At 45.7% G+C, this 72,089-nt stretch overlaps 2 protein-coding genes across 9 annotated transcripts; both read right to left on the bottom strand.

The window, feature by feature from the left end:
• Positions 1-4,859: 4,859 nt before the first annotated feature.
• LOC138799480 (uncharacterized) lies at positions 4,860-17,577 on the bottom strand. Of its 4 annotated transcripts, none has more exons than XM_069980719.1 (9): positions 17,509-17,577; positions 16,472-16,546; positions 15,705-15,816; positions 15,495-15,605; positions 13,991-14,073; positions 12,538-12,649; positions 12,034-12,297; positions 7,026-7,182; positions 4,860-6,932 (listed from the first exon to the last, which is right to left on the bottom strand). In XM_069980719.1, exons 3-9 carry the CDS (start codon positions 15,775-15,777, stop codon positions 6,047-6,049), a joined length of 1,686 nt encoding a protein of 561 aa, XP_069836820.1. In that variant the 5' UTR covers positions 15,778-15,816; positions 16,472-16,546; positions 17,509-17,577; the 3' UTR covers positions 4,860-6,046. The 4 variants fall into 4 exon arrangements, with proteins under 4 accessions (XP_069836820.1, XP_069836819.1, XP_069836821.1 ...); XM_069980718.1 differs by having other exon boundaries at positions 17,505-17,576; XM_069980720.1 differs by lacking the exon at positions 17,509-17,577 and adding an exon at positions 17,394-17,472.
• Positions 17,578-24,671: 7,094 nt separating this feature from the next.
• Positions 24,672-67,343, bottom strand: LOC138799481 (zinc finger protein 182-like). Of its 5 annotated transcripts, none has more exons than XM_069980722.1 (5): positions 67,152-67,343; positions 31,020-31,121; positions 29,936-29,994; positions 28,179-28,287; positions 24,672-26,518 (listed from the first exon to the last, which is right to left on the bottom strand). In XM_069980722.1, exons 1-5 carry the CDS (start codon positions 67,156-67,158, stop codon positions 25,155-25,157), a joined length of 1,641 nt encoding a protein of 546 aa, XP_069836823.1. In that variant the 5' UTR covers positions 67,159-67,343; the 3' UTR covers positions 24,672-25,154. The 5 variants fall into 5 exon arrangements, with proteins under 5 accessions (XP_069836823.1, XP_069836826.1, XP_069836824.1 ...); XM_069980725.1 differs by having other exon boundaries at positions 31,043-31,121; positions 67,152-67,342; XM_069980723.1 differs by lacking the exon at positions 67,152-67,343 and adding an exon at positions 45,504-45,591 and having other exon boundaries at positions 31,043-31,121.
• Positions 67,344-72,089: the final 4,746 nt, after the last annotated feature.

Here is a 72,089-nt window from a genome sequence, read left to right as displayed (position 1 = left end):
TGTAAAATATGTACTGTAAACGTTTAGAAAACTGCCAATTTTGCAAGTTTTCCCACTTACAAAGAATGAAGAGGTCTGTAATTTTTTTGAAGGTTCAATTCAACTGTGAGAGAATCTATTATGGCTAGGCCACTCATTGAAATGCTTCTTATGAAGCCACTCTTTAGTTGCCCTGTCTGTGTGTTTTGGGTCATTTGATAGCTATACTTCCTGTGTGTAACATGTTGAAGGGGCTATATATTTTCTGATTTTTAACCACTACTCCTTGTGCTTATCATTACTGCAAATATGCAAACCATCAGTGACAATAACTGAGGATTATCAGAAGAATATGCATCTTGCATGAGAATTTTGGCACAAGAATGTGTTTTTAACATTTTTTGTTATACTTATCAATTTTCTTATAAATGAGTCACTAAAAGTTTTAGTCTGGTTCCTAAGGGGGCTCTATTCCCTGGGCGACAGGTGTTAGTAGTCATATTGGTCCCCCAAGCTCAGACTAGTAGGATGTGTGATTATTTTGGGTCATTGTCATGCTGAAAGATGCAGCCACTACCCATCTTCAATGCTTTTACTGAGGAAAGGAGGTTGTTGGCCAAAATCTTGCGAGGCATCACCCGTCCATTCAATGCAATGCAGTTGTGCTGTCCCAATAGCAGAAAAGCACCCCCAAAGTATGAGGTTTCCAATCCCATGCTTCACAGTTGGGACTGTGTTCTTGGGGTTGTAAGCATCCTTCTTCCTCCAAACACGAGGAGTGAAGTTAATACAAAAAAATTCTATTTTGGTCTCACCTGACCACATAACCTTCTCCCATGCCTCCTCTGGATCATCCAGATAGTCAATGGCGAACTTCAAAAGGGCCTAGACATGTGCTGGTGTGAGCCTTGCATGTCCTGCAGATCCCTTAATCCCTTCCTTTCTGGAGTGGGTGCATTCAGGGTGGCATTTTAAGCCGACCATGGACTTCAGCGGTAAAGTCCATGTTCGGGTAAAAATACCAACCTGAAAATGACAAAAGTTAAGAGAATACAAAGTCAATAACGCCATAATAAATGCCAAACAAAAAGTGTGTGTGTGAGGGCATCCTAAAAGCTTGCTTCCCCCACAAAGTCACATAAGCAGTAAAAGCCTGTTCCTCTAGCATGTAGTATGCCAGACAAGATGGGGATAAGCATCCTAACGGCAGCTCCATAGACAATAAATAGAGCTGTTGGACCCCCACCAAACTGGTTAAAGGGGTTATCCAGTACTACAAAAACTTGGCTCCTTTTGCACCGCTCAAGTCTTCAGTTTGGGTAGGGTTTGAAACTCAGTTTCATTGAAGTAAATGGAGCTTAATTGCAAACCACACCTGAACTGGAGACAAAAGTGGGGCATAAGTGGCCATGTTTTTGTAGCGCTGAATAACCCCTTAAACCTCTTGGGGAAATATGACGTACCCGTACGTCATACTGTATGTCCGGAAGAGGTGTTCAGAGCTGGGCCGCGCGGCGACCCCGCTCTGAACCGCTGCGATTATATACAGCATAGATCAATGAGAGATCTGAGTGCATATACTAGAAGTCCCCCAGGGGGGCTATAAGTGTTGTTGTTAGTAAAAAGCCCCCTCCCCTAAAAAAAGTTTGAATCACCCCCCTTTTCCCATGTTATAAATAAAAATAAATAAATAAACATGTTTGGTATCGCCATCTGCGTAATCGCCCGAACTATTAATTAATCACGTTACTGATCTCGCACGGTAAACGGCGTAAGCGGAAAAAAAATCCCATAGTGCAAAATTGCGCATTTTTGGTCGCATCAAATCCAGAAAAAATGTAATAAAAAGTGATCAAAAGTTGTATATGCGCAATCAAGGTACCGATCGAAACAACACATCATGGCGCAAAAAATGACACCTCACACAGCCCCATAGACCAAAAGATAAAAGTGTTATAAGCCTGGGAACGGAGCGATTTTAAGAACATATATTTGTTAACAATGGTTTGAATTTTTTACAGGTCATCAGATAAAAGAAAAGTTATACATGTTATATATCGTTGTAATTGTAACAACTTGAGGAACATGCATAACAAGTCAGTTTTACCCCAGGGCGAATGGCGTAATAACAAAATACCCAAATAAAAGAAATGCGTTTTTTTGTTCAATTTCACCACACATTGAATTTTTTTCTGGTTTCGCAGTGTACTTTATGCAAAAATTCAGCCTGTCATTGCAAAGTACAATTAGTGACGCAAAAAATAAGGGCGCATGTGGGTTTCTAGGTGGAAAAATGCAAGTGCTATGGCCTTTTAAACACAAGAAGGAAAAAACGAAAACGCAAAAACTAAAATTGGCCCCGTCCTTAAGGGGTTAAAGGACAACTCCGGCCAAAAGCATTTTTTAATATGTTATTAGTTATGGAAAGTTAGACCAATTTGTAATGTACATTAATTATGGGAAATGCACATTTACTGCTATTTCCCTTAATTTAGTAGATCATGGAGACTTCAAATTCTCAGAAATTTCATGACGTCATGAATCAGGGCTTAATTCCAATGTAGTGTCCACCAGTTGGCGCACCATACATAAAGAATTCAATGAGTACCATTGATTTCTATATATAGTGCGCCCCTGCTGGACACTCCATTGGAATCAATTGCTGTCTATAGAACAGGTCAGTCTGCACATATATACACTGTACTACTCCCCCATCATTTGCTCATAGTATAAGCAGATGACGGGGGAGTAGCACCAGGGCCATCCCCAATCCGGCCCCCCCGCTGCCGCCACATATGCCCTGGTACTACATCCCCATCATCTGCTCATACTATGAGCAGATGATGGAAAAGTAGTACCAGGGCTATCCCCATCACCGCCCCTGCTGTCATTCGTACGTCCGGTCCGCTGCTGTAATTGAGGCCCCAGTCTCAGGGGGGAAGTAGGCCCTGGTACTACTCCCCCAGTACAGTGTATATAGTAGGAGTAGGAGTAGTACAGTGTATATATGTGCAGATTGAGCTGTTCCATAGACAGCCATTGATTCCAATGGAGTGTCCAGCAGGGGCGCACTATATATAGAAGTCAATGGTACTCATTGAATTCTATATATAGTGCGCCCCCTGCTGGACACTCCATTGGAATTACACCCTGGTTCGTGACGTCACGGTATTTCTGATAATTTGAAGTCTCCATGATCTACTAAATTAAAGGAAATAGCAGTAAATATGCGTTTCCCATAATTAAAGTGACTCTGTACCCACAATCTGACCCCCCCAAACCGCTTGTACCTTCGGATAGCTGCTTTTAATCCAAAATCTGTCCTGCGGTCCGTTTGGCAGGTGATGCAGTTATTGTCATAAAAAATTACTTTTAAAATTGCAGCTCCGTGCCCTACGGGCGTATCTGTGCACTAACTTTGCACCACCCCTCCGTCCCTCCTCCCCGCCTTCCTCATGATTAGGAATGCTCCAGGCAGATTGCCTATTATTCACCATCTGTGTTACCACAGCACATGGGCTGGGTCATTAAGACACCTGTGCAATGTTCAAACAGAAGTAAATGTTCCAGTGGCATTCCTAATAATGAAGAGGGTGGGGAGGAGGGACGGAGGGGTGGTGCAAAGCTAGGGCTTTCTTTTTTTTTCTTAATTTTTTTTTTTTTTGTTAACCCCCCCCCCCCCCCCCGGACATGGGTGGTGGTGTCGATAGGTCGGCCAGGGTGAGCTTCTGTCAGAGACAGCCTGTGTCACACATGCTGGAAGCTCACAGTGCAGCTCAGCAGTGCCCGTACTTCTTCCCTGGTGGCAGCGCGATGTCACATCATGTGCGCCGCCAAGCAGGGAGGAGGTTCGGGTTCGGGCACCGAGGGGCTGCACTGTGAGCTTCCGGCCTGTGTGACACAGGCTGTCTCTGCCAGAAGCTCACCGCGGCCCTGCATTGGGGGCCCTTCCATCTTCTCACCCTGCCCCCCAGCTACTCCCCCTCCCCTTGTCCCCCCAGCTTCACTGCGTCCCATCTTCTCCAGCTACTCCCCCTGCCCCCCAGCTACTCCCCCTTTCCCCCCAGCTTCTCCCCCTACCCCTGTACCCCCAGCTTCTCCCCGTCGCCCCAGCTGCTCCCCTTGCCCCCAGCTTCTCCCCGTCATCCTAGCTGCTCCCCCTGCCCCGTCACCCCAGCTGTTCCCCGTCACCCCAGCTGCTCCCCAGCTTCTTTCCCTCCCCCACCACCCTCAGCTGTTCCCCCTGCGACCCCCAGCTGACTCCCTTCCCCAGTCACCCCCAGCTGCCTCCCTCTGCCTCCCCAGATTCTCCCCCTGCCACCCCTAGCTGCTCCCCCTCCCCGTCACTCCAGATGCCCGCCTGCAGGCGAGTTGTGGTCGGAGAAGTCTTCATGATGCTGCACCAGATGGAGAAGAAAGCAAAAAGTGAGCAACGGCAATGGGAGAAGACGTCACCTGTGAGTCATTAGTAACTGCACTGTAATCACTTCTACAGTGTGCAGAGCCTGTGTACCATTGGGGTCTATAAGGGTCAGTGTATGGTTTGTGGTAGTGTACTGACACAGCCTTGCGGTCACTACAGTACACTAGCGCAAACTTTTAAACTAGAATCCAACTACAACAGCTGCAGGCACTACAACTCCCAGCATATCCTGAGGGCTGCAGACTGTCAGTACATGCTGGGAGTTGTAGTGCCTGCAGCTGTTGTAGTTGGTCCTATGTGCATTATACACTGGATGCTTTGTGGCATATCAAAATACATAGATCTGTGGGGGCTTAGTGTAGGGAAGTGACCCCAGAACATCACTAATAGGGGACAGAACAAAAACATCTACCCCTATCCCCTATTAGTGTTGTTCTGGGGTCACTTCCCTACACTGAGCCCCCACAGATCTACAGTATGTATTCTTATATGTCACAAAGCATCTAGTGTATAGGACCCAACTACCACAGCTCCAGGCACTACAACTCCCAGCATGTACTGACAGTCTGCAGCCCTCAGGAAATGCTGGGAGTTGTAGTACAGTGTAGACAGATGTATTTCTGGACCTTCAGGGTTGATGGTTGTCACCCACAGATTGCAGCCACCAGGAGACTCTGCACACAGTGATTTATTAAATCCACTCAGAAACTACAACTCCCAGCATACCCTGAGAGCTGTATAAATGGAGGGTATTCTGAGAGTTTTAGTTAGACTGAAAATGTTATTCACAAGGGATTTGTCACAGATACAGATGAATCCAGGCGGTGGCGCCTCAGCATGCAAAGTGCCTAGGGCAGCATGAACTCTAAATACAGGCCTGGGTACAGAGTCGCTTTAATGAACATTACACATTTGTCTAACTTTCCATAACTAATAACATATTAAAAAATGCTTTTGGCCGAACTTCTCCTTTAATATCACTGGATACGGAATAACTTACTGAGATAGGAATATCTCTTTAAATAAAATTCTTCCTTAAGAAATTATAAAAATTTTAAAACTTTTCAACAACACAGCCAATTGGCTGAGCTGGAAGCCATGTGATGCGATCCAGCCAATGAAAAGGCTGCTGATGCGCACATGCACCAAAAGCTTTTTCTCTCCCATTTATTACAGAGGAACCTGGACCAGAAGAACCAAATACGCTGACAGGAACAGTGACCGGCAGGAGTTTCGAATGGCTGGTGGATGGATGGTGAGTATAAGATCCATGTCTGTCAGATTTTTCTTTTTCCCCTGGTGCTGGGGTTGTCCTTTTATTAATTTATTGATCTGGTGTCATTTTATTTTCTTCTCTCCAAGTTTGTTGTAACTTAACCCATCACATTCTGTGCCCTCAGGCTCACAGAAAGAAAACATTTTGGCCAGTATGACTAGGTGCACACATTTTAAGCTTTGTTCCATTTAAGTTGCTTCCACTCCTAGTTTTGGTACAAATACTGACCAAAATAACACTCAAAATACTGTATGTGCACATGACCTAAATGTGAACGATAAATTATTATTATTTTTTGCCTTGGAAACAAAAGAATTACATTGTCAAAGAATCTGCACTGAGAAGACGAAAGGTTAGTGTTAGGACTATTATTGTGACTGAGGCTGTGATGTGGAATGTGTGGCTAGAGAAGTAGAACCATAGGCAGTAAGACATGGTGGAGGGGGGGAAATGTGAACATGGTCAGAAGAAGAGGGAGAGGAAGAAGGAATTTTAGCAGATGATAACAGGGAGTTATATGAACGATTAGAGGGAAAAGAGGCTTGAGATCTGGGTTCCTGTTGGGAATTAAATGCATAGCTGGACTGGGAGGGAGAGTCTGGGATATAACCTGTAGAAGAATGTGAATGGTTTGAAGTGAGTCGGGGAAAAGAATGTGAAGAAGGAGGGGACTGGGGGTATGAAGTTTGGGTGTGTTGGGGAGAGCCTGAAAGGCCATAGTGCAGCTCATTTAATTGTTGGTATGCAGCCAGTGGAGATGTGAACTCAACATCCATAGGTGGTGCTGTTAATGAAGGGCGGGCCAACTTCACTTGGTCTAGTAATCCAAGGACATTTTCAGGATCATTTGGAGGAATACAGGCCTCTATGAGGGTGTGAATGCTCGACCGCAGCAACAGCCTCCAACTCTCTGGAACTTTTCGGATATAGCTTCCTAGGCTGCGGACAAATGCATCCTCAGAGTCCTCCTCAATATTTCGTTGCAGGTAGGCCAAAACCTGGCTATCTACTGTATCCACACTAGCCGAGCAGGAATTACCCTTCTTGTCTTTTCTTCCCCTGAACTGGAGTGGCAAAACACATTGGTAAGCTGATGTGGCAGGGGTGGGGGGCTCTTCAGAGAATGATCTACCACTGTCACTAGGATCTGATGCACCTCCTGCTGGTGTAGATGCTGGTATTTCCAGCTCAGACTCCCCCATCTGAGGTTCCTGGGCTGTTTGGACATCTGCCTCTGCTCCGTTACTTACTGCTCTGAAGCATGAAAAACAAAAAAAATCCTTTAAGCCTTTATGACTGTGACAAAAAAGTAAAAAAAGAATGTTTGTAAAAAGGAACATAACTTACGGCCGAAGATCCAAAACAGGCACGAGAAACATTAGCTCTTCTAGATAGACATATGGTTTCTTACTGGGAGGAACCGCCCCATTTTGAAACTCTCGTTGCACAATCTCTCTGCGAAACTGGTCGCGAGCACTACGCCACCTCCTTCGCACGTCATTATCTACGAAGGATTATAACACAAAACTAGGAATAATTATAAACTATAAAGCTATACTGGAATCCATCATTTCAAATAAGATCACCATGTCTTCCTCTATAGTTTGCAGCAAAATCCGTTGTGAATCCTGATAGTGAACTTTAATAGGGTTACATACTCACAGCAGAATTTTCATTCCGCTGCGAGTATGTAACCCGGCCCCTTTAACCCCCCCTCAGCCCACAGCATACATTACCTGCTTGGCGCCGCGGCTGCATGTGAGGCTCCCATCTCCCGTCTATCACGTTCAGCCAATCAGTGCATATCAGCACTAATTGGCTGAGTGGGACCAACAGGAGCCTTACCATGCAGCCGTGGCACCAAGCAGATAATGTATACTGTGGGCTGAGGAGGGTTCAAGGGGACGGGTTACATACTCGCAGCGGAATAAAAATTCTGCTGTGGGTATGTAACCCTATTGAAGTGGATTTCACTACAAACTCGCAGCGTCAAATCCGAACCTGATACATGTGAAGCTACCCTAAAGTAGAACTGTCTTAGTTGCCCCAAGCTACCAATCAGATTCCATCTTTCATTTTTCAAAGAATCTGAGGAATGAAAAGGAGATTGGTTGTTAGAGGCAACTAAGACAGTTCTACTTTACACCAGTTTGATAAGTCTCCCCCTTAGTATTTTAGGTTTAGGGCCATTCACATGCATCTTTTTTGGAGGTGGCATTGTCTTTAAATATTTGCCCCTTTTTTGGCTGTGTGAGATAGGCCTCCCCAAGTACAAATTTATCTTGCTACTCATTTGTTCCAAGTAATGGGCTAAAGCTGCCAAAGAGAACATTGGGTTCAAAGTAAACATGCACCTATCTCTTGCTCCCCTCTTCTAGCACTAAACTAGTTAAAAGCATCTCTATCAACTCCTTAGGAACCCATCCTATACTAGGTTTGGGGAAGAAAGAGGGTCCGGATAAAATATGTGTTTTTTGCTGCACCCAAAAACAAAGGAGGGTTTGCACTTCCAAATTTACGTTTATATTTTCTTGCTTCTCACTTTGCAAATATTACGAAGGGGGTGAAAATATTAGTTCCCGAGTTATTGTTGGATAGGAGCACGTTTGGGGATTGATATGAATTCCTGGAATCAGGGTCTCTTGATCAGGGTCACTTCAGGGACTCTTGACTTTGTTTACTAATTGATAAAGTTTGGAATAAGACTAGACGTTGGTGTGAAGTAGTTTAGACTTCACTCCGATTTGGCACACTCACTATTTTCCTGAGTTTATTAAAATTTGTAATAGCGCCTTTTGGAAAAATAGAGGTATCCTCAAGATGGAAAAGTTGTCGATGGCAAACTGCGTCCCTTTCAGGAGCTTAAGGATGTATATGATTTGGCTCATAAGCACTTGTATTTTTACAATCAATTATTGCATGCTAGGGAGAAATCAATTAATGATAAGGTATTTTCGGTTGTTTGTTCTTTTAGATTTTAATAGCACTTTTAGATTTTGATATGAAGAAGAAAAGAGTGTCGTTTGTGTATAAAACACTAATTAACACGAGAGCACTGGTGAAAAGTGGTGCGAGCTCCAGGTGGGAGAGCAACAGTGGGATTGTATTCTGGGCAATATGGATAAAGTTTCTTTAAATGAAGCTCATAAACTAATTCCGTTTCGTATCATTCATTTAGGCTATTACTCCCCTTTGCAACTACATAGAATGGGGATCAGAGATAATGCTACTTGTCCTAGATGTGGCGCTAATGGAGCCGACTTACTGCATATGTTCTGGTCCTGTACGCTGATCTATAATAATTGGTGTGAAGTTCTTGATAGATAGATAGATACTAAACTTTACTGCTCGATTCCTCGCAACCCCCTTGTAGCTATCCTGGGCGATATAACAGCAATAAAAGAGAACCGGTATTTGATAACTAAAGTATTGTTCTACGCACGCCTTAAGATTCTTAGTTAATGGTTTTCCCCTGGGTCACCTTCCAAATCTGAATGGCTAAACTCTCTAGACATTGTCAAGAGGTATGAGTTGATATGATTCCAATCCAAAAGAGAAGGAATGGTTAAAGAGGTCTTCCAAGATTTTTAGGTTTTTTCAAAAAACATCTAGCATTATTGCCTAAGTCAAGAAAAACCTCCCCATATACTTTTTTCTTCTCTATCAGGTTCTCTTGAGATGAAACAGCTCTTTTTATATCTTGTATTGTTTGTTTACAAGCTGCTCTGTCTGTTTACTTACACAGCACACCCAGTGGCCAGAGTTGGAATTGCAGTGTATAACAAGCTAATCAAATACCTCATGTGCTGCAGGCCAGGTTCACACCTGTATGTAAAAACAACGTCCGTATTTCATAACAATGGCCGTAGTTTTTACATAGCGTGAACCTGGGCTAAGGCATAGGCTTTCTTACCTAACCAAAATAAAATCATGTCAAATTGTAACATTGAAACATTATAATGAACTGACTAAAATATATATCTTTTAAATTTTTAATTCTTTTTATTTATTAAGAATTAGATCTATTTTTGGACTATTTTCCTCCTGCTTCCACAGCTTCTGCCTATGGTGCAGTGGTAAATATCAGGATTACTCTGCTAACTGACCAGGGTTCAGGTCCTGTGACAGTTTTTTATTTTATTTTTCCCCGTCTTAGGGCCCGTTCACATAAAGTAAGAATGGCGGAATTGTCCGCCACAGAATGCCGCCAGCCTAAGTGTCATAATGATGCTGTATGGGAGGTGCGCGCTGCTCCTCTCCCCGTGCTGAAGAATTAACATGTTCATTCTTCATTGCCGAGAGATGCAACACGCACGCCTCCCATAGACTGTCATTATGACACTTAGGCTGGCGGCATTCTGTGGCGGACAATTCCGCCATTCTTACTCTGTGTGAATGGGCCCTTATTTTCGAATGATGGCTTGTGCTAAACATTCTGGCTATTGTAGTTCCTCTGCTAAGAAGAAACACTGAGGGTATTATACAAACATGATGAATTTTCAAAGAAAATGCTCCACTGACAATATCTATTGACTCTATTCCTTATAAAAGTACCATGGATATCTGTATACATGTATTACCTAACCAACACCAATTCATATTTGCCACCATAATAATAAAAAATTATATATATATATATATATATATATATATATATATATATATATATAGGCAAATAGACTTCATTTTATATTTATTTATAGATTTGGTTAGGTAATACATGTATACAGATATCCACAAGTGTTCTGCCACACAGAGATCCTCTCCACCCCTGTCCCGACCTCCTCCCTCCACACAGATATAGGGAGGACGCCAGCAGCAGCTCTATCTATAGGAAAGTTCACACTGACATCACATGAGCCCTGTGTGTGGAGGGGGAGGGGTGGCTTAGGACGGGGTGGAGATGATTTCTGTGTTGTGCCAGAGAGAGCTATCAGATCGGCAGCAGCACAAACACACAGCAATCCCCCTCCCAGAGTGACTCTCACTGCTCCTGGTCAGGAAGGGATACAGCCTGCTGCAGCAGAGTGTAATTCACTCTGGGGACGGAGAGACACTGTAGAAGTCTGTGCTGCCGCCCAGAGCCAATCAGAAAGCATCAATACCAGAGTCCCTCCCCCTCTCCACACACAGGACTCAGCAGCTTTCAGCTATAGCAGAGGACACATACAGACACAGGAGTGACGACACCGAACCGGAAACACTGTGTTTCTGGTCCGGGATAAGCCAGGAAGCCAGAAGCTCAGGAGCAGGCAAGTCATGTGACCAGCAGGGGGATCTCCAAGAGCCTACAAGTAATGATAGGGAAGTATATTAGAAAAGGGTTAACCTTGGTTAACCCTTTCCTAATACCAAAAATCAATTTTTCCTGGAAAACCCCTTTAAGTTCTCGAAGAAATGGGGAAATTGGTAACAATAATTCTGTGTCTCCTGTGTTTTTGTTTTTTTTTTCTTCTGTTTCCCTCTCCTTGGTTGGGGTGGGTGGGGGTTTGGGTTGGTACAGGTATAGGTATTATGATATTTGGAGGGAAAGGGAGACCCAAATTATATGTGGAATGGTGATGTTATGTAAAGTGTGTGTTTAATTCCCTCTGGGATGACAAACCGTTTTCTGTCAATATGATGTGGATTCCCTCCCTTCCTGGTTTTATTGTATTGAATTGTTTAAATGTTATTTTACTTTTTGTTAATGAAAGCAAAAGAAATAAAATAATAAAAAAAACATGTGCCTATCTTCTAGCACTAAACTAGTTAAAAGCATCTCTATCAACTCCTTAGAAACCCATCCTATACTAGGTCCAGTGAGTACATGCTTCTTCATCTCACTAGTATGCTACCACATTCTTCCTCAATTTTCTTCTAAGGCCTTATTCACACATTCAGTGATTTTTCAGGTCCGCTATTTTTACTCTGAAATAAAGTCCATAATTGCATTCATATCTGCAAAAATTTTACTGGTAAGACTGGCAAAACAAAAATTTAACTAGTTTTCTTAGAATTGATCTGCATCTTTCATGGATGTCACAAATGTGACGTCCGGGAAAAAAATGGACCCAATCACAATCTACACTAGGACATGTCTTATATTTTCAGTTAACAGGTTGCGGATCCATGAAAAAGTGGAATGTGTGAATAGCCCAATAAAAATCAATGGATCCATGCATGGTTTCTAAGATCAATTAAGACATTCAAAGCAGCAGATCAAGTACACAGTCAGTGTCAGTCTGATAAGACTGTTGACAAATGTGGCACTTTAAGAATGTTTTAATGTACTCTTCCTACTACAAAAGCTACAGGGGTAAGGTAACAAGACAGTGAATCAGTTGTGTATTGACAGTACATTACTCTGACTTACCAAGGATCCCTTTATCTCTGCTATCAAAGCTATCCCACTCTGGGTACAAATAGCGGCACACGGATGACCAGGCAGCTGTCTTCCCCTGGCGGTCACTATATCCACGATGTGAGGGATCCCAGAGCTCAGGATGACTCTGCACTGCAGAAATAAGATCCTTCACCCTCAGCTCCATTCTTCTGAGGCGAGAAACTTTTGCATTTTGACTCTCGATGAAACAAATGGGAAGACTGTTGGTCTGTTTCCTGTGGCGCCGCCTAGCCACTAAAGAAAAAGGAGACATAGGTGAAATTAGGAGGGTGAATATTCTCTTCAGACCTCACTGACCTCTAAAACGAGAGTACAGGCTAAATGATGCAATGATTAAGGCAGTTTCAGACTCCTGCCCCCCTACCAGACAATAGTAAAACAATGTATAACCGGGGTAAAGTGAAGAATAAGAGGTTGTTGTTGGGGCTTAATGTAAAGTACATGTGACTTGTTTTTGCACTCAGTGGCTTTTACCTGGGCTTGTATTTTTTGGAAGCTCTTCCTCTTCAATAGTCACAAGTATCACCTCCTTCTCATCTTTTGCCTCCTCCTTAACAATGATTTCAAAATCACTGAAATGTTCACCCTGAATGTTTCAGAGAAAAAAAAAGTGACCAAATATACAAAGCAATTTGTTTCTATATCATTGCTCTCCAACTGCACATGCTGCACTTGTTTTACATGGGTGCAATGTTTTAAAAGTGGATTGACAAGGTATACAGAGCTGTTACACATTAAACAAAGCCTAAAATTCTGGAGCATAAAGACCGAAACCACATGTCTTAGGGTCACATTACATACCCGATAACTGGGTGTAAGTGAGCGCCGATCTGCTCGGTTGCTGCTCGCTTACTGAACCCATATACGGCCTAATAAAAATAATCATGCAGCAAGGGCTGCATGGATATCAATAGTAATGTCTGTGCAGCCCTTGTAAAATAATAAACTATACATACCTCTCCGTGCTCTCAGATGTCCTGCCAACTTCGGCACACTCCACCGCACTGTCAGGCCACTCAGCCAATCACTGGCCACGGCACTTTCCCTGTGATTTACTGAGCGGCCTGTCACTTTAGATAATGCCGGGAGCAGGCTGAAGCTAGCAGGACATCGGAGAGCGTATGTATACATGGGTATGTATAGGTTTTATTTATTAGTGATGCGTGGTCGATGGCCAATGATTTTCGGTCAGGGCCAAAAGACACGATCACCCAACGATCACTGTCTTTATTACATGGAGCGATGATTTACCGAATCGGCCTGATAGCAATGGGGAGGGGGACAGCAGGAAAAAACAGAAAGGAGGAACGCTATAAGGGAAAGGGACCAAATGGTTAGGAGAGGAGGAGAAAAAAAAGCAGGCAACTAAGTACTTGTGTGCGAGACAGGCCCATAGACTTTCTATCTTCTGTCTTAGGAACAGTGCAGGGAATGAATGTCCTTAGCATGCACTTCTCCCAGCTGAACACCCAGACCCAACTGATCAACACTGATGTCTTGATGAGATGTATCTAGGCCTAGGCCTTAAAATGGTATGAAAACAAGAGGTATGGAAAGGCTAAAAATAATAAGATGAAATTTTGAAATTTCCAGCTTAGCCACAGCCCTTTTAATGTGCAGAATATAACCACAATACAGCTTGAACAAACAAAATTTTACAAAAATTGGAACTGTCAGTCCATAGAAAAATATACTATTATATTCCAGAGGTTTTCCAAACAATATTGGCTATAAAAATATAATAATAGCTACAATAATCTACTACTAAATACGCTATAAATGTGTGAGGTAGGGATGAAAAGAACAGTTCAAGGCCTCGACAATTGGCTGATTATTCCAATATCTTATAATCATCTTCCTTGTCATAAAAATGTGTACCAATAAAAAACCCAATACAAAACCACAGTTTTCTGGACCTGGCATTTACCTGGTTATCCTGTAGGATGCTGTGATCTTCTTGGAAATAAGGACTGGGGCATCTCTCGGGCATATTTCTCTTGCTGGACCCACCTGGATTACAGATAAAATATATTCATACGAATAAATGAAAAGCACTGTAAATTTATAAGGAAGGTCTTTAGCATCTACAATAAATGGCACTGCAGATGATGATAAAGGATATTTCTCTTCCTTGTCCTTTACAGCATCATTCTCATCACAAACACCATTTTACTCGCTTTAAAGGGGTACTCCAGTGAAAAAAAAAATGTTTTCAAATCAACTGGTGTCAGAAAGTTATCAGCCGATGGATGTTCTGCAGGAAGTGGTGTAGTCTTTCCAATCTGACACTGAACTTTCTCGTGCCACCTCTGTCTGTGTCGAGAACTGTCCAAAGCAGGAGAGGTTTTCTGTGGGGATTTGCTACTATTCTGGACAGTTCCAAACACAGAGAGAGGTGGCAGCAGAGAGCACAGTGTCAGACTGGAAATAATACACCAGTTCCTGCAAGACATATAGCAGCTGATAAGTACTGAAAACTTAAGATTTTGAAATAGAAGTAATTTACAAATCTATAGAACTTTCTGAAATTAGCTGATTTAAAAAAAATTGTTTTTCTCTGGAGTAGCCCTTTAACTCTGACCTCCATCTTAAAGGGAACCAATCACCCAGAAAATCAATGTAAAGACAAGGATATGTGCTGATAGATCACCCAGCACACTTCCCAAATATGCCCCTGTAACCTCTGTGCCCCCCTCAATTAGACAGTAATCTTACTTTGTTCAGGTCACGCGCTGTATGTAAATTTTTGCTAAGTAGTCCTGGTGGGCGTATGTAGTCCTGGTGGGCGTATGTAGTCACGGTCCGGGGGCGTATCTAGTCACGGTCCGGGGGCGTATGTAGTCACGGTCTGGGGCTGTAATCACGCCCAGAGGGGCGTGATTCGGAGGCTTGCGGTCCAGTGACGTCATCCGGCGGCTTGCGTTCCGCGTCGCGGCCGCGCTGACGTGTTCGGGAACCCGCGCATGCGCAGTACGTCAGCGTCGTCTCCCGCCGTACTGCGCATGCGCGGGTTCCCGAACACGTCGGTGCGGCCGCGACGCGGAACGCAAGCCGCCGGATGACGTCACTGGACCGCAAGCCTCCGAATCACGCCCCTCTGGGCGTGATTACAGCCCCGGACCGTGACTAGATACGCCCCAGGACCGTGACTAGATACGCCCCCGGACCGTGACTACATACGCCCACCAGGACTACATACGCCCACCAGGACTACTTAGCAAAAATTTACATACAGCGCGTGACCTGAACAAAGTAAGATTACTGTCTAATTGAGGGGGGCACAGAGGTTACAGGGGCATATTTGGGAAGTGTGCTGGGTGATCTATCAGCACATATCCTTGTCTTTACATTGATTTTCTGGGTGATTGGTTCCCTTTAAATAATCTATAAATGATACTGCAATACGTGGTTCAGCATACAGAACAGCTTACTTTTAGATGAGACCTTAGCTCGGTCAATGTGAAGATTATGAGACGATTGTGAGGCAGTGTGATTTTCTTCTGGTTTTCGACTCTTTAATGAATTCTTTTTACTGGATCTGTCTGTAGGAAACACACACAGTCACTAAATAGTGTACCTATGTCCTAGTCAGGGCAACGGTATTTCCCAAAAGCTATATAGCGTCAATTAATATCTCGTACTTGGTGATATGAGAGACTTGTGGTTTTCCATATTGAGGTCCTTGTGTCCTTCTAAATACTCCCAGTTCTCCATCAAGAAAAGAACCAAAACATCCTGACACCTTACAGGAACCTGACACACACAATGATATAGTCATTATCTAAACACATTACCGCTGTTTTTACTGTATAAGGCTGGGTTCACACTATGTATATTTCAGTCAGTATTGTGGTCCTCATATTGCAACCAAAACCAGGAGTGGATTAAAAACACAGAAAGGATCTGTTCACACAATGTTGAAATTGAGTGGATGGCCGCCATATAACAGTAAATAATGGCCATTATTTCAATATAACAGCCGTTGTTTTAAAATAACAGCAAATATTTGCCGTTAAATGGCAGCCATCCACTCAATTTCAACATTGTGTAAACAGAGCCTTTCTGTGTATTCAATCCACTCCTGGTTTTGGTTGCAATATGAGGACCACAATACTGACTGAAATATACGTAGTGTGAACCCAGCCTTAGGGTGTGTTCACACTGAGTAAAATAGGAGTACTTCCGTGGCGGGAACTCTCCGCATCTCAATAGGAAAGCATGTGCTCCTCCGCAGCCGCCGCTCTCCGCTCAAAGAAGTGACATGTCACTTCTTTAAGCGGAGAGCGACAGCTGAGGAGGAGCGCGCCTCTCCCATAGACAGGCTATGGGACACTGAGACGGGGGGATTCTGCCTATTTTACTCAGTGTGAACATACCCTATCAGGTCAATATTTCCAGTAATGCTCACCTCTCCAGTCAGCAGCTTGACGATCTGGTTGCTGAGTTCTAGGATCTTCTTCTTATTGTTTTATGTGGACTCATCCTTTTGACAGACACAAAAAAGGTAAATGTACACATCTAAAGGATAACTGGTAATAAATATATACATCATCTATCCATGCAACAGCCTTACAAGATAAAAAAAAAAAAAAGGAGCCCAGAACTGCAGCCAATCCAGGTCATAGAATACCAGGATCACTTAATAAGAACCATCCCTACCAACTTTCTGGCCGGTCTGAGAGGGACACTTAGGACTGATTCACACATCCATAGTCCTGCCTACAGCCATGGACAGGACTACAGATGAGTATATATATATTATATATTATATATACACACACACACACTTTTCCATTCCAAAATATAAGCAATTTAGAATTCTATTAGTCCAGTCTGGCCCCTTGTATGTGACAATTCTTGTTATAGAGAACGTGTCACTGACTGCCCTGCCACAGCATCCAGCATCCCAGCTATTGCCTGGACACAGCTAAGTATCTGCAAAAGAATTTTCACACACAAAAGGATCAGGACTGACTTATAAAATATGCTGCAAAACTGTATAAAATTGCTTAGATTTTATGATAAAAGGGCTTTTTACACATATAAACCGTATTGTGTGCGTTTACTATTACTGTGACACATCCATTTCCTCCTGCCTATCTATAATGGGCTCGGGGTCTAGAAATTCTAAAACGGCAGAATATATTTCTATCAGTCCTGGCACAATATGTATACTGTGTGTGGTATACTCCAACCCCAGGTCACAGAGGGCAGAGATCCCAATATGTAGCGCGCTCCCTAGTGTACAATGAGAGGTACTGCGATTACTCAGCACTATATGCTCTGACATCTCATTACTGTAGGGACGTTCTGAGGTAAATAGACTCCACCTTCTCACATACAGCGCAGCTCTTTCTATCCTTTTGCTGACCAGCTGTATACAGTACATAAGGATATGGAAGCGCAGAGGTAGCAGGAGCGTCTATTAGAAATGTAACAACCTACTGCCCGTCACATCAATGTCTTCCTATTTCTTCAGCCTGTTCGCCTCTTCCCTTCACTGACAACTTCCGGCTTCCGTAGACACGCGGTCGCCGGGTATCCTTCCTGGGCCGCTGATTGGCGGATTGTCTTGTTGTGCTTCGGTGCTTTGTGGGAGTTGTAGTTCTGCCCGAGGAGATGTTATTTATTCTTCCTAGTTGTGTAGGTATCAGCTCCCGATAGCCTTGCTGTTACTGCTGCTCCCCAGCTGACGTGGCACTGTGATACATGGGTGTGCCGCCTCCTGGGACGTGTAGTTCAGGAACAATAACTGTATTTTCCTCTTTTCTGTGTTTCTCTCCAGAGCAGCCTTTCTGAGCCGACTGCAACAATGTGACCTAAGCAACAGTGCTCTAGTGATCATCCTACCTTTATTTTAGCCATCCGTGGAGGAGATTCAGCTCAATCTAAGGGTATATTCACATGTCCGTTGTGCAGTCCGCAATTGCGGACAGAACATAGAACCTATGATATTCAATGGCCCCCTTCACACGTCCGTACGTGTGTACAGGGCCGCGATCTGTGCTGCAAAAAAAAAGAACATTCTGTAATGCGGACCGCATTTTGCCGCACAGATCGTTACGCTAATGAAGCGTCAATGTAGTGCGCCGTGAAGCACGGAGCACTACAGATGCACATTAGTAGTGCAGGCCGGGCTGTACTACTGATGTGTGAATGTAGCCTAAGGGTATGTGCACACTATGGAACCCCGACAGAACACTCGCAGCAGATGCTGCAGCTCCTGGCCGCACACATATTCACTCCTACCATAGGCTTCATTCTATGGTTTTCCAGATTCCACAAGCAGGTGTGAGCTGTGGAATCCACAGTAGGTGTTTCGTTGGGATTCCGTAGTGTGCACATACCAGAGGCGCAGTGCTGAATCTCAGAGAAAGATAAACACAATCAGAGGTCCAATGTGTGGAGTTTGTCCTGGAGGATAAGGCGCCGCAGTCCAAAATCAATATCAAAAGAGGATGGGAGTCGTAGTAGGTCTAATAAAACCATAATTATTGTAGGTAACGCGTTTCGAGGGGGTCCCTCTTCATCTGATGAATAGCATAAAACATAGCAGAATCCCCTAATGGAAATAAAATATAATTATTTTTTCCGCATTATTGTATCATTTTTAAAAGTGCAAATTAGTTAAGTATTTATACTAAATTTATTATATTTTAAATTTTACTATATTTATTATAAACAATATATTTATTTTTTATTTTTCTCATCATTGTACAAATTAACAAACTAATTTGGACCTGATTTGGAACTCTGTACTTTTAAAAATGCAATACAATAATGAGGGGAAAAAAAATTATATATATATATATATATATATATATATATATATATATATAAAATTTTTGCATTTCTATCAAGGGATTCATACCAAAGAAGAAACTGCTGGTGGGCTCTAGCCAGGTGATTTACCCCTAGACCACAGCTCAAACACATTTGGGCTCAGAGATTCAACTATATCTGAGTGTTTATTTCGGACGTAAACTGCCTACAGAGGACTGATCTGCAATCAGAGACACTGACTGACAGCTGAGCGAGCAGGAGACAGGGCAGCATTGATTATTCATGAAGAAGAGGGAGGATGAAGGATTGGTGAGGTGTGCCGGAGTGTGGCACAAACAACTCCTCTTTGACTCTTCATTATAGTAGGAGACCTGAGATTGTGTATAATCCTTTGCACTGACAAATTACCAAAAGGCACTCACTAGGGGAGTGCCAGCTACAGCACGCTGTTAACACCTTAGGTAGGGCCCAGATTCCCTTAAAAAAAAAAAAAGTGTAAAAATAGAAAAACAGAAACAATATTTGGTATTGCTTCATGCAGAGTTGTCCAAAATATTGAGATATATGGAATAATTTATCAAACCTAGTGCAAAGAAACCGTGGAGCAGTTGCACAGAGCAACTAATTAAAGGAGAAGTCCAGCACTTACTACTGCATCAAGTCTTCACTTTCAAGATAAAATGGTGATGTCATGACCCGACTCCCAGAGCTGTGCGGGCTGTGGCTACTGGAGAGGATGATGGCAGAGGGACACTGAGGGACACAGGGCACTGGAGGGACACTGAGCATCCTCCTGCCATCATCCTCTCCAGTAGCCACAGCCCGCACAGCTCTGGGAGTCAGGTCGTGACATCACCATCTTATCCAGGAAGTGAAGCCTTGATTTTTTTATCCAACTCACTATTCTGCGTGTTTCTATATTAGGCCCAGGTCTCCATACTAATAGTGACCACTAGATGGTGATGTTGTATTAAAGGACAACTCCCGCGGGACCCCCCCAAAAAAAAAAACACAGACACCATACTCACCATCTCTCCGGTGACGATCGCCACTCGATTCGCCCGCCGTCCGCCTCTCCGTCGCCGCCTTCCGCCATCCAGCGATGTCTCCAACTTCCGGGTCCAGGGGATGGAAAAGGCTGCCAGTGCGCTTGCGCACCGGCAGCCTTTTCATTGGCTGGAGCGCATCACATGGCTTTCAGCAAGCTCAGCCAATCAGGGCTGAGCAAGCTGGAAGCCATGTGATGCGCTCCAGCCAATGAAAAGGCTGCTGGTGCGCATGTGCACCAGCAGCCTTTTCATCCCCATTCACTTTGCATGAAGACGCCGAGGAGGAAGAAGACCCGGACCGCCCCTCGGCTCTGACGTCGTCGTCACCAGATGCCGCCCCGGAGAAGAGGACCGTGACGATCGTAATAGGTAATGTATAAATTCCTTAACTTCCGGGGTGGGGGGTCGGGGGTCCGAAAGTGGGGGAAGGGGGCCAGGCCGGGTATTTAACCACATTACAAAGTTATATAACTTTGTAATGTGTGTTAAATGAGCAAAAAAAATTTTTGTGGGAGTTGTCCTTTAACATCCACCTCATTCATCAATCCTCACACAACTTTGTTACTTAGGCTAGGTTCACACTGCGTTTTCAGCATCCGTTTAACGCATCCGTTTTTAAAAAAAAAAAACGCATGAAAAATGGATTGCAAAAAACGGATTCATTTGTGTGCATCCGTTTTTCCATTGACTTCCATTATAAAAAAAACGGATCCGTTTTTTTTGGCGGACCAAAAAACGTTGCTGACCCTATTTTTCTGGACGTTAAAGAAAAACGGATCCGTTAAACGGACGCTGAAAACGCAGTGTGAACCTAGCCTTACCACACTGATATCTTCGTCCCAGTTTGGTTTTGACCTCTGTGTTTTATGCCATATTCTATTCTGTGTAATTTTATGAATTCATATTTCTAAATAAAGACTTTTGTTATATTTTTCTATCTATTTGTGCAATTTCTTTTGTTGTTTTCTGGTTCATGTGTTGCACTATAGGACATTTTTGGCAGGACTTTTGTTGGGGTTGTCTGCAAAATGTTGAGAAAAAATACTGTGTGGGAACACAGCCTAAAACTGTTGAAACTATACTTACCTACAGAATAAACTTATGTGGCGGGGTTGGCTAAACATTACTTTTGTAATTCGCCTCCGCATTCTACTGGCTCCAATGGATCTTTGCCCCGGGACCAGCGCCCTGCAGATCGTTCCGAACGATCTCCCAATTCTTTGTGGTACGTGAGGAATCGAGAAGAGGGAGGATGTCCCTAAGGAACAAAGTAAAAGAAGGTCGTCCCTGCCACATATTTGATTTGTTTCCTACCCGTTTGGATCGTGCTGAGGGCGTAAGTTGGGAATAGCAGCCTGATGGAACGCTCTGCTGTATTTTTACTTGCTGTTCTTGCTATGTTCTATTTACAGTTACTGTTCCAATGAGAGGGGAGCTGTACCAGTTCTGGTAGATGACATTGTTAGGTCCTTTTGCTTCCCTACATTATGGGATGAAGGAAGCCAAGAGGTTATGTCTTTCCCTTCCAGTTTTAAGCTGGAGCCAGACAATAAGGGAAAGTGCCTGGTTTGAGATTCTTTTCTGTTTTTTTCTTATTTTATCCTTGTTGAATGTTTTTTTGTGTTCAGGGATTCAGTGTTTGTGTGTGTGTGTGTGTGTGTGGGGGGGGGGGGGGGGGGGAGGGAGGGTGTCGCTGGACTGGTAGGTGGTCGCACAATTCTCATTCTGCCAAAGGATGCGGATAGTGTCTTGGAATGTTAAGGGCTTGAGGTCGCCCCAGAAGCGAATGATGGTGCTCAGACATCTTAAAAAAATGCGACCTGATGTGGCCCTTCTTTAGGAAACTCATTTTGAATGAGAATGAGGACAGAATGAATAAATTATGGGTGGGCACTGTTATAGAGTCCACAGCAATTCATAGAAAAGCTGGGGTTTTAATATTGCTCAAAAAACATTTTGCATGCACCACAAGCCAACACACTTCAGATCAATACATACCTCCTCTGATAACGTTGAGATCCACAATGTATATGGACCTAACGATTCTAACAAACTATTTTTCCTTTCCTTATCTGCCCAGATAAATACCAGTTCTTCCTCTCATATCATAATGGCGGGAGATTTCAACTCTGTACCATCAGCTTTAGAGGACAGGAGATGCGGGAACTCGGGGGGGGGGGGGGGGGGGGAAGGAGATTGACAGCCCACGATGACAACTATGGTGTGTTTCTTAGTGACAATAGGTTGGTAGATACTTGGAGACACCTGCACCCGGATGGGAGGGAGTACTCCTTCTACTTCCCGGTTCATGATTCATGGTGCAGGATTGACAATTTGTTGGCCTCGGTCCCCTTGCTCAGCAGAGTGCTTAAAGTGACTGTACCACCAGGCCCAGGTTGAAGCATTGGAGGCGGGCCGACCCACCCCCAGTGGGAAGAAACTCCAGCTCCTCCATTAGAATCAATGTAACCCTATCATAGAGGGGCGGGGGTTTCCTCCCACTAAGAGTAGGTCGGCCCGCCTCCAGTGCGTCAGCCTGGGCCTTGTGGTACAGTCACTTAAAACATGACATGGCGGATATAGTGATCTCAGATCACTCTGTTCTCTTTTGTGAATTATCAAATATAATACCCAGGGGCACAGATTTCCAATGGAGATTCCAACTAGGCATATCTCAGGAGGCGGACTATCAGGCTATCATGAAAGGCTGGTGGACGGAATATGCATCCCACAATGCTTCCCATGTTTCCAACCCCCAGCTTTTCTGGGACGCGGCCAAAGCGAGCGGTGCTGAGAGGCCACATCATGGCCTATGTTTCCTCTAAAAAGAAACAAGCTGCTGATAAGGTGCGAGCCTTTGGCATGAAGCTGCGATCTGCCTATACCTCCTTTCTGTCTACTCCTGACGCTCCTCATAAGGAGATGTGGTGTCAGGCGAAACGGAACTATGAGGAATAGTTGTTTCGTAAGGAGGAACTGGGAAGATCGCAATTTAATGCCCAAATGTTTCGATATGGGAACAAGGCAGGGCAACTACTTGCTAAATTTGCCAAAGGTCCTCGTCCTGTCTCCCATATTTTGCAGATTAAAGATCATATGGGCAATGTACATACACACCCTAAAGAGATCAATGATATTTTTCAAACCTTTTACTCTCAGTTATGTGGAAGGGACCCTTCTTTCCCCTACTGTACCTATGCCTTGGCTAGATCTAATACCTGCCCTAACGGAAGAGGAGGCTTCCACTTTAAACTCCCCGGTAATTTTAGAGGAGGTTAAATTGGTCATCTCCCATCTTAAAAAAATGAAATCCCCGGGACCTGATGGGTTTTTGGGGGAATTTTATAAAATTTTAGTGGATGAAACCTCCCCATCCCTATTATCCCTATATAACTCCTACCTGGAAGGGAAACATGTTCCTGGACAAAGCAATGTAGCCCATATAGTAGTGTTACCGAAGCCTCTCTGACCTGGATCTTACCGCCCGATATCCTTAATAAATGCGGACCTAAAAATCCTGACCAAGATTATGACGGACCGCCTATCCTTAATGTTGCCACAACTAATTTCCCCTGTCCAGGTGGGATTTGTGAAAGGCAGAGAGGCAGTTGCCAATATTAGAAAAGTGATGACAGTACTGGATTAAATTAATGTGAGGCCGTCCTCGCACCCATCCCCAGCCATATTGTCCTTAGATGCTGAGAAGGCTTTTGATAACGTGAGCTGGGGATGGCTGCGAGGGGTTCTGCATAAAATGCGATTTTCTATGGCGTTTCAGAATCTTATTCAGGCCCTTTACCAGGAGCCTTCGGCACATATTTCTACTCCCGGTTTCCTGTCCCGGCCCTTCCCCTTACAAGAAGGAACAAGACAGGGGTGCCCCCTTTCCCCCCTGCTATTCAATTTAGCTATGGAGCCATTAGCAAGATATTTCTCCACCAGTTCCTTGTTCCAAGGTATACGGGTTGGGGAGCGGGAGGTGAAAGCAGCACTTTTTGCTTTCACCTCCCTCAAAGGATGGATAGCGCTACGCATGGCAGTGACTAATGAAAGATGGTGTGAGACACATTTTAAGATCATACATCACGCCACTTATGGGTTTTTCCTACCTAAAAACCCCTCAGATCCAAACAGGCTGACAGCGTGCTCAAAATGTTCTACCCCAGGGACGGATCTTTAACATAGTTTATTGCAATGTCCTTAAGTCCAAGGGGGAGATTTATCAAACATGGTGTAAAGCAGAATTGGCCCAGTTGCCCCTAGCAACCAGATTCCACCTTTCATTTTCCAAAGAGTCTGTGAGGAATGAAAGGTGGAATCTGATTGGTTGCTAGGGGCAACTGAGCCAATTTCACTTCACACCATGTTTGATAAATCTCCCCCCCAAGTCTTTTGGTAGCGAATAGAGATGAGCGAACCTCGAGCATGCTCGAGTTGATCCGAACCCGAACGTTCGGGTTCGGATCAACTCGAACACGATTCGCTCATCTCTAGTAGCGAACCTTTTGAGTAATAAATTACATGTCTTGATTTTATTTTTGTCTTTTTGATTTCTTTTGTTTCCCGATGTGTCGTATTTCATTTGTCCGACTACCTTGTACTTATGACTAAGGGATTAGTTTTGTTGATGTTTGTGTTTTAAAGTGATAAAAACCAGTAAAAAGATATAAAAAAAAAAAAGAATAAACTTACTATGTCATGTTTACAGGGGTTAATTATAAGTAATCATCCTATACTACAGAAGCACTCAGGACACTGGTCAGCCATGTTGTTGTACTCACTTTTTCCCTTTCTTCTCTTTATTGGATGAGTAACACATTAGTGTTTTTTATAACAAATAATAACACAAATTTTGCATCTATATTGTTTTTACAGCTGGTCAACAGACTGGGATTAAGAGTTTTATAAGTACAGTCACACAATAGTCAAATACAGAAGAGAGCGAGATAAAAAAAAAAAATCTCTTATAATGACAATTGATACATAGAAGATTGTTGGCAAAAAAGACCACTAGGTCCATCTAGTCCGCCACCCTATTAGTAAATTCTTTCTTAATATCTTTCAGTTATTGTAGATTTACCAACCACATCTACTGGACGTTTGTCCCAAGCATCTACTACTCTTTTGGTAAAGTAATATTTTCACGTGTTTCTGATCTTTCCCCCAAAAAATCTCAGATTGTGCCTCCTTGAATTAAAAACTACATCCAGACAATCTACTTCGCTTTCAGGCTTCCTGTTACAAGTTAGTTATCAGCTGCTAACTTGTGTGAAGAACCTTGTGTCTAAGGAGATTTGACTTTTGTGTAAAACACTTGCCGCACTCAGGACAAGAATAGGGCTTCTCTCCTGAGTGAACCCTCTGATGTGCTAGGAAACTAGCTTTCAGTCGGAAACTTTTGCCACAATCTGAACACTTAAATGGCTTTTCGCCAGTATGTATGGTGAGATGGTGGAGAAGATTGGTTTTCTGGTTGAAACGTTTGCCACAATCAAAACATGAAAAAGGCTTCTCGCCTGTGTGAATGATCTCATGCTTCAGAAACTCAGATCTGTACATAAATGACTTTCCACACCGAGAACAATGGAATGATTCTTCACGGGTAGCAGCCTTGTGTTTTATGGAGCGGTTTGTCTTATCGCTATTCAAGCCCACACATTTTGGGGGTTCATCATTGGATTGGGCATCAATATCTGGCCCTCGGCACTCTGGACACGATCTTGGCTTTTCTTCCTCTTGACAGTTTAATGTCTGTGAAAACTCTTTTCCACAATCTAAACATGAAAATGTCTTCTCACATGAGCGTACCTTCTGATGCATGACAAGTCCTGATCGCTGAGTAAAAGACTTCCAACACTTTGGACATGTAAATGGCTTCTCTCCTGTGTGGATCCTCTGGTGCTCCACAAGAACTGACTTACGTGAAAAGCATTTTTTGCACTCAGAACATGGATATGGTTTTTCACCTTTATGGACTTTCTCATGAACATTAAGTTTAGACTTGCTGGTAAAACATCTACCACACTCAGAACACGTATATGGCTTCTTGTCTTCCTCCTGTCCGACGGCATCTGGCTTCTGGATATCCTTCTCCCTGCAATTTAAACAGGATATCTCTTCCCCACGTGTGTGACTATTTAACTTCTCTGTAAAACCTTTTCCGCAATGAGAACAAATAAATGACTCCTCCTTGGCATGAATGCGCTGGTGCACAGCAAAGCTGGACTTTTGGGTAAAACGTCTACCACATTCACCACATGAGAATGGCTTCTCCCCTGTATGTATCCTCTGATGCTCCACAAGGATTGATTTGCGTGTAAAGGATTTACCACATTCAGAACATGGAAAGGGCTTCTCCCCAGTGTGACTTCTCTGATGTCTAATGAGTGCTGCATGCTGGGTAAAACACTTATCACACTCAGTGCAAGGAAACATTTTACCCCCAATATACACTGTGGTAACAATGTCTGAGTTATCAATGTCACATTCATCTTGATCAGAGGTATCTGTGCTCTGAAGGGCGGAATGTGAATACTGCAAGAAGTCATCATCTTCTATTTTACAGTTCAATGTGAAAGACAGCTGGCTGTCCGACGAGCTCCTGCTGTCCTCCTGGTGTTCACCTGTTAACAATACAATACAGATTATACATACATATAAAAGTATAAAACACTTGAGCCACAGTAAAATTGCAGTCTTTTTACTCACCCGCCCCCTCCCCCCAAAAGGCAACTTTTTAATCATTTTTAATTCCATGTTTTGTGTAATGTGAGCTGATCAAAAATTGGCAATTCTAGTCTACCAGTATAGGTGATACTTCTGAAAAGTAATCCCATATTGGTAACTACAAGCTACAGAGAATTAATTTCATGGAGCTGTGAGCATTTTGACCCCACAGAGCCCCACACACCTTGCACTACTCATGGTGTGTATGTCGAACCAAAGTATATGGGGTATGGGGACTATTGTTGTGGTCCTTTACATGCTGGTGTAATAAAGTGCAATGCTTTCATACTGCATTGTATTATACATATTAACTTCACACTGACAAGCAGAACCCTATTAGACATTGCCTTAGGGTCTGATAGATATTAGTACATGGCTGACTTTGAGGCCAATATTTTATGTCCAGCAATTGTATTGTGGAGAATTGATGATGTACCTAGATGCCGCAGTCACTATTGATTGCAGCATCTAGAGCATCTAGTACCCCTACTCAGGCGAAAATGTTTTTCTTTCAAATCAAGTGGTTTCAGAAAGTTATATAGATTTAAAATTTACTTCTATTAAAAAATCTCCAGCCTTCCAGTACTTATCAGCTGCTGTATTGCCCTACAAGAAGTGGTGTATTCTTTTCAATCTGACACAGTGCTCTCTGCTGGCATCTCTGTCCGTGACAGGATCTGTCCAGAAGAGTAGCAAATGCCCATAGAAAACCTCTCCTGCTCTGGACAGTTCCTGGCATGGACAGAGGTGGCAGCAGAGAGCACTGTGTCAGACTGGAAAGAATATACCACTTCCTGCAGGAAATACAGCATCTGATAAGTACTGGAAGACTGGAGATTTTTAAATATAAGTAAATTAAAAATCTATATAGCTTTCTGAAACCACTTGATTTGAAAAAAAAAAGTATTTAAGGGTGCCTTCACACACACCGGATCCGCAGTGGTTTTCACACTGCGGATTAGCAACGAAATCCGCTGTGGATCCAGTGTCAGAGCTTCCTTATGAGAATACATACTCACAGTGGGATTGACATCCTTCTGCAAATATGTAAGTTAACCCCCCAAGGGCAGTCGTCTGCTGGTCCCGCTCAGCCAATCAGTGCACTGCCCCGCCGCAGGCACTGATTTGCTGAGTGGGACGTCCTGCCGAGAACCCCCGATGCAAGCAGGAGTGGCGAGGAGGTGATGTATGCTCCGGCCGCCGGGATGTCAATCCTGCTGCAAGTATGTATTCTCATGGGGATGCACTGACACTGGATCCGCGGCGTGAAATCTGCTGCGGATCCGGTGTGTGAGACCATCCTAAAGAAGTTTAACCACAAAACTAAATGAAGGCACATCACTTTTGTCTGGCAGGAACTCCATGAATCTTCACACCCACAGTGCTCTTAGCCACCTGCTGTGCAGGCAAATACTAAACAGTCACATACAATTAGGTAAGTTCTCCAGAGGCAGGGGACTCAGATTCCGATTTCCACCAGTTGTAAGTTATAGCATGTCTTAGCAATGTGTAATAACATTATAAGATAGGAACACCCATTTTATGGTCATTAATCACCTGTAACAATATCTGTAATTGCTTCATCCTCTTTCATAGTCACAGGAATCTCCTCTTCTTCCACCTTAATATCATCTTTAACAATGATATGCAAACTATGAATTTCATCCTATTTTTTTAAATGAAGATCAAAACATTAAAGGGGGTTGTGTCATTAAGAAAACTTGGTGAAATAACTACGTGAAATACGTAAGCATTTCTATGCAAGCCTTTCTGAAACTGTACTATCTGAGAGAAAAAGATGTATTAATCCTCCATTTAATAACCTGCTGCCCTTGGTTACAACCCACTAAGACGGGGCAGGCATGCTCAGTACAACTGCAGTCTACAGGAAGTACTGGCGGCTGGTCCCCAGTCTGCAAGCATGGGGAAAGTCTGCAAGATTGCGGGAAAGTGTGTGCACTGTTGCATGGCAACAGCGAGTCACAGTTCAGAGAGCAAACCATGAAGTGATTTGGTCCAAGATTTAAAAAGCACATTTGTACACCTTTACTATATGAATGTGGTGCACATCTGATTTTACCAACTTTGCTTCATTGCACAACCCCAATCAGGGCCGGCTCCAGGTTTTTACGGACTCTTGGGCTACAGAGCCTCAGTGAGCCCTTCATCCATCCATCCACTATACACCCACCATCTACAAACTATGCCGTGCCAAATCCCACCTGCTATCTCTTTCAATGGGAGGCCTCGCGCACGTCCCCTCTCCGTCCCTCTTAGCTCAAAGAATTGACATGTCAATTTTTTGAGTGGAGAGGCGCGGAGAGCAGAGGCGTGCAATGCCTCCCATTGGAACAGATAGCAGACAGGATTCGGCGCAGAGTCCACAGGCGGAGGTTCCAAACGTAATTTCTGCACCGATAGCGTAGTGTGAATGGGCCCTTAGGTTGCGGACCATTGGGTCATGTGATATGGTTCTCCCCCCTCCCCTCTGTTCAAGACGCTGACAGGTCTTACTCCTTCTTTGTCTTCTGATGTTCAGCCAGCTTAACCTGCACTACAGTGAGCAGGCATAAAGCGTAACTGTTATGTTTTTTTTTATTGCAGAAATCAGTAGTATAAGCGATTTTAAGAAACTCTGTAATAGGTTTCATCAGCCAAAAAAGCTTCCTTCTGTACTCAAGAAGCAATCTCCCAGCCTCCCCCCCCGACTTCTTATCTGTGCATTATCAGGCAAACACGTCTTCATTACAGAGAAGCCAGTGAAGACGGGTTCTGCTCTCTCCATTGTAAGCCTATGAAGGGGGGAGGGGCTGAGGGAGATGAGGGAGCAGGAAGAGGTGACATGAAGGTCAGCTGTTTGTAGACTCTCTGGGCACCTAAAACGCTAAATTCAGGTGTCAGAAAGGTCAGTGCTTATCTATGAACTTACTGAGAGAAGATCGCAGGGTGTTGTGCTGTGCAGAAATCCTCCGTGCTCAGTCACTCCTAACAGCCCCTCCCCTCTCCATAGCCACATAATGGACACAGAATTCCTGCTTCATTTGATGTGAGGGGGGAGGCTGGGAGATTGCTTTTTCAGTCCAGAAGGAAACTCTTTTGGTTTATAAAACCTATTACAGAGTTTCTTAAAATCGCTTGTACTGTTGATATTTAATGTTTTCAGAAAAATGACCCTGAAATGATAGTTACGCTTTAACATTACAGTACTGGGCCCCGGCACTTGCCCGTATAAGCCCAGTGCTGACACCAGCCCTGCCTTTGATAGTAGTATATAAGACATGAACAACAATCAGCAATTGTTCAGGTCCATGTACCTCATCATTTGGGAATTCTTGAGAAGAAAGCGGACTGGAACAACCCTCTGACGAGTCATCTGCAAGAAAAACGATCACTTTATTCAGTATTCAATAGTAGCTTCAGCTTCAGTATAAAAACCTTGCATTTTATTTCAGGTAGATTTCCACTTAACATGGACACTCATCTCACTCAGCCTACTCTATACAAATCTGACACAAAATTTTTTTTTTTAGACTGTGAGCAGCACCTTATTTTATCTATGCTGTCTAAATAATACAGACCTTACTGTAGGCGAATCTTGGATTCTAGATGAGAAACATGCTTGTCTATGGAGTCCTTTATCTATGGATCAAACATAAGCAGCATGACAATTGTGGTCAGTATGATCAACTCAAGTGTTTGACCGAAGAGACCCCAGAAGTATATGGACAATACTAGTAGATTTCAAAATAAGTTTCTATGGTCTCCTACTTCCTGTTGCATTGTAAGTTCTTCGCATAATGCAATTCAAAGAGATCCAGTAATCAGAAATATTTTCTAGCTGTGGCAACAATCTTGCAAAAGATACGGTAGCACATGGCATATGTGATCTATGAAAAACTTACAGGAGGACTAGGGGTGGGTTCACACGTACCGTATCCGCAGAGGATTTCACGCTGCGAGTTTGCAGCGAAATCCACTGCGGATAACATCCCTGTAATTTTCAATGAGATTACATATTCGCAGTTAGATTTTCATCCTGATGTGAGTATATAAATGCCGTCCCCCTTAATTCGCTGCTGCCCGGAACATACTTTACCTGGTCAACTTTACCTGGTCAGATGCAGCCAGAGCGCGGACCAAGTAAAGTATGTTCTGGGCGGTGGTGGGTTAAGGGGGACGGCATTTACATACTCACAGCAGGGCGACAATCTTGCTCCAAGTATGTAATCGCTATGAAAAAGACAGGGATGTTATCTACAGCGGATTTTGCTGTGAACTTGCAGTGTGAAATCCGCTGTGGATATGGTATGGGTGAAAGACCAGAAAAAATACACACGCTTCAATAATTTCTTATTTCTTCTCTGATGACCAGACCCAAAATACTGTTCTGTCTTTTACCATTAATGAAAGTCTCCTCATACCCGATGATGTGAAGGGCCTTTGGTTCTCCATCATACTGTCCTTCTACAGATCCTTGTTTCCTTCTGAATGCTCCCACTCCTCCATGGAAAAATAGAGATTTACAGCAATAACATTAATGTAGACTACATAATCCCAAATAGATCCATAAATAAAAAGATAACAGGCGCACATGGCATAATATTTATCACGAGAGTGAACTAATATAAATTTACAGTCCTTCTGATGTCTTACTTGGTCTTGGCCAGTCTCACCCACTGATTGACAGCCTCCCATTTTATCCAAAAGCAAGGTCCAACAGCATCCACAGTAGAAGATTCTAGGCTATAACTACATAATGTATAACTACATGACAAAAATATGTGAACTATGCACCGCCAATATTACAGGGTGCTCAGTAGATGACAGGAATATTAATAGTACCAAGCAAAAAAGAAAGAAAAGGCCTGTCATATATACTCACTGGCACACCGAACAAATAAAGTAGAAAATATCTATCCTTATTTCACATAAATCAAAGTAACAAACATCACACTGGGACATAAACAGTTAAAAACACACAAAATACATCAAAGGGGCCCCACTACATATAGGGAAAGGCACCCAGGACACATTTCGACAAGCATAAATGGCAAGGACCATATCTAACCAATAAATCTGAAGTGATAACTATGCCCCACTACTGTAAACAGTAAATAGGAGAAAAAACACACAGGGAATTGGTACTCTCAGTGCCAGCGCTGACCATAAAGGAATGTTAAAAAGCAGCTCCAAACTAGGAAAGCAAAGACAAATTTAATAAATAAAAATATGATGAAAAAAATTAATTACAGATGTATATTAACCCCTTCGTGCTGCAGCTAGTTTGGGCCTTAATGACCAGGCTAATTTTTCAAAATCTGACCTGTCTCACTTTATGCTCTTAAAGCTCTAACGTATGCTAGCTTTAACGTATGCTTTAACGTATGCTAGCGATTCTGAGATTGTTTTTTCGTCACATATGGCACTTTGTTAGTGGCAAAATTTGGTCACTACTTTGTGTGTTTTTTGTGAAAAAAATCAAAATATCATGAAAAATAAAATAAAATAGCATTTTATGAACTTTGAAATTCTCTGCTTCTAAAAAAAGAATGTCGTATCACATAAATTAGTTACTAAGTCACATTACCAATATGTCTTCTTTATTCTGGCATAATTTGGTAAACATATTTTACTTTTTTAGGGTGTTATGGGGCTTAGAAATTTATCAGCAAATTATCACATTTTTGTGAAAGTTTCCAAAACTGATTTTTTTTAGGGACCAGTTCTTTTTTTAAATGGATTTAGAAGTCTGGTATCCTGAAACCCCCCAAAAGTGACCCCATTTTGGAAACTACACACCTTAAAGAATTAATCTAGGGGTATAATGAGCATTTTTTTTTTTTTTATTAATTGTATTTTTATTAAAATTTTTCAAACTTTAAGACAAACAATGACAATATTTCAATCTCGCCAATAATACAACACGTATTCACGTTTATGGCGCCTTTGGGTGTTTAAATAAAATTAAACAAGTTAACATTTCGAATCCTCCATGTATCAGACAGAAGAACAAAAAAAGAACAAAAAACAAACAAAAACAAAACAAAACAACAAAAAAAAGAAAAATAAAAAGGGGGGGGGGGGTGTAGACAGGACGTCGGGCACAGAAGACACAGGGGGGGGGGGGGTAGAGGGAAGGAAGTGGATAGGGTCTGTGATCTACTAGGGCCTGCCAATTCATGGAACCCCAATGCGAGTGGACTCTTTATCCGCCCAGTATATGTCCCACAAATTCCAGACCTTTTTAAGTTGGTCTGACCTATTATTGATCATGGCCGTCAACTGCTCCATATTCCTTACGTCCAGGATACGTGAGTACAGGTCATTCTTAGTGGGGACCACCGTTCTCCTCCAGAACCGGGCTATCAGACATCTGGCCGCGGTAAGAATATGGAGCAGCAGTTTCATGATTTTGCGACCCAGTTTCGTAGAGGGCACATTGAATAAATAGAAAACAGGGTCTAAGGGGATATTTAAGCCACTAAGTTCTTTGATCAGATCTCTCACCAGTTCCCAATAAGGGACTATCAAGGGGCATGTCCAATATATATGTTGGAGGGATCCCACTCCCCTTCCACATCTCCAGCATACTTGGGGCAGCGCTGGATTCATGGCATGAAGGAATTCAGGCGTATAGTACCAAAAGTACATCAGCTTGTACTGATTCTCTTTATAGGTCGTACATATGGAGGTTTTAGCTGCCCTATCCCATATCACCCGTCAGATAGAATGGGGCAACCGTTTACCAAAGAGTGTTTCCCATCGGGTCATATAAGGATATCTAATATCAGTTTCAGGAATAGAACCCTTCAAGATGCGGTAGATATCAGAGATCAGCCCTTTAGTGGAGACCCCCGCCTTACATAGCCTCTCGAAGTCCGTAGGGAGAGAATAATGAGCATTTTAACCCTACAGGGGCTGGAGGAAAGTATTCACAATTAGGCAGTAAAAAAAAGGAAAATATAAATATTCCAATAATATATACGTTTAGATTAAATTAGCTTTTTTCAATGCAGATTTTGCTGCGGAAGTTTCCGAGCGCCAGATGCGTTTGCAGTGCCCCTGTAGTGCAATCAGAGTAAAATCTCGCCATAAGTCACCCCATTTTGGAAAGTGCACCCCTCAAAGAATTCATTTTGGGGTGTGGTGACCATTTTTACCCCACAAGTATTAGAGGAAAGTATTCAAAATTGGCCAGTAAAAATGAAAAACTCGAATTTTTCCAATAATACACTCACCGGCCACTTTATTAGGTACAACATGCTAGTAACGGGTGGTCTTCTGCTGCTGTAGCCCATCTGCCTCAAAGGTCGACGTACTGTGCGTTCAGAGATGCTCTTCTGCCTACCTTGGTTGTAACGGTTGGCTATTTGAGTCACTGTTGCCTTTCTATCAGCTCGAACCAGTCTGCCCATTCTCCTCTGACCTCTGGCATCAACAAGGCATTTCCGCCCACAGAACTGCCGCTCACTGGATGTTTTTTCTTTTTCGGACCATTCTCTGTAAACCCTAGAGATGGTTGTGCGTGAAAATCCCAGTAGATCAGCAGTTTCTGAAATACTCAGACCAGCCCTTCTGGCACCAACTACCATGCCACGTTTAAAGGCACTCAAATCACCTTTCTTCCCCATACTGATGCTCGGTTTAAACTGCAGGAGATTGTCTTGACCATGTCTACATGCCTAAATGCACTGAGTTGCCGCCATGTGATTGGCTGATTAGAAATTAAGTGGTAACGTGCAGTTGGACAGGTGTACCTAATAAAGTGGCCGGTGAGTGTATGTTGGTTTAGTTTGAAATTTCTTAATTTGACAAGGAACAGGAGAGAAAACGTACCCCTAAATCTGTAACGCAGGTTCTTCTGAGTAAAACGGTACCTCATATGCGGGCTTAAACCACTGTATGGGCACACAGCCGGGCTCAGAAGGAAGGGAGCGCCAATTAGCTTTTCCAATGCAGATTTTGCTGAAGCGCCAGGTGCGTTTGCAGTGCCCCTTTAGTGTCAGCAGAGAGAAAACCCCCCCATAAGTCACCCCATTTTGGAAAGTGCACCCCTCAAAGAATTCATCTTGGTGTGTGGTGAGCATTTTGACCCCACAGGTATTACAGGAAAGTATTCAAAAGAAGACAGTAAAAATGAAAAACTCGAATTCTTCCAATAATATGTTCGTTTAGTTTGAAATTTCTCAATTTCACAAGGAACAAGAGAAAAAAAGTACCCCAAAATTTGTAACACAGGTTCTCCTGAGTGAAAAGATACCTCATATGTGGGCGTAAACCACTGTATGGGCACACAGGAGGGCTCAGAAGGGAAGGAGCGCCAATTAGCTTTTTTCAATGCAGATTTTGCTGCAGAAGTTTCCGAGCGCCAGATGCGTTTGCAGTGCCCCTGTAGTGCAATCAGAGTAAAATCTCACCATAAGTCACCCCATTTTGGAAAGTGCACCCCTCAAAGAATTCATTTTGGGGTGTGGTGACCATTTTTACCCCACAGGTATTAGAGGAAAGTATTCAAAATTGGCCAGTAAAAATGAAAAACTCGAATTTTTCCAATAACACACTCACCGGCCACTTTATTAGGTACAACATGCTAGTAACGGGTGGTCTTCTGCTGCTGTAGCCCATCTGCCTCAAAGGTCGACTTACTGTGCGTTCAGAGATGCTCTTCTGCCTACCTTGGTTGTAACGGTTGGCTATTTGAGTCACTGTTGCCTTTCTATCAGCTCGAACCAGTCTGCCCATTCTCCTCTGACCTCTGGCATCAACAAGGCATTTCCGCCCACAGAACTGCCGCTCACTGGATGTTTTTTCTTTTTCGGACCATTCTCTGTAAACCCTAGAGATGGTTGTGCGTGAAAATCCCAGTAGATCAGCAGTTTCTGAAATACTCAGACCAGCCCTTCTGGCACCAACTACCATGCCACGTTTAAAGGCACTCAAATCACCTTTCTTCCCCATACTGATGCTCGGTTTAAACTGCAGGAGATTGTCTTGACCCATGTCTACATGCCTAAATGCACTGAGTTGCCGCCATGTGATTGGCTGATTAGAAATTAAGTGGTAACGTGCAGTTGGACAGGTGTACCTAATAAAGTGGCCGGTGAGTGTATGTTGGTTTAGTTTGAAATTTCTTAATTTGACGAGGAACAGGAGAGAAATTGTACCCCTAAATCTGTAACGCAGGTTCTTCTGAGTAAAACGGTACCTCATATGTGGGCTTAAACCACTGTATGGGCACACAGCAGGGCTCAGAAGGGAAGGAGTGCCAATTTACTGGAGCAAAACCGCAGCTAGTAATGGTTATTAGAATAGCGCAGTTACTAAAATAAAATAAAAAAAATGAGATTACAGGTAATGTGGGGTGGTTATGGACAGTCTGGGGTGGTTATGGGCAACCTGAGGTGGTTACAGGTAATCTGGGGTGGTTACGGACAACATGGGGTGGTCACGGGCAACCTGCTGTGGTTACGGCAACCTGGGGTGGTTACGGGCAAAGTGTGGTGATTACGGGCAACCTGCAGTGCTTACAGACAATCTGGGGTGGTTACGGGCAATGTGGGGTGGTTACGGATAAACTGAAGTGCTTATAGGTAATATCGGGTGGGTACCTGTAATCTGGCATGGTTACCGCAATCTGGAGGGGGTCATTGGCAATTTGGGGTGGTCAGAGGCGACGTGGTGTGGTCAGAGGCGACGTGGCGTGGTCAGAGGCGACGTGGCGTGGTCACGGGCAACCTGCTGTGGTTACGGGCAACCTGCTGTGCTTACAGACAATCTGGGGTGGTTACGGGCAACCTGCAGTGCTTATAGACAATCTGGGGTGGATACGGGCAACGTGGGGTGGTTACGGGCAATCAGCAGTGCTTACAGACAATCTGGGGTGGTTACGGGCAACGTGGGGTGGTTACGGGCAACCTGCAGTGCTTACAGACAATCTGGGGTGGATAAGGGCAACGTGGGGTAGTTACGGGCAACCTGCAGTGCTTACAGACAAACTGGGGTGGTTACGGGCAACGTGGGGTGGTTACAGATAAACTGAAGTTCTTATAGGCAATCTGGGGTGGGTACCTGTAATCTGGCATGGGCACCGCAAATCGGAGGGGGTCATTGGCAATTTGGGGTGGTCAGAGGCAATGTGGTGTGGTCAGAGGAGCCGTGGCGTGGTCAAAGGCAGCGTGGTCAGAGGTGACGTGGTCAGAGGTGACGTGGTCAGAGGTGACGTGGTCAGAGGTGACGTGTCGTGGTCAGAGGCGACGTGTCGTGGCCAGAGACGACGTGGCATGGTCAGAGGCGACGTGGCGTGGTCAGAGGCGACGTGGCGTGGTCAGAGGCGACGTGGCGTGGTCACGGGCAACCTGCTGTGGTTACGGGCAACCTGCTGTGGTTACGGGCAACCTGCTGTGATTACGATCAACGTGGGGTGGTTACGGGCAACCTGCAGTGCTTACAGACAATCTGGGGTGGATACGGGCAACGTGGGGTGGTTACGGGCAATCAGCAGTGCTTACAGACAATCTGGGGTGGTTACGGGCAACCTGCAGTGCTTACAGACAATCTGGGGTGGATACGGGCAACGTGGGGTGGTTACGGGCAACCTGCAGTGCTTACAGACAATCTGGGGTGTTACGGGCAACGTGGGGTGGTTCCGGGCAACCTGCAGTGCTTACAGACAATCTGGGGTGGTTACGGGCAACGTGGGGTGGTTACGGATAAACTGAAGTTCTTATAGGCAATCTGGGGTGTGTACCTGTAATCTGGCATGGGCACCGCAATCTGGAGGGGGTCATTGGCAATTTGGGGTGGTCAGAGGCAATGTGGTGTGGTCAAAGGCGGCGTGGTCACAGACGACGTGGTCAGAGGTGACGTGGCGTGGTCAGAGGCGACGTGGCGTGGTCAGAGGCGACGTGGCGTGGTCACGGGCAACCTGCTGTGGTTACAGACAATCTGGGGTGGTTACGGGCAACCTGCAGTGCTTACAGACAATCTGGGGTGAATACGGGCAACGTGGGGTGGTTACGGGAAACCTGCAGTGCTTACAGACAATCTGGGGTGGATACGGGCAACGTGGGGTGGTTACGGGCAACCTGCAGTGCTTACAGACAATCTGGGGTGGTTACGGGCAACGTGGGGTGGTTACGGATAAACTGAAGTTCTTATAGGCAATCTGGCATGGGCACCGCAATCTGGAGGGGGTCATTGGCAATTTGGGGTGGTCAGAGGCAACGTGGCGTGGTCAGAGGCAACGTGGCGTGGTCAGAGGCAACACGGCGTGGTCACGTGCAATCTGGGGGGTTATGTGCAACCTGGAAGGGTTACAGACAATCTGGGATTGTTACTGATAAGCTGAAGTGCTTATAGGTAATCTGGGGTGGGTACATGTAATTTGGGGTGGTTACGGGCAATCTGGAGGGGGTCACGGGCAAAGTGCGGTTGTTACGGGCAACGTGCGGTGGTTACGGGCAACGTGCGGTGGTTACGGGCAACGTGCGGTGGTTACGGGCAACGTGCGGTGGTTACGGGCAACGTGCGGTGGTTACGGGCAACGTGCGGTGGTTACGGGCAACGTGCGGTGGTTACGGGCAATCTGGGGGGGGTTAGGGGTAATTTGGGAGTAAACTGCAATTATTACTATAATAAAAAGTGTGTGTTTTATTTTTTTGTATGTTTGTCACTTTTTGTACTTTATACATTCATTTTCACTGTATTACTATGATTACTGTGATATTTTCTATCACAAATTGGTTTCTGGCACCCCTAAATTTTCAGAGTTGGCTGGTTGTGGAGCGCATGCGCACTTCATAACCAGCCAGGACGCCGAGGAGGAAGGAGCTCCAGGATCAGGTAACGTATATGGGGTGACTGGGGGACGGGGGGTGACTGGGGGGGTGGGGGGCGACTTTGGGGGGACGGACACATCACTTTTTATCCCCTGTCACCAATCATTTATGGTGACAGGGGATAAAAAGTGCCGGGATGCACATGGCACAAGCGATCAGCGGTATATATATATATATATATATATATATATATATATATATACCGCCGATCGCTTGTACCGGGACTTTTCCATCGCTGTGAACAGACTAATGTCTGTTTTCCATCGCTGTGAACAGACTAATGTCTGTTAGTCTGTTCACAGCGACAGCGGCGGCCATCTTGGAAATGATGGCCGCCGGGGGAGGGGGGTTATTGATCGCCCTACTAGGGGGGGCTGATCTGAGGTCTGGGGGACACCGGTAATCCCCTTTACCGACGGCCGCCGCTATAACGTTAATAGCGGCGATCGTCGGTACGGGGGGGATGGGGGCCGTCCCGGCCCCGCTATCTTATTCTCTGCCATCACCGTAAAAAGCTGATGGCAGCAGATTAAGGACCCTTAGTGACTGCCGTAAAAAGCCGTATCGGCGGTCACTAAGCGGTTAAATAAATGGCACTGTATAACGCGTTTCAGGAGCATCAAACCTCCTTTCTTCAGATACAGAGTCCCTTTATTACAAGGGAGAGAAAAAGAAGAAAAAAGCGAGCATCGGCGCCTCGTGTGATACCTCAATACACCAAGGATAAGGATTATGTGAGTAGGTGCTCTGGATGCCACTTGGGCTTTGTGCATATCACACCAACAGGGTACAAATCCGAATACAGGGTCTTGTTTGGTGACAGTCCACTGTATAGGGGCCTACTACCTCTAGGGACTGCTAGGCTGACTGTACCAAAAACACAGGATACTCCCAAAATAAAGGGGCCCGTGGAGAGAGTAAGTGAATAAAATAAAAAGGAATTAAGGTACTCACGGTCAGCGCTGTCCACATAGAGACGTGGCCAAAAGATTAAATGAATGAATTTAATATAGTGAAAAATATATTTAAAGGACAAGTGCCATGAAAAACTTTTTCCCAGTAATTGAAACACATTACAAAGTTATATAACTCTGTAATATGCTTCAATCACCTATCTGCCTCCCTTCCCTGTCTTTTCCCCCCTCCACCCCCCACCAGGAAGTGTCCTGACTCACACAGACCTGATTACTGTGGTCACCAGGCAGCTCCTTCTTGTGAGGATGAGTCATCAGCAGGAGGGCTGCTCTAGGTCCTGTTACACAAGCCTCCCCCTCCTTGTCAGGTGACTCTGCTTGCTCAGCTTATCTTCTCTAGTGACATGACTCCTTCACTCACTGAGTCCACGGCAGCACGAGAGAGGGTATGAGGGGAGGGGGGAGCTGCCTATGTGCCGGGGAGGGAAGATAAGCAAGTGAGATGTGACAAGTGATGGCTTGTTCAGCCAATCGGAGGTGAGCAAGCCTGTCACCTGACAAGGCAGGGGAGGGGGGAGGCTAGTGTAACAGGAGAAGGAGCTGAGAGAAGAGCTTGGTGACGGTGACGACAGTAATTAGGTCTGTGTGAGTCAGGACACTTCCTGGTGGGGGGTGGAGGGGGGAAAAGATAGGGAAGGGAGGCAGATAGGTGATTGAAGCATATTACAGAGTTATATAACTTTGTAATGTGCTTCAATTACTGGGAAAAAGTTTTTCATGGCACTTGTCCTTTAATATAGCACAAATATGACGCGTTTCGAAGACATACGTCCTCTTCATCAGATGCACTTTGTTTGATCTGATGAAGAGGACATATGTCTTCGAAACGCGTCATATTTGTGCTATATTAAATATATTTTTCACTATATTAAATTCATTCATTTAAGCTTTCGGCCACTTCTCTATGTGGACAGCGTTGACTGTGAGTACCTTAATTCCTTTTTATTTTATTCACTTAATTTATTTATTGACCTATATTGAGATTTTTTAGTATTTTCTAGACCACGTTTATAATGTATATCTAATAAAGTGTTTAAGTTTTAAATCTACATGTTTTGCAGTGATAGGGTGATTTCTTGTACATGTAGTACACTCATGTCCACCGAGCATACGGGTGAAAATTTCAGTGATTTTTTTTTTAATGCTCTGCAACAGCTTTGGCAGGGAATGGGCAGGGCGGAGGACTGTGATGAACAGCTTAGGGAAAGCAATGCATTCTGGAACTTGTAGTACCGAGCAACTGCTCAACCAGGAAGTACAAACTCAAAATACAGAACTAAGACTCCTTAAGCAAATGGATTTTTGGTAGTTTCAGAACTGGGTAAGAGAGCGAAGCAAGGCTACATGTTTCTGCAGCAGGTTTATTTTTTTGTACCTCAAGTTGGAGTACTCCTTTGAAGGGGTAATCTAGCGCTACAAAAACATGGCCACTTTCCCCCTACTGTTGTCTCTAGTTTGGGTGGGGTTTTGAAACTCAGTTCCATTGAAGTAAATTGAGCTTAATTTGCAAACCACGCCTGAACTCGAGACAACAGTAGGGGGAAAAGTGGCCATGTTTTTGTAGTGCTGGATAACCCCTTTAATTCCTGCAACAAAGTTCAACGCAGAACTTATCTTAAAAAAAAAAAAAAAAAAAAAAAGGATTATTGATTGCAAATTCTGCTTCAAGTGCCCACAGTGAGAATAACTAAAGATATTGGACAGAATATTCAAGTCCTAATAACCAGTCATAGACAGGACAGGAGTATTTTTATATTATAATCAAACAAAGTTCACTACAGTCTGCTCTTCCTGTATTGTAATAATTAAGAAAACTAAAGTACATTTTTTCAGTATTACCGTACATTATTCACAGAGAGGACACCAGAAGCTGCTCCCTCTGAAATATATTAACAAGCCACACTGCTCCTCCTGCAATATATATCCCACAGACAGGACACCAGAGTCTGCTCCTCCTATATAATATAGGAGCAGACTCTGGTGTCCTGTGTGATGTATAATATAGGCTATATTATACATCACACAGGACACCAGAGTCTGCTCCTCCTGTACTATACATCACACAGGACATCAGAATCTGCTCCTCCTGTATTATACACCACACAGCCAGGACACCAGAGTCTGCTCCTCCTGTATTATACATCACACAGGGCACTAGAGTGTGCTCCTCCTGTATTATACATCACACAGTCAGGACATCAGAGTCTGCTCCTTCTGTATTATACATCACACAGTACACCAGTCTGCTCCTCCTGTATTATACGTCACACAGCCAGGACACCAGAGTCTGCTCCTCCTGTATTATACATTACACAGCCAGGACACCAAAGTCTGCTCCTCCTGTATTATACATCACACAGGACACCAGAGTCTGCTCCACCTGTATGTGAATGACACATAAAAAACACCATAGTCTACATCTCCTGTTTGGTAGAACAAACGATTGATACAGCAATATAAATCACCTTATTATACATCTTACAGGACACCAGAGTCTGCTCCTTCTGTATTATACATCACACAGGACACTAGAGTCTGCTCCTCCTGTATTATACATCCGACAGCCAGGACACCAGAGTCTGCTCCTCCTGTATTATACATCACACAGGACACCAGAGTCTGCTCCTCCTGTATTATACATCCGACAGCCAGGACACCAGAGTCTGCTCCTCCTGTATTATACATCACACAGGACACCAGAGTCTGCTCCTCCTGTATTATACATCACACAGGACACCAGTCTGCTCCTCCTGTATTAAACATCACACAGGATACCAGTCTGCTCCTCCTATACTGTACATCACACAGGACACCAAAGTCTGCTCCTCCTGTATTATATATTACACAGGACACCAGAGTCTGTTCCTCCAGTATTATACATCACACAGGACACCAGAGTCTGCTCCTCATGTAATGTACATCACACAGCCAGGACACCAGAGTCTGCTCCTCCTGTATTATACATCACACAGGACACCAGAGTCTGCTCCTCCTGTATTATACACCACACCGCCAGGACACCAGAGTCTACTCCTCCTGTATTATACATCACATAGGACACCAGAGTCTGCTCCTCCTGTATTATACATCACATAGGACACCAGAGCCTGCTTCTCCTGTATTATACATCACACAGTCAGGACACCAGAGTCTGCTTCTCCTGTATTATACATCACACAGTCAGGACATCAGAGTCTGCTCCTCCTGTATTATACATCACACAGCCAGGACACCAGAGTCTGCTCCTCCTGTATTATACATCACACAGCCAGGACACCAGAGTCTACTCCTCCTGCATTATAATCACATAGGACACCAGAGCCTGCTGCTCCTGTATTACACATCACACAGCCAGGACACCAGAGTCTGCTCCTCCTGTATTATACATCACACAGGACACCAGAGTCTGCTCCTCCTGTATTATACATCACATAGGACACCAGAGCCTGCTTCTCCTGTAATATACATCACACAGGACACCAGAGTCTGCTCCACCTGTATTATACATCACACAGTCAGGACACCAGAGTCTGCTCCTCCTGTATTACACATCACACAGCCAGGACACCAGAGTCTGCTCCGCCTGTATTATACATCACACAGGACACCAGAGTGTGCTGCTCCTGTATTATACATCACACAGTCAGGACACCAGAGTCTGCTCCTCCTGTATTATACATCACACAGCCAGGACACCAGAGTCTGCTCCTCCTGTGTTATACATCACACAGCCAGGACACCAGAGTCTGCTCCTCCTGTATTATACATCACATAGGACACCAGAGCCTGCTTCTCCTGTATTATACATCACACAGGACACCAGAGTCTGCTCCTCCTGTATTATACATCACAGAGCAAGGACACCAGAGTCTGCTCCTCCTGTACTATACATCACACAGTCAGGACACCAGAGTCTGCTCCTCCTGTATTATACATCCGACAGCCAGGACACCAGAGTCTGCTCCTTCTGTATTATACATCACACAGGACACCAGAGTCTGCTCCTCCTGTATTATACATCACACAGGATACCAGTCTGCTCCTCCTATACTGTACATCACACAGGACACCAAAGTCTGCTCCTCCTGTATTATATATTACACAGGACACCAGAGTCTGTTCCTCCAGTATTATACATCACATAGGACACCAGAGTCTGCTCCTCATGTAATGTACATCACACAGCCAGGACACCAGAGTCTGCTCCTCCTGTATTATACATCACACAGGACACCAGAGTCTGCTCCTCCTGTATTATACATCACACCGCCAGGACACCAGAGTCTGCTCCTCCTGTATTATACACCACACCGCCAGGACACCAGAGTCTACTCCTCCTGTATTATACATCACATAGGACACCAGAGTCTGCTCCTCCTGTATTATACATCACATAGGACACCAGAGCCTGCTTCTCCTGTATTATACATCACACAGTCAGGACACCAGAGTCTGCTTCTCCTGTATTATACATCACACAGTCAGGACATCAGAGTCTGCTCCTCCTGTATTATACATCACACAGCCAGGACACCAGAGTCTGCTCCTCCTGTATTATACATCACACAGCCAGGACACCAGAGTCTACTCCTCCTGCATTATAATCACATAGGACACCAGAGCCTGCTGCTCCTGTATTACACATCACACAGCCAGGACACCAGAGTCTGCTCCTCCTGTATTATACATCACACAGGACACCAGAGTCTGCTCCTCCTGTATTATACATCACATAGGACACCAGAGCCTGCTTCTCCTGTAATATACATCACAGGACACCAGAGTCTGCTCCACCTGTATTATACATCACACAGTCAGGACACCAGAGTCTGCTCCTCCTGTATTATACATCACACAGCCAGGACACCAGAGTCTGCTCCGCCTGTATTATACATCACACAGTCAGGACACCAGAGTCTGCTCCTCCTGTGTTATACATCACACAGCCAGGACACCAGAGTCTGCTCCTTCTGTATTATACATCACACAGGACACCAGAGTCTGCTCCTCCTGTATTATACATCACACAGGACACCAGTCTGCTCCTCCTGTATTAAAAATCACACAGCATACCAGTCTGCTCCTCCTATACTATACATCACACAGCCAGGACACCAGAGTCTGCTCCTCCTGTATTATACATCACACAGTCAGGACACCAGAGTCTGCTCCTCCTGTACTATACATCACACAGTCAGGACACCAGAGTCTGCTCCTCCTGTATTATACATCACACAGCCAGGACACCAGAGTCTGCTCCTCCTGTATTATACATCACACAGCCAGGACACCAGAGTCTGCTCCTCCTGTATTATACATCACACAGGACACCAGAGTCTGCTCCTCCTGTATTATACATCACACAGGACACCAGAGTCTGCTCCTCCTGTATTATACATCACACAGGACACCAGAGTCTGCTCCTCCTGTATTATACATCACACAGGACACCAGAGTCTGCTCCTCCTGTATTATACACCACACAGGACACCAGAGTCTGCTCCTCCTGTATTATACATCACACAGGACACCAGAGTCTGCTCCTCCTGTATTATACATCACACAGGACACCAGAGTCTGCTCCTCCTGTATTATACATCACACAGGACACCAGAGTCTGCTCCTCCTGTATTATACACCACACAGGACACCAAAGTCTGCTCCTCCTGTATTATACATCACACAGGACACCAGAGTCTGCTCCTCCTTTATTATACATCACACAGGACACCAGAGTCTGCTCCTCTTGTATTATACATCACACAGGACACCAGAGTCTGCTCCTCCTGTATTATACACCACACAGGACACCAGAGTCTGCTCCTCCTGTATTATACATGACACAGGACACCAGAGTCTGCTCCTCCTGTATTATACATCACACAGGACACCAGAGTCTGCTCCTCCTGTATTATACATCACACAGGACACCAGAGTCTGCTCCTCCTGTATTATACATCACACAGGACACCAGAGTCTGCTCCACCTGTATGTGAATGACACATAAAAAACACCATAGTCTACATCTCCTGTATGGTAGAACAAACGATTGATACAGCAATATAAATCACCTTCCGCCAGTCTCAGCAATGTCTCCTGTTACCCGGAAGTTATGGGTAGCACTTCCTGTCAGCACTCTCCTCCTGCCCTGAGGGTAACAGCTCACAGCAAGAACGCTGGGCAAACCCACAATAGAATCAGCTGTTTCGGTTCATAGTACACAAAGGGGCCGACAACTACACTTCCCATGATCCTCTTGGTGGTTTCACCACTGTCATTGACGTAATTAAAAGGTCTGTGTACAGATTGCCGAGCATCCCATAACACATCCCATAACATAACACATCCCATAACACCATAACATGATCTGCTGCCTGCTACTGCCTGGGAGTGTGGAGGGGCAGGGAAAGTAGAGAGAACAATGTATATGTATACTGATAGAGATGTACTGTAAGGATAATAGACAAACACTGTTCACTATCTACACTACACCCACTTCTAGACTAATGTACAGGTAATGTCTGGTGTATACACTACACTACAGCCTCTGCAATACTACTGTACAGGTAATGTCTGGTGTATACACTACAGCCTCCGCTATACTACTGTACAGGTAATGTATGGTGTATACACTACAGCCTCTGCAATACTACTGTACAGGTAATGTCTGGTGTATACACTACACTACAGCCTCTGCAATACTACTGTACAGGTAATGTATGGTGTATACACTACAGCCTCTGCTATACTACTGTACAGGTAATGTATGGTGTATACACTACAGCCTCTGCTATACTACTGTACATGTAATGTATGGTGTATTCACTACAGCCTCCGCTATACCAATATACAGGTAATGTCTGCTGTATACAGTACACTACAGCCTCTGCTATACTACTGTACAGGTAATGTCTGCTGTATACACTACAGCCTCTGCTATACCAATGTACAGGTAATGTCTGCTGTATACACTACTCTACAGCCTCTGCTATATTACTGTACAGGTAATGTATGGTGTATACACTACAGCCTCTGCTATACTACTGTACAGGTAATGTAGGGTGTATACACTACAGCCTACGCTATACCAATGTACAGGTAATGTCTGCTGTATACACTACACTACAGCCTCTGCTATACTACTGTACAGGTAATGTCTGCTGTATACACTACAGCCTCCACTATACTAATGTACAGGTAATGTCTGGTGTATACACTACACTACAGCCTCTGCTATACTACTGTACAGGTAATGTCTGCTGTATACACTACAGCCTTCGCTATACCAATGTACAGGTAATGTCTGCTGTATACACTACAGCCTCCGCTAGACTAATGTACAGGTAATGTCGTGTATACACTACACTACAGCCTCCGCTATACTAATGTACAGGTAATGTCTGCTGTATCCACTACACTACAGCCTCTGCTATACTACTGTACAGGTAATGTCTGCTGTATACACTACAGCCTCCGCTATACTAATGTACAGGTAATGTCTGCTGTATACACTACAGCCTCTGCTATACTACTGTACAGGTAATGTCTGGTGTATACACTACAGCCTCTGCTATACTAATGTACAGGTAATGTCTGGTGTATACACTACAGCCTCCGCTATACTAATGTACAGGTAATGTCTGCTGTATACACTACACTACAGCCTCCGCTATACTAATGTACAGGTAATGTATGGTGTATACACTACAGCCTCTGCTATACTAATGTACAGGTAATGTCTGGTGTATACACTACACTACAGCCTCCGCTATACTAATGTACAGGTAATGTCTGGTGTATACACTACAGCCTCTGCTATACTAATGTACAGGTAATGTCTGGTGTATACACTACAGCCTCCGCTATACTAATGTACAGGTAATGTCTGCTGTATACACTACACTACAGCTTCTGCTATACTACTGTACAGGTAATGTCTGGTGTATACACTACAGCCTCCGCTATACTAATGTACAGGTAATGTCTGGTGTATACACTACACTACAGCCTCCGCTATACTAATGTACAGGGGTAATGTCTGGTGTATACACTACAGCCTCTGCTATACTACTGTACAGGTAATGTCTGGTGTATACACTACAGCCTCCGCTATACTAATGTACAGGTAATGTCTGGTGTATACACTACACTACAGCCTCCGCTATACTAATGTACAGGTAATGTATGGTGTATACACTACAGCCTCCGCTATACCAATATACAGGTAATGTCTGCTGTATACAGTACACTACAGCCTCTGCTATACTACTGTACAGGTAATGTCTGGTGTATACACTACAGCCTCCGCTATACTAATGTACAGGTAATGTCTGGTGTATACACTACACTACAGCCTCCGCTATACTAATGTACAGGTAATGTCTGGTGTATACACTACAGCCTCTGCTATACTACTGTACAGGTAATGTCTGGTGTATACACTACAGCCTCCGCTATACTAATGTACAGGTAATGTCTGGTGTATACACTACACTACAGCCTCCGCTATACTAATGTACAGGTAATGCATGGTGTATACACTACAGCCTCTGCTATACTACTGTACAGGTAATGTCTGGTGTATACACAACAGCCTCTGCTATACTACTGTACAGGTAATGTCTGGTGTATACACTACACTACAGCCTCCGCTATACTAATGTACAGGTAATGTATGGTGTATACACTACAGCCTCTGCTATACTACTGTACAGGTAATGTCTGGTGTATACACTACACTACAGCCTCCGCTATACTAATGTACAGGTAATGCATGGTGTATACACTACAGCCTCTGCTATACTACTGTACAGGTAATGTCTGGTGTATACACAACAGCCTCTGCTATACTACTGTACAGGTAATGTCTGGTGGATACACTACACTACAGCCTCCGCTATACTAATGTACAGGTAATGTATGGTGTATACACTACAGCCTCTGCTATACTACTGTACAGGTAATGTCTGGTGTATACACTACAGCCTCTGCTATACTACTGTACAGGTAATGTCTGGTGAATACAATCAAGTAGTATGTAGCTGATTCACAGCACACACGTATGCACGCTGATAAGGGGAAATGGCAGACTCTTTCCAACAGGCAATTACATCAGGGTAAAAAAACAGCTGAAAAAATGCGTTGTCATAGCAGCAGACAAGTTCTTGAAGCTGCTGGTGGCTCCAACATCCCCCGAACAACAAGATGCAGGGTCCTTCAGAAGTTTGCAGCTGTGCGTAAGCCATCCTGTTGACCTCCTCTATCCACTGCACACAAGCAGAAACGGCTGCAGTGGGCCAAACAATACATGAAGACTGTTTTTTTTCACCAATGAGTACCGTGCAACGCTCAATAGTCCAGATGGATGGAGTTGAGGATGGCTGGTTATGGACACCCCATGCAAACATGGCTACGGAGCCAGCAAGGAGGAGGTGGAGTAATGTTTTAGCAGGCTCGGACAGGCTTACAGGGGAACCCCCCGGTGGGCCCTACCCCTTGGTGGGCCCCTGGCAGGAGGTGGGCCTCCCTGTCTGACTCTTTCTACCAGAGGATAAAAACAATTTCTATGCTATAGAAGCACAGACAGATATATGTAAGGTACCATGTGTCTTCTTGACCTAACAGCATCTAACAGTGTCAGCAGTTTGGAACGCAAATTACAGCTGACAGAAGTCTCGTAACAATAGATAGTCAGGCAGTGGAGTGTGGGAAGATAATAAAAAACTATACTCACCAGTCCCTGTGCCCCTGGACCGCACTCTCTCTCACAGCTGCTGGAAGTTTTTCAGTCATTTTCGAACAGATTCTGTGTATGTCACGGCCCCAGCTCAATGTCACATACTCCCCTGATGGATTGCCTGCTCAGCCAGTCAATAACTGCAGCGGTGTCCATCCCCAGTCAGTGATTGGCTGAGCGGGCACATTAAGGAAGATACTTTCTTTATTATGTTCCTGCACCCCCCTGAGATTTGTTAGTTTCATAGGACTGCCCCTTTCAAGAAACTTAGGCTACGTTCACACAGAGCAAAAGGAGCGGATTACGCAAGGAAATATTTCCGCCTGAAATCAACTGACGCTGAATTCCGAGCAGAATATAAGCAGAATGTAAGCAGAATCCCTGCGTATTCTGCTAGGAAAGTGTTTAGCTCGTAATCAGCTCTTGACAAATTCAGCGCGGAATACTCGAGGAATCCGCGCTAAATCCGCATGCATTCAGCGCTGAAATTCAGCGAGTATTTGGTGAGTAAACTAGACTATACCAGAACATATACTAGAATCCTCCTCCCCCCCTTTTCCCCATTTCCGCGCTGATTCAGCGAGTAATTTCCGCTTGTATTACGCTTGTATTCCGCGCTGAATCCGCGCGTATTCCGCGCTGAATCCGCACGTATTCCGCGCTGAAACAGAAAATCAGAGCCCCATTGATTTGTATAGGCTTCCGCTAGCGGAAGAATGAACATGTTCATTCTTCTGGCGGAAAGCGGATTAGTTCAGTGCGGAAATTCCACTGTGTGAACTGCAGAGCAGAATTTCCATTCAACACAATGGAAATTAGCTCTGCACCTATTTTAACGGCTGAAATTTCAGCGCTGATTCAGCGCAGAAATTCAGCTGCTTTTGCTCAGTGGGAACGAGCCCTTAAGTGGCAGGTTATGCTGTTCACATAGACTGACTGAAGAGTTACTAGTAGTGAGCCAGCATCGCTGGTCACATACACAGCTCTGTGCAAGGTCACTATAGTAATGTGAAAGGTTTGGTGCTTATTATATCTGGTGTAAGGTATGGTGGGCCCCAAGAATCAAATTCCCAGGTGCAGGGCCGTCTTAACAGCATTATGGGCCCCTGGGCAGAGGTGCGAATTAACCCCCCCCCCCCCCCCCCCCCCTAGCGGCCGCTGTCCCTCTTATCTGGTAAGGTACAGTGGTACCTTGGTTTAAGAGTAACTTGGTTTAAGAGCTCACAGTTTTTCAAAACTGTGACTTGGTTTAAGAGCATTGTTTTGGTTTAAGAGCTCCCTGTATTGGGTGGGAGGGCGGGTGGAGGAGGGACATGGTCTGAATAGCGGGGTCTACAGCTCTGTACTCTGACCCAGGAAGTCTCCCTCACCTGCCAAATCATAGCAGATCCACTTCAGGCTGGGGCCTACATCAGGGGACAGGACTGTGTGGGGGGGGGGGAATCTCTCCATAGCTGTAACCCCTCTCTCCCCGGACAGAGAGTGCTGCATGTATGTACCCCCATCTGCCCTGCTCATTCCTTCATACTCCCTGCAGTCTCTGTCAAGCCCTTGTGTTTCCCATCCGCTCCATTACTGTACAGTAACTTATAATATCACAATATGTTTGTTTCATCTGTTTTACATGTTATTCAGAATAATAAATCATTATTTTTTGGGTGTGGAACCAATTGTCTGCATTTCTATAATTTCTTATGGGAAAATTTGCTTTGGTTTAAGAGTGATTTGGATTACAAGCACGGTCCTGGAACGAATTATGCTCGTAATCCAAGGCACCACTGTATATTGCCTATAATAGTGATTGTCATATATGTTGCACACATACAGTATATCACTATTACAGGCAATATACCTTACCACCTATTTATCTACCATATAGATACAGGTATAAGGGTGGAGCAGTAGGTAGGTGGTTATATAGCCTATAATAGTGATATATGTGTACAAATATATATATGGGGGGTACAGGTATATGTGGGGTATACAGGTGGTGGGTAAAAGCCTAATTAATATATATTGGTGCCCCTCTCTATATATGAGACATGTTGCTGTCCCTCTGCATATACGCCATGTTGTCTCCCTGTATACTGTATAATACAGGGAGTCTGTGTATACTGTATTATACAGTATACAGGGAAACAACACGGCTTATATATAGAGAAGGGCAAAACAACATGTCTCATATATACAGAGGGGCAACAGCATGACTATAATATATGAGAACCATGTTGTCTCCCTGTATGTATACTGTATTATACAGTATACAGGGAAACAACACGGCTTATATATAGAGAAGGGCAAAACAACATGTCTCATATATACAGAGGACGTATGAACAGAAGCACTGCACTCCCAGGAGATTATATGCTGGTGAAATTTTATTCAGAAGAAAATCATATATCACAATCCAACCAGATCAAGCTGTGATATATGATTTTCTTCTGAATAAAATTTCACCAGCATATAATCTCCTGGGAGTGCAGTGCTTCTGTTCATACGTACTATGGGATTGAGGAATCCCTCTGCACTAGCACCCAACAATACTATTTAGGGTGTGCGGACTGTTGCTGCTTCATATATGAGACATGTTGCTGTCCCTCTGCATATACGCCATGTTGTCTCCCTGTATACTGTATAATACAGGGAGTCTGTGTATACTGTATTATACAGTATACAGGGAAACAACACGGCTTATATATAGAGAAGGGCAAAACAACATGTCTCACATATACAGAGGGGCAACAACATGACTATTATATATGAGAACCATGTTGTTTCCCTGTATGTATACTGTATAATACAATATACAGGGAAACAACATGGTTCATATATAGAGAGGGGCAACAACATGTCTCATATATACAGAGGGGCAACAACATGACTATTATATATGAACCATGTTGTTTTGCCCCTCTCTATATATGAACCATGTTGTTTCCCTGTATATTGTATTATACAGTATACATACAGGGAGACAACAATGGAGTGATAGGTGAAGGATAAGTATATAATACACTGCTGTATACACTGAATGGAGATATATATACACACTCAGGAGGAGGATAAGTATATAATACACTGCTGTATACACTGAATGGAGATATATATACACACTCAGAAGGAGGATAAGTATATAATACACTGCTGTATACACTGAATGGAGATATATATACACACTCAGGAGGAGGATAAGTATATAATACACTGCTGTATACACTGAATGGAGATATATATACACGCTCAGGAGGAGGATAAGTATATAATACATTGCTGTATACACTGAATGGAGATATATATACACGCTCAGGAGGAGGATAAGTATATAATACACTGCTGTATACACTGAATGGAGATATATATACACGCTCAGGAGGAGGATAAGTATATAATACACTGCTGTATACACTGAATGGAGATATATATACACGCTCAGGAGGAGGAAAAGTATATAATACATTGCTGTATACACTGAATGGAGATATATATACACACTCAGGAGCAGGGGCAGTCTTGGCATTTCTGGGGCCCCAAGCAAAGTCATGTCTGGGGCCCCCCCTCGACACGCGTTCCAAAACAATAGACTGCTGTGTGTTGCCCCCAGTAGTAAATACCCCTTGTGCGCTTCCGCCAGTAATATAAACTCCTTGTGTGCTGCCCCCAATAGTATATACCCCTTGTGTCCTGCCCCCAGTAGTATATACCCCTTGTTTGCCTTCCCCAGTAGTATATAGACCCCTGTGTGTTCCCCCAGTTATATATAGCCCCCCGTGTGCTGCCCCTGAAGTATATAGACCTCCTGTATGCTGCCCCAGTTGTATATAGACCCCCTATGTGCTGCCCCCAGTTGTATATACCCCCTGTGTGCTCCCCACTAGTATATAGGCCTTCTGTGTGCTCCCTTAGGGGTATTTAGCCCCCCTGTGTGCTCTCCCACTTGGATATAGACCTCCTATGTGCTCCCCCACTTGGATATAGACCCCTGTGTGCTCCCCCAGTAGTATATAAACCCCCTGTGTGGTTCCCCCAGTAGTATATAGACCCCCTGTGTGCCCCACCAGTATTATATAGACCCCTTGTGTGCTGCCCCAGTAGTATACCGACCCCTGTGTGCTCCCCCAGTTATATATAGACCACCTGTGTGCCTCACAAGTAGTATATAGACCCCCCTGTACGTTCCCCCAGTAGTATATAGACCCCTGTGTGCCCCACCAGTAGTATGTAGACCTCCTGTGTGCTCTCCAAGTTGTATATAGACCCCATTCTGCTGCCCCAAGTAGTATATAGACCCCCTGTGTGCTGCCCCAAGTAGTATATAGACCCCTCTGTGAAGCCCCAGTAGTCTATAGCCCCCCGGTGTGCTCCCCCTGTTGTATAGCCCCCCAGTGTGCTCCCCCCATTTATATAGACCCACGATGTGCGCTCCCCCAGTTAAACAGACCCCTGTGTGCTCCCCCTCCCATATAGTATATAACACAATAAAACAAACACTTATACTCACCTGGGTCCGGGCGTCTCCTCTTCTCTTCACTCTTGTGGCCGCAGGAAGAGGCCGCGCTCCCCTTGACCTGGCGCCGATGCTCCAGCGATGTCACTGGAGCGCCGGCACCGCAGGGACAAAGCTGCCACTTGTGACAGCAGGGAAAACCCTTCCTGCGGCCACAAGAGTGACTGACAGGAAGGGGGCCAATGTCTCCCGCCCTGTCAGTGCTGCTGCATGTAACTATGAGCGCTCATTACGAGTGCTCATAGTTACAGTTCAGATGGCAGCAGCGAGCGGGGCAGCGGCCCTGTCCAGCGGTCTTGAGCACAAGAGCGGGGCGTGGGGGCCCCCTGGATGTTGGGGGCCCCAAGCGATCGCTTGGTATGCTTGGTGCCAAAGACCGCTACTGCTCAGGAGGAGGATAAGTATATAATACACTGCTGTATACACTGAATGGAGATATATACACGCTCAGGAGGAGGATAAGTATATAATACACTGCTGTATACACTGAATGGAGATATATATACACGCTCAGGAGGAGGATAAGTATATAATACACTGCTGTATACACTGAATGGAGATATATATACACACTCAGGAGGAGGATAAGTATATAATACACTGCTGTATACACTGAATGGAGATATATATATACACACTCAGGAGGAGGATAAGTATATAATACATTGCTGTATACACTGAATGGAGATATATATACACACTCAGAGGAGTTACACCCCCGATCCCTCCCCCTCCCTGTTTACCAGTTCACCCAGGGCCCTGTCTGCATCCCTGCAGAGAGCACTCCCATGATTAACACCTTCCCTGCCAGCTAGCCTCCCCTCTCTGGTATCAGCACATACTCACTCAGGCTTTGTGCTTCAGGCCTCCAGCTTCTCCTTCCTCTCAGGGCTCTGCTGGTGACGTCACTCTCCTGCTCCGCACGGGAATGCAGGGGGTGAGAGAGACCTCTAGTGACGGGAAGCAGAATGCAGCTTCCGGCCACAAGAGCGAGCTGTGCACAGCCCCTATCTACCAGCGCTGATCAGGAGCACTCCCAGTTAAAGGGCCAGGGAATATGACACAGGGCAGGGGCCCCCTAGGACGCATGGGCCCCCGGGCAGCCGCCTACCATGCCCAATGGTTAAGACGGCCCTGCCCAGGTGGGCCCAAGGTGGTGCTCCCCCAAAAATCCATAGGATAGGGGATGTCAAACTAAGAAAAAATCTTTCAAATCAACTGGTGTCACAAAGTTATATAGATTTTTAATTTATTTCTACTAAAAACCCTCAAGCCATCCAGTACTTATCAGCTGCTGTATGTCCTGCAGGAAGTGGTGTATTCTTTCCAGTCTGACACATTGCTCTCTGCTTCCACCTTTTTCCATGCCAGGAACTTAGTTTGGACAGTTACTTACTTTGGCAGCAGATATTAATGTGTCAGACTGGAAAGAATAACCACTTCCTGCTGAACATACAGCAGCTAATAAGTACTGGAAGACTGGAGATTTTTTTGATAGAAGTACAAATTTCTGGCACCAGTTTATTTGAAATAATTTTTTTCTGGAGTACCCCTTTAATACTGTGGACTATTTTACTTTTAAACAACTTGACAGCCCCTTTTGTACAGTCAGTGCAGTTTCTCCATTGATCAACTAATCGGGTGATCACCGATTTCCTATGACAGCCTGGGAAATGTAGTATTACTCTTTGGCTGCCCTTTCCACATACAACGAAATCAGATTGTCAGCTGTCTCATTCATGTTAACAAATCCGCCGGATATAACTGTATACCAGTGGTTTTCTAAACTGTGTATAGAAATGTCTGTGAACCACAAGTGTCCCTCCAAAAGTTGTGAGGTATGGAGGAAGGGCTGACTGCAAAGCATTATGGGGAAGCTTGATGTCATGTGTTTTCAGTCATCATCATCATCATCATCATAAGATTTTACAGCAATGGAGCACCTTTATCAACCTGCCAGAGACAAAACACAATCTGATTCGCCTATAGCAACCAATCACAGCTCACCTTTCATATATTAAAGGGGTAGTGCGGCGCTCAGAAATTATTCATAGAATAACACACAATACAAAGTTATACAACTTTGTAATGTATGTTATGTCTGTGAATCGCCCCGTTTCCCGTGTCCCACTACCCCCACCTGTGTACCCGGAAGTGTTGGTGCATTATACATTACCTGATCCGTGTCGAGGGCCGTCCGCCATCTTGTGCCAAACGTCATCTTCAGACGGACGGACGAGTTGCTGCCGCCCGCCCCCCCTCCGCCGCGTCACACTTGTGCTCAGCCGCGATTGGCTGAGCACAGTTATGCTCAGCCAATCGCGGCTGAGCATCGGATGACGCTGCAGAGGGAGGCCGGCATTCGGGACAGTCGGAGCTGTTCGCCGTCCGCCCGAAGAAGACGTCACTCGCTGAAGATCGGAGACGGTTGTCGGCAAGTGACAGGTGAGTAGAACGCACCACACTTCCGGGTACAGGGGTGGGGGTGGTGGGACACGGGGAAGGGGGCCATTCACAGACATAACATACATTACAAAGTTGTATAACTTTGTAATGTGTGTTAGTCTGTGAATAATTCTTTACCGCCACACTACCCCTTTAACAAGCTGTTATAAAATTGAAGCTGATCTTTGATTGGTTGCTATGGGCAGATTAGACTGTCTAAATTGTGCATAGCAACCAATCACAGTTCAGCTTTTATTTTACCAGAGTAATTTGAGAAACGAAAGCTGAGCTGTGATTGGTTGCTATAGGCCTCACCAAACCATATGATTTCGTGTTCTTGGTGTGGCCTAACCACACTTGCTTGGTCACAAGTGTGTTTAGTGACCTCTGCAGTAAAGCACATCGCCAGTCATTAATGGGTTAATGCTTCAGATGTGTTTACCTGCAGTAACCATGGCAACCGTGCACTGTGATGACAAGCGCTTATGTCATAAAGAAGGTTCCATAAAGCAATGCACCGCACCCTGATCAGTGCCATCTTGGATGCGCCAGAGGACCTTGAGCTTGACTACTTTACTGCCCCCTACCCTTGATGAAATTTGGAGGTTCTAGCAGGGGACCTGGATCTGTGAAGGAGAAGAGATACATCCACCTAGCCATCAATAAGGTGACAGATATTGCAGCCTCATCTCTCTCACATCCAGTTTATTATACTTATAGTATGGTATTACCCTCTAAGCCCAGGGGAGGGGCAACTCTCCAGCCATGGCTCCCTCGAGGTTTCCCCCACAGGGGGTTTTTCCTCGCCTGAGTGCTGGAGGGTGACTCTTCGTGAGTCGGGGGTCTGCCATTTTCAGTGTCATGTAATTTTAAATAAAATTGGGACCCCTTGACACCTGATTACAATGTGTTGTGTCTTTATTTTGCGTTCTTTGGTTTAACTTGGGGGAGTTGGGGGTCCATCACATATTGCAGAGTCATAAAGCTGGACATCTGCCTGCTACACAGATCGATCACCTGCACAATGCGCAAAAGTAGTATAGAGCGTTGGCTGGTGGAACTCCTGCTTGTATGTGCATATCCCTGGATTAAAGGAACACTCAAGTCTTGAAGAAAAAACATGCATCACAAGGTTTATACCTACATCTACAAGGCTTGGCAAAAGGTTTTATCAAGTGACAGGGTCACACCAATCATAGCAACACGGACACCACGATAAATATACATCATATATACACTCACCGGCCACTTTATTAGGTACACCTGTCCAACTGCACGTTACCACTTAATTTCGAATCAGCCAATCACATGGCAGCAACTCATTGCATTTAGGCATGTAGACATCGTCAAGACAATCTCCTGCAGTTCAAACCGAGCATCAGTATGGGGAAGAAAGGTGATTTGAGTGCCTTTGAACGTGGCATGGTTGTTGGTGCCAGAAGGGCTGGTCTGAGTATTTCAGAAACTGCTGATCTACTGGGATTTTCATGCACAACCATCTCTAGGGTTTACAGAGAATGGTCCGAAAAAGAAAAAACATCCAGTGAGCGGCAGTTCTGTGGGCGGAAATGCCTTGTTGATGCCAGAGGTCAGAGGAGAATGGGCAGGCTGGTTCGAGCTGATAGAAAGGCAACAGTGACTCAAATAGCCAACCGTTACAACCAAGGTAGGCAGAAGAGCATCTCTGAACGCACAGTACGTCGACCTTTGAGGCAGATGGGCTACAGCAGCAGAAGACCACACCAGGTGCCACTCCTTTCAGCTAAGAACAGGAAACTGAGGCTACAATTTGCACAAGCTCTTTGAAATTGGACAGTAGAAGATTGGAAAAATGTTGCCTGGTCTGATGAGTCTCGATTTCTGCTGCGACATTCGGATGGTAGGGTCAGAATTTGGCGTCAACAACATGAAAGCATGGATCCATCCTGCCTTGTATCAACGGTTCAGGCTGGTGGTGGTGGTGTCATGGTGTGGGGAATATTTTCTTGGTACCAATTGAGCATCGTTGCAACGCCACAGCCTACCTGAGTATTGTTGCTGACCATGTCCATCCCTTTATGACCACAATGTACCCAACATCTGATGGCTACTTTCTTTTTTTTTTTTTATTCTAAATTTTATTCATTTTCAAAATTTTCAAAAAGATACATGTATACCATTAGCTGTACACGTCAGAGTAAGAACACGGCACCGTCGGGTGCGCAAACTATAATACAAAGAGCCAACATGGCTCAACATTACCAACAAAGTTTTTATCGAGTAACTCCCACAACGGGGAGGCCATCTGTGAAAATGGGGGGCGACTCATCATGTTGAGAGAAAAAAGAGCTGTCACTCAGGAACAGAGAGGAGCGAGAGGCAGTAACAACCGGAGAGGGGGGGGGAAGGTTAAGGGGGGGAAGCTACAACACCAAGGAGCACACGAAGGGCAAGGGTAATGACAATCTACATACACATCAACATAAGAAGAAACAAAACAGGGGAGGTGGGGGGGCGAGGCACCTCACTGAGAGATGATGGTCTTGTATTCGTCGGAATCAGCGAACTGTTCCCAGTAGTATCAGGTTTGAAAGAACCTGGAGTTCCGGTCATGCAATTGGGCGGTAAGGTCCTCCATATATTTCAGGTCCTCCACCTTTTGTAACCACATAGCAACGGTGGGGGGAGCCTGTTGCCTCCAGAGGGCAGGGATACAGGCCCTGGCGGCATTGACCAGATGGCGGAGAAGGGAGCGGCGATAGCCTCTCAGCGGGATGTCCGACAGGTGCAAGAGAAACAGTGACGGAGAGAAAGGTAGAGGAGAGTCAGTAAAGGTCGAGGCAATACGCCAAACCTCTCTCCAAAAGGGGACCAGTATGGGGCAACTCCAGAAGGTATGGAGGAGGGTCCCTTCCTCGCCGCAGTTTCTCCAGCACAGGGGGGACACTTCAGGAAAGATTCTGTGAAGGCGGACCGGAACCCGGTACCATCTAGAGAGAATCTTATAACCCGCCTCCTGTAAGCGGGAGGAGATGGAGGAGGTATGAGTACAAGTATAAATGTGGTCCACTTGTGGGCCCGTAAATAAGATGTTTAAGTCTTGTTCCCAGGCGGTAAGGAATGGAGGAGGCGGCTGTTCCGGGGGGGAACCCAGTATGGCGTATAGGAGGGAGAGAGAGTGTCGGAGAGGGCCCGTGCCAAGGCATAACGTTTCTAGCTGAGTGAGCGTGCGAGAGAAAGAGGATGGAGCAGGTAGGGAAAGTAGGAAGTGGTGCAACTGTAGGGCTCTCCAGAACCCTAAGGGGGCAGGGTCGGGGAGATCACGGAGCTCAGTGAGGGACACCCAGGCTGACCCCCGCAGAAAGTTACGTGCACGGAAGGAGCCAGCTTGGAACCAGTCCCGGAAAACAGGGTCAGCGGATCCAGCCGAAAATGAGGGGGAACCGATGACCGGAAACAAGGGGGATGGGTGAGGAGCTAGAGAGGCCGAGGAGAAGTATTTCTGGCAGATCTTAAGAGTCGGGACGACTGTCGGGTGAGACCCGACCAATCTGCTGGAGTTGGGAAGCCAGGGAGCCGCCAACAGGGAGAGGGGGACGAGAGACATTTCAAGGCGGCATCAAGTTTTGATGAACAGTGTCGGTGCCAGTCTATCACCCTGGCGAGGTGACTGGCTACATAGTAATGAAGAATATTGGGGAGGCCCAGCCCACCACGCATCTTTGGCCGATACAGGACTGATTTCGCTATTCTGGGCTGTTTGTGGGCCCAGATGAACTTGGTCAGCAAAGAGGAAAGTTGTCTGAAGAAGCTCAGGGGCACCGACACCGGCATGGCTTGAAAGAGGTACAGAAGTCTAGGAAGGATGTTCATCTTGAAGATGGAACAACGGCCAAACCAAGTGAAGGTGCCCCGGTGCCACCCAGACAAGTCCGCTTCAATCTTTTTCAGCATGGGAGGGAAATTAACCCTGAATAGATCGGAGATCGAGGGGGTAAGCTGGACTCCTAGATAGGATAGAGAGGATCTCGACCAGCGAAAAGGGAAAGATTCTGCAAGAGTGGAGGCCAGCGAGGGGGAAAGAGAGAGGTTCAACGCCTCGGACTTCTGAAGGTTAATTTTATAGTTGGATAGGGTTTGAAATCTGGTAAGCTCAGAGAGAAGATTGGGGAGAGAAACCAAAGGGTGGGTGAGAAAAAAGAGCAGATCGTCCGCATAGGCTGCCACCTTATGGGTGACCGACCCCACACATACCCCCGATATATTTACGTTCTGTCTGACATGACGTAGGAAGGGCTTCAATGTCAGTATGAAGATTAAGGGGGAGAGTGGGCATCCCTGACGGGTGCCGTTGTGTATAGGGAAAGGAGATGAGAGAAGGCCGTTGACAGAGACCTGAGCCGAAGGACGTGAATAGAGAGAACCGATCCAGGCCAACATGCGGGGACCTAGCCCCAAATGCTGGAGGGTGGCGGTCAGGAAGGGCCAGCCGACTCTGTCAAAGGCCTTCTCTGCGTCGGTAGAGAGGAGCATCGTGGGTGAGGAGCCAGAGTGGGCATAGTGTATGAGATTGAGGGCCCTAGTGGTGTTATCCCTGGCCTCCCGGGTGGGCATAAAGCCCACTTGGTCTAGGTGAATGATGGGTTGTAAAAGTGGAGTGAGACGGAAGGCAAGGATCTTGGAAAAGAGTTTTAAGTCGAGGTTCAGGAGGGAAATAGGGCGATAGTTCTGACAAAGGGAGGGGTCTTTTCCGTCCTTGGGGATGACTGTGATGTGGGCACGCAGGGAGTCGAGAGGAAGATGAGAATCGGCAGTAAGGGAATTATAGGCCGCTAGAAAGTGATCATGGAGCAGGGGAGAGAAGGTTTTGTAGTACGGAAGCGTAAGCCCATCAGGGCCAGGGGCCCTTCCCGCCGGGGAGGATTTGATAGCCCAGTTCCACTCCGTGGATGTGATGGGAGCCTCCAATAGGAATATGCTCTCATCCGGCAGGGAGGGGAGGCCTGAGCTTGACAGGTAATCGGAAATCGCCGAGCGCAAAGCATCCGAAGAGGACATCGAGGGTGGAAGGTTATACAGTTCATTATAATACGAGCGGAAAGCGTCTGCTATGTGCGAGGTTAAAGAGAATTTAGAGCCCGACGGAGAGGATATGAAAGGTATAAAGGAGCGAGACCTTTGGACCCGGAGCGCACGAGCCAGAGTCTTGCCCGGCTTGTTGCCGAATTCAAAATAGTGGCGGCGGCAACGCGCCAGCGAGGCCCTGGCAGAGGAGAAGGTAAGGTCCCGGAGCTTGCTACGGAGGGCGGCCAGCTCCGCACCCACGGTCGGGGTAAGAGTCCGTTTATGACTTTTATCCAGATCCGCGATCTGGGAGACCAGTGATTTTATCTTCGCTGAGCGTTCCTTCTTAAGCCGGGATGCGAGCTTAATAAAGGTGCCTCTGATGTAACATTTGTGAGCTTCCCAGATCACTGATGGGGACAAGTCGGAGGTGACGTTGGTGGAAAAGTAATTAGTTAGTTCAGTTCGCACTTCGGCGAGAACCCCCGGGTCCTTCAGTAAGGTCTCATTAAGGCGCTAGCGCCACGATCTAGGGTGCGGTAGGGGAAAAGAGAGAGAGAGGGAGATGAGAGCGTGATCCGAAAAGGAGATCGGGTCTATAGAGGCGGCGACCACACGGTCCAGATGAGAGTGGGAAACAAAAAGATAATCGATACGAGAGTAAGAATTGTGAGGGTGAGAGAAGAAAGTGAAATCTTTGTCCTGCGGGTGCAGGATGCGCCAGGCATCCATTAACTGGAAGGAGTAACGAGACCGTTTGGCGCGGCGAAGGGAAGAAAAGGGGAGAGAGGAGTGTCCGGACGAAGAGTCCAGAACAGGGTCCAACGCAATATTGAGGTCCCCCCCAAAAACCAAAAGACCCTCTAGGAAATCCTCCACCTCCAGAAGACACTGATCTAGAAAGGTTGACTGGCTGCTGTTTGGGAGGTACACTGTACCGAAGGTACATAACGTACCCGCCATTGTGCCCTTCACAAAGAGGTAGCGCCCCTCCTTGTCCGCCCTGTGGTCTATGTACTCCCACGAGGCTGACCGGGATATCAAAATGGCGACTCCTTTGGTTTTGGAGTTGGGGGAACAACTGTAGTACGCATCAGGGAAGTTACGATCTGAGAGTTTTTGCAGGCTATCGGCACGAAAATGAGTCTCTTGCAGGAAGGCCACACCGGCACGCTTAGTCCACAGGAGTCGTAACAGGGAAGATCGCTTCTCAGGAACGTTCAGCCCCTGTGCATTGAGGGAAACACAAAGGATAGACGACATCTCTCAGGGAGGGGGACGGACACCCACACACCCACACACACACCAGGAGAGGGACTGGGACAACGAGTCAAAGGGAAACAGGTGAAGGGGCGGGGGGGAGTCGGGTAACAAAGACCCAGACACTAGGATGGGCAGGGACCACTAACGTAGCCCGCCCAGAGCCTGTGAGGAGTAGACCACATGGGGGAGCGTGGAATATCAGACCAAGGGTCCTGACTCGAACACACAGGGGCGTTCGTATAGGCTTAACCGGGAAACTCAGCTATCCGGGCACTCTATATACGGGAGAGTCAGGGACATGACCTATGGGTGGCCATACTTCCCTCAGGTAACTAACTGGGGAGGTTCGGGGAGGGTATAGGGCAACAAAGGGTCCCACCAGAGGAAGGGGGGATAAGAGACAGGGGGGAGGGGGGGGGGGTAATGCCAGCGGGAGAGGCCCCCAGAAGGAGGCAGAGGCGCCCGACAGGGAGTAGAGAGGGAGAGTGGCGAGGTAGGACAGGAGGGTAAAAGGATAAGGAGAGAGTAACACATCTCTGGTACTTAACCGGCACTATACGTGAGAACCACAGTTATGTGGATAGAACCACAAAGAAAAACCATTTAAACAATCCCACACAGTGGCGTACAGGAACACAGGTTGCATTGAGACAAGAAAAACAGCGACTAGATCTTAGAAATACCCACGTATTAGTATGGAACAGGGGGAAGGGAGATGGGGGCGGAAGGAGGGGGGAAGAGGAGGGGGAGGGGGGGAGGGAAGGGGGGGTTAGGAAACAGGGGGGGAGGGGGGGGGTGGAAGGGGAGGGGGAGGAGGGGGGGAGAGGGAAAAGGAGGGGAAAAAGGGGGGGGGAAGGGGAGGGGAAAAAGGGGGGGGGAAGGGGGGAGGGAGGGGGGGAAGGGAGGGGGGGAGGGGGGAGAAGGGAGAAGGGAACAGTGATGGGGACCACTAGTATGCAAAGAGGACCCCCAAAAGTCAGATGAGTAATCCCTCCCAAGGACGTTCCAAAATCACAGGTTACAATGTGGTATCGGGAGCATTTGCAAAGTCTTGAACAGTCCCACATATTTATAGGAAACACATTGAGAGAACCGCAGTGTAGTCGTAGATATGATGTGATAGCACCACCTGGAGGGTATTCCAGAGTATCGCTTAGTACCTGTATATCACCACACAGAGGAGCAGACTTAAGGGAGGGTGAGGGGGGAGCGGTACGTGGATGAGGGGGGGATGGGGTAGGGAAACAAAGGTGAGGGGGGGGGAGATAAGGCCCCCAGGAACGGAGGGAGACAGGGGAAAGACAATGGGAGGGGGGGGTAGGGGAACAAGGGTGGGGGACCTAAGTGAGAGGAGGGAGATGAACAGGTGTGGTGCAAGGGCGCTTATGCCTCGTGAGGCAGCAGGCCCTACAGCATTCCCGAGGTAAGGGCATCTAAGGTATGGGGACAGAACAGAACACTATGCGGTCAGATCTGGCCCCCACAAGGGGCGGCTCACGTGTCCCGGAGTCCTGAACCGGAGAATAGGAGAGAGTCCCGGGCATCCCGCTGACGGACCCGGACTGCCGGGTGTGCAGGGACGAGGCTCCCTGCAATGCCCCACTCAGTCCTCTGCCGGTCTTCCCCGGAACGTCGGGAAGCGCTGGGGGAGAGGAGTCGGACGAGGGTCCTCTTGACGAGGGGAGCGGGATCGTCGTTGTTCGGCAGGAGGCGATCGACGTCCAGGTGCTGGTCTAGCCGCAGGCATGGGGAGGATGGGAGCAGTCCAGTCCGGTATCGGTAAGTCAGGGATGTCCAGAAGCTTAAATACTTCCGGCAGGTCTCCCGGCGTACGCACAATGCTGGAGATCCCTCCGCGCCGCACGATAAGGTGGAAGGGGTATCCCCAACGATATGAGGCGCCCTCGTCTCAAATCGCTTCCAGGAGGGGGTGCAGGAGGCGCCTCATTGCTAGGGTTCGGCGGGACAGGTCTGGCAGCAGTGTAACTTCAGCGCCGTGGTAGTCCAGGGGGCCCAGCTCTCAGGCGCGCTGCAGCAGTGCCTCCTTTTGCTGGTAATAATGGACGCGGCAGAGGACGTCCCGTGGACGGTTGCGGTCCTGGGTACGGAGTCCGGCCACCCGATGTGTTCTGTCCAACTCAATGTGTGTGCCTTCTGGGTCCCCCAAGTACTGATTAAAGATGCTGCGCACAGTGTCCACCAGACGATCTGGCCCTATATCTTCGGGGAGGCCGCGTATCTTAACATGCGTTATGAGGTCGCGCAGGACCGCCTCATGAGCGTCTACCCGGGGGGCCACGGCAGTGATGGCTTTATCCAGTTCGGTGTGCCGGGATTCAAGGGAGGAGATGGAGGTAGTGATGGCGGCAACTGCGGACTTCAGTTCTGCCATGTCCTTCCCATGGCGCTCCTCCATGAGAGACAGCTGCCCTGTCAGCTCGGTGCGTGTGGGGAGGGCTTGTAGCAGGGCCTTTACCTCCGACAGCAGAGTCACCGGGGCTGCGGCCGTTAGCGGGTCTCCCACCGGGGTGTCGGATTCTATCCGTGAGGGTGAACCAGGAGTCCCTCCATCCCTCAGGATTGTTGGATGCGGCTGGCTGAGCTCAGGGAAAGGCGAGTTCGGCCTCTGAGTCGCTGTCCTGGCGGTAGCTGCGGAGGCCATTTTGGAGCTGCCCGCGGCTATCGTGGAAGAGGGGGACAGCGGGTGGACAAAACGGGAGATAGATGCCCGTGGGGTCGCCAGCGGGGTAGCAGGGGTCTTCTTGGCTCTGGTGGGCATTCCTGTGCCAGGCTATGGTCGGTCAGTGTCCCGGTAATAATGAGCAGTGCCCGGAGCTGAGAGACGGCACGTCTTCACTCGGCCATGCTTAAACCACTCCCCCCTGATGGCTACTTTCAGCAGGATAATGCGCCATGTCATAAAGCTAGAATCATCTCAGACTGGTTTCTTGAACATGACAAGTTCACTGTACTCAAATGGCCTCCACAGTCACCAGATCTCAATCCAATAGAGCATCTTTGGGATGTGGTGAAACGGGAGATTCGCATCATGGATGTGCAGCCGACAAATCTGCGGCAACTGTGTGATGCTATCATGTCAATATGGACCAAAATCTCTGAGGAATGCTTCCAGCACCTTGTTGAATCTATGCCACGAAGAATTGAGGCAGTTCTGAAGGCAAAAGGGGGTCCAACCCGTTACTAGCATGGTGTAAAGTGGCCGGTGAGTGTACATAACCCAGTGGGCAGGATCAGGGGCAAGGCAGAGTATTGTGCCCCCACACCTATACATGCAGGTGTGGGCTAGGTAGCTGCCCCCCTTGCAAAATCCACAGGATTAGGGGATATCAAGCTGATTGGTGGGGGTCCCAGTGGTTATGAGCAGTGTCGGACTGGGATACCTGGGGCCCACCAGAGGAAATGATCCTTGAGGCCTACCAAAGAAAAATCGGTAAAAAGTGACATACTGACCTGGCCCTATCCTGGATTCATCTGGATCTGCAACAACTCCCTTGTGAATGACATGTTTTCAGTCGAACTATAACTCTCAGAATACCCTACACTTATGAATCTTTAATGAAGGGTATGTTGGGAGTTGTAGTTTCAGACAGAACAAACCTTTAATAATTGATTGTTGTGCAGAAGCTTCTGGTGGCTGTAATCTGTTACAACCATCAGCCCTCAAGGTCCAGCACTATATGTCTCTACAGTGGCAGCTCATATGTACTACAACTCCCAGCATATCCTGAGGGGTGCAGTTAATGCAGGGAGTTGTAGTGCTTGCAGCTGTTGTACCTGTAGGATTCTTGGTGTATTGTACACTGAATGCTTTGTGGGAGATCAGAATACATAGTTATGTGGGGCTCAGTGTGTGGAAGTGACCCCAAAACAGCACTAATATATTATCACCATACTGTACCTCTTAACATACCATCACACTATTCCTGACCATATCATCCATCATCATACTACTACTCCTTCATCCTCCTGCACCTCCATCATCATACTACTACCTCCTTCATCCTTCTGCTCCTCCATCATCATACTGCTACCCCTCTCATCCTCCTGTACCTCCATCATCATACTACTACCTCCTTCATCATCCTCCTGCACCTCCATCATCATACTACTACCCCTCTCATCCCTACCTCCTTCATCATCCTCCTGCACCTCCATCATCATACTACTACCCCTCTCATCCTCCTGCTCCTCCTCCATCATCATACTACTACCTCCTTCATCCTCCTGCTCCTCCATCATCATACTACTACCCCTCTCATCCTCCTCCATCATCATACTATTACTACTTCATCATCCTCCTGCACCTCCAAGATCATACCCCTTAATCATCATCATCATACTACTACCCATTCATCTTTCTGCCCCTCCATCATCTTAATACTACACCCTTTATCATCATACTACTACGACCTTCATCCTCCTGGCCCCCGTCATCCTCCTACCCCATCATACTACTACCCCCTTCATCCTCCTGCCCCTCCATCATATTACTACCCCTCCATCATCCTCCTTCCCCCTTCATCCTTCTGCCCTACCATCATCATAGTAGTACCCCTCTCATTCTTTTTCCCCCTCATCAGCATACCAGTACCTCATTCTCCAGCCCCTCCATCTGTATTTAACCCCTTAAAGGGGTTGTCCAGGGAAAAATGATTTTTTGTATTAGGAAAGGGTTAACCAAGGTTAACCCTTCTCTAATATACTTACCTGTCATTAGATGTCTGCTCTGGGAGATCTCTGGGACGGTCACGTGACTTGCTTGCTTCAGATCTTCTGTCTTCCTGTCATTCTCCGGACCGGAAGCTTCTCCTGTCTCTGCTTCTGGTTCGGTGACGTCAGCTGCACTGAGCTCTTCTGCGCCTGTGCCAGCCTCTCCCTCTTCTTATTGGCTGCAGAGTACTTGAGCCTGATTGGCTACACAGTAGCCTGTGCAGATCAAGCGTGAGGGGGACTTGTGAAGACGGAGGGGCTTGATTTCTGTCAGGCAGGTCCCAGCAGATCACACTCTCGGCAGCAGCACAGGCAGTGTCTCCTCATCCCCAGAGTGAGTCTGAGTCATCCTGAGAGGGGAGAATGCTGTCTGCGCTGCTGCAGTTCTGATCGCTTCAACACTTGGTTCTGTCACAACTGTTCCCTGACACACAAATCATCTCCTCTGCCGTCCTAACCCCCCCTCCCCCCCTCCCCACACACAGAGAAGCCGTCAGGGGAAACCTTCATGTACATAGAGCTGAAGCAGCTGGGGGGGAGGGGAGGAGGTCAGGACAGGGGAGATGATTTCTGTGTGACACAACACTGTTCCCTGACACATAAATCATCTCCTCTGCCGTTCTAACCCCCTCCCCCCCTCCCCACACACAGAGAAGCCGTCAGGGGAAACCTTCATGTACATAGAGCTGAAGCAGCTGGGGGGAGCACTCTTGGCAGCAGCAGAAACAGCCACAGATGACTTCTGCACATCTTATTTCTGTGTTTTTTTCTTTCAAATAGAAATCATCACCACCTGGTTCACCATCCCTTTTTTATTTATTTATTCAGAATTAGATCTATTTTATAGACTATTTCCCTCTTGCTTCATCAGCTTCCCACTATAGTGCAGTGGTAAGTGACAGGTTTACCATGCACACTGACCAGGGTTCACATCCCATCAGTGAACTTTTTTTTTTTTTTTCCAATTATGACTTGTGCTAGATATTTTGGTGATTGTAGTTCCTCTGCAAACAAGAAACACTGAGGGTAATATACAAACAAGATGAATTCTCAAGTCTTCCCATCCTTATAAGCTACTATATATCTTGCAGGAAGTGGTGTTTGTTTACATTCAGAAACAGTGCTCTCTACTGACATCTCTGGCGGAGTCAGGAACTGTCTAGAGCAGCAGCAAGTGCCCATAGAAAACCTCTCCTGCTCAGGACAGTTCCTGACTCCGCCAGAGATGTCAGTAGAGAGCACTGTTTCTGAATGTAAACAAACAACATTTCCTGCAGGACATACAACAGTGTATAAGTATGGGAAGACTTGAGATTTTTAAATAGAAGTAAATTACAAATCTATTTAACTTTCTGATACCAGTTGATTTGAAAGAAAAAAAAATTTCGCTGGACAACCCCTTTAAGGACAGAGCCTGAAATGGCCTTAATGACAGAGACAAATTTTATGAATATGACCAGTGTCACTTTATTCATTAATAACTTCGGGATGCTTTTACCTATCCGGCTGATTCTGAGATTGTTTTCTCGTGACATATTGTACTTTACATTTCTGGTAAATTGGAGTCGATACTCATAACGAATCTTTATGAAAAAAAAACAAATAATGTGAAAAAATGTGAAAAACTGCATTTTTCCAACTTTGAAACTTTTTTGCGTATACAGAAAGTGATTATACCACATAAATTATATATTAAATAGCATTAGCAACATGTCTCCTTTATGTTGGCGGCATTTATTAAACGATCTTTAATTTTTTTTAGACAATAGGAAGCTTAAAACATTAGCAGCAAATTTCCAAATTTTCAGTAAAATTTCAAAATCAGATATTTTTAGGGACCTGTTCAGGTTTAAAGTGTATTTTAGGGGCCTGTATGTTAGAAAGCCCCACAAAGCACCCCATTTCAGAAACTGCACCCCCCACACTCTGCAAAAGTATATCCAGAAAGTGTTTTAACCCTTTAGGGGAGTCATAGAAATAAAAGCTAAGTGTGTAAGAAATTTTAAAATTTTAATTTTCTGTGCAGAGATTTTATTGTAATCCAATATTTTTCATAATTATAAACCTATTACCAGAGAAATGCACCCCAATAATTATTGCCCCGTTTCTGCAGTTTATAGAAATACCCCATATGTGGCCCTATTGCGCTATTTGACACAACCACAAGCCTCAGATACAAAGGAGCGCCTAGTGAATTTCAACGCCTCCGTTATATTTGGTCATTTCTGACTGTACCACTTGGCAGAGGCTCTGGGGTGCCAAAACCTAAGAAATCCCCCTAAAGGGACACCATTTAGAAAACTAAACCCCTCAAGGAATGTAACAAGGGGTGCGGTGAGCATTTGGACCCACAGGTGCTTCACAGATTTTCCGAACAATATGGCGTGAAAAAAGAAAAATTTATTTTTTACACTAAAACGTTCTAGCCTTCAATTTTTCATTTTCTTAAAGGGATAAGAGGAAAAAAAAGACACAAAATGTGTAGCGCAGTTTCTCCCGAGTACGGAAATACCCCACATGTGGCGATAAAGTGCCAAGGGGGCGCAGGATGAGCCTCCAAAGGGAAGGAGCGCCAATTGGCTTTTGGAAGCTGAATTTCACTGGAAAGGATTTCAAGGGCCATGTCGCATTTACAGAGCCCTCGTGCTGCCAAGACACTGGAAACCCCCCACAAGTGACCCCATTCTGGAAACTACACCCCTCAAGGAATCTAACAAGGGGTGCAGTGAGCATATGGACCCCACTGGTGACGGGCACAAATGTGGAAAAATGTGACGTGAAAGTGAAAATTTTAATTTTTTCACTTTCATGGCACAAATGTGCCCGTCATCAAGGGGTCCATATCCTCACTGCACCCCTTGTTAGATTCCTTGAGGGGTGCAGTTTCCAGAATGGGGTCACTTGTGGGGGGTTTCCAGTGTTTTGGCAGCACGAGGGCTCTGTAAATGCGACATGGCGTTCATCATCCATTCTAGCCAAATCCAACCTCCAAAATCCAAATGGCGCTCCTTCCCTTCGGAGGCTTGCCCTGCGCCCACATGGCGCTTTATGTCCACATGTGGGGTATTTACGGACTCGGGGGAAATTGCTCTACACATATTGTGTGTTTTTTTTCTCTTTTAACCCTTTGTGAAAATGATAAATTCAAGGCTAAACCAACATTATAGTGTAAAAAATGTAATATTTCATTTTCACGCCACATTTTTCCACATTTGTGCCCGTCACCAGTGGGGTCCATATGCTCACTACACCCCTTGTTACATTCCTTGAGGGGTGTAGTTTCCATAATGGGGTCACTTGTGGAGGGTTTCAACTGTCTTGGCAACACAGAGGCCTTTTGAATGCAACATGGCCCCTCGAAATCCATTCCATCCAAATCCAGCCTTCAAAAACGAAATGGCGCTCCTTCCCTTCGGAGGCTTACCCTGCACCCGCATGGCACTTTATGTCCACATGTGGGGTATTTCCGTACTCAGGGGAAATTGCTCTACACATTTATTGTTTTTTTTTATCTTTTAGCCCCTTGTGAAAATGAAAAAATCATGACAAGATTAATGATTGAGTAAAAATTTTACAAAAATTACACTAAATGTTGGTCTAGCCTTGATTTTTTCCATTTCCACAAGGGGTTAAAAAAGAAAATGAACACAAAACGTGTAGGGTAGTTTCCCCTGAGTACGAAAATACCCCATATGTGGATATAATGTGCCATATGGGCACAGGGCAAGCCACCAAAGGGACAGAGCGCCATTTAGAGGCTGGAATGGAGGATGGAGGCCATGTCGCAATTACAAAGCTCCTGTGCTGCCAGGTCAGTAGAAACCCCCGACAAGTGACCCCATTCTGGAAACTACACCCCATAAGGAATCTAACAAGGGGTGCAGTGAGGATATGGACCCCACTGGTGACAGTCACTTACGTAGAACATGTGCCGAGAAAATAAAAAAATACAATTTTTTTCATTTTCACGTCCCAAATGTGGCCGTCACCAGGGGTCCATATCCCCGCTGCCCCCCTTGTTAGATTCCTTATGGGGTGTAGTTTCTAGAATGGGGTCACTTGTGGGGGGTTTCTACTGTCCTGGCCGCACAGAGGCTTTGTAATTGCATCATGGCATCCTCTAATGGGAATGGTGGCCATACTTACTTAGCTGGGAAAAAGGGACAATTCTAATTTATTTTGGGGGTATTAGGGCAATTATTAGTTTATAAGGTTGGAAATGACAGGTGTCCATCAAATTCAATCTGTGTTGATCCAGAGGAAGGCAAAAAACCCTCGTGAGGCAGACGACAGTAGCCTCAGCACAGGGGAAAAATTCCTTCAAGACTCCATAATGGCGATCAGAATAATCCCTGGACCAACGTGACCCCTGAAATAGGAATAAGGGACAGAATTTAGATAATGTAGAACCCCAATGACGTGTGGTGCGCCTTGGAGCGATCCAGTATGCAGAGGCCGGGGTGATCAGGACAGGTGTCACACTGGAAAATGGTGTCCTTCCTGATCCCCCTGTTACGCCACACTCTGCACTTCTTCTGGGGTCTCCTGTTTTCCAGTGTGGGGGACGTCACCTGGAAAATGTTGTCCTGGTGCGATACGGGGTCCTTCATATCCAGAAGCGCTGGGTCCGCTCCATGGCTGCTAAATATTAGGGCTCTATTACTGCTTCTGATATTTTCGGATCGTGCCGCAAGCTACAGTAGCTCGGGCAGCGAGGGACCGGAAGAGGGGGTGCTGGTATAAAAGTTATCCCTGTACAGGTGGAAACCTTTATCCAGCAGTGGGAAGATCAGTTCCCGGACGATCTTTCCACTTGTTCCGAGGATGGGGGGGAGGGGGCATCTGGGGGCTGGATTCGGGTGTCCCTTCCTACATACACTCTAAGGGTACGTGCACACTGCGGAATCGCGACAGATAACCCTTCGTGCATTCCGC

The sequence above is a fragment of the Dendropsophus ebraccatus genome, chromosome 8 (assembly GCF_027789765.1).
Source record: "Dendropsophus ebraccatus isolate aDenEbr1 chromosome 8, aDenEbr1.pat, whole genome shotgun sequence".
In the NCBI taxonomy this organism is placed as follows: domain Eukaryota; kingdom Metazoa; phylum Chordata; class Amphibia; order Anura; family Hylidae; genus Dendropsophus; species Dendropsophus ebraccatus.
This window is presented reverse-complemented; position numbering and strand designations above follow the sequence as displayed.

Excerpts from the sequence above, each read along its gene's own strand:
- LOC138799480 (XM_069980719.1), bottom strand. The coding sequence starts at position 15,777 with ATGGAGAACTGGGAGTATTTAGAAGGACACAAGGACCTCAATATGGAA. Across the intron at positions 14,074-15,494 it reads AGCTAAGGTCTCATCTAAAA|GTGGGTCCAGCAAGAGAAAT; the intron begins GTAAGCTGTTCT and ends TCTGTAATCCAG. Across the intron at positions 12,650-13,990 it reads GCATCCTACAGGATAACCAG|GGTGAACATTTCAGTGATTT; the intron begins GTAAATGCCAGG and ends TGAAACATTCAG.
- LOC138799481 (XM_069980722.1), bottom strand. Across the intron at positions 29,995-31,019 it reads TGAGGAGACTTTCATTAATG|ATGACTCGTCAGAGGGTTGT; the intron begins GTAAAAGACAGA and ends TTTTTCTTGCAG. Across the intron at positions 26,519-28,178 it reads AATTACAGATATTGTTACAG|GTGAACACCAGGAGGACAGC; the intron begins GTGATTAATGAC and ends TATTGTTAACAG.